General features: G+C 34.8%; 3 protein-coding genes and 1 long non-coding RNA gene across 5 annotated transcripts in view; 2 read left to right on the top strand and 2 right to left on the bottom strand.

Annotated features, from left to right (window-relative positions):
* LOC132642618 (uncharacterized) overlaps positions 1-2,821 on the top strand; it is a 4,103-nt gene extending 1,282 nt beyond the window's left edge. The window contains exons 1-2 of the long non-coding RNA XR_009583274.1: positions 1-923; positions 2,478-2,821. The exon at positions 1-923 is cut by the window's left edge and continues 1,282 nt beyond it. This is a non-coding gene — a long non-coding RNA (uncharacterized LOC132642618). The remainder of the gene's footprint in view (positions 924-2,477) is intronic.
* A 2,867-nt stretch (positions 2,822-5,688) lies between these two features.
* Positions 5,689-13,493, bottom strand: LOC132641157 (chloroplast sensor kinase, chloroplastic). The gene is made up of 9 exons (XM_060358051.1): positions 12,992-13,493; positions 10,052-10,213; positions 9,678-9,974; positions 9,094-9,159; positions 8,913-8,981; positions 8,655-8,747; positions 8,033-8,226; positions 6,781-7,054; positions 5,689-6,599 (listed from the first exon to the last, which is right to left on the bottom strand). Exons 1-9 carry the CDS (start codon positions 13,397-13,399, stop codon positions 6,345-6,347), a joined length of 1,818 nt encoding a protein of 605 aa, XP_060214034.1. The 5' UTR covers positions 13,400-13,493; the 3' UTR covers positions 5,689-6,344.
* A 20,980-nt stretch (positions 13,494-34,473) lies between these two features.
* Positions 34,474-37,148, bottom strand: LOC132641158 (GDSL esterase/lipase At3g26430-like). Its single transcript, XM_060358052.1, has 5 exons — positions 36,675-37,148; positions 35,881-36,090; positions 35,616-35,785; positions 35,233-35,503; positions 34,474-35,042 (listed from the first exon to the last, which is right to left on the bottom strand). Exons 1-5 carry the CDS (start codon positions 36,901-36,903, stop codon positions 34,777-34,779), a joined length of 1,146 nt encoding a protein of 381 aa, XP_060214035.1. The 5' UTR covers positions 36,904-37,148; the 3' UTR covers positions 34,474-34,776.
* A 25,458-nt stretch (positions 37,149-62,606) lies between these two features.
* Positions 62,607-72,089, top strand: part of LOC132641159 (uncharacterized) — a 9,990-nt gene continuing 507 nt past the window's right edge. The window contains exons 1-7 of one of the 2 annotated variants that reach the window (XR_009582734.1): positions 62,607-62,938; positions 63,809-63,931; positions 66,003-66,250; positions 68,586-68,795; positions 68,860-68,952; positions 69,027-69,125; positions 69,633-69,948. Coding sequence is in view for 1 of the 2 variants with exons in the window: in XM_060358053.1 (XP_060214036.1) it covers positions 69,524-69,948 (425 nt within the window). In the remaining variant the exon portion in view is untranslated. Of the gene's footprint in view, positions 62,939-63,808; positions 63,932-66,002; positions 66,251-68,585; positions 68,796-68,859; positions 68,953-69,026; positions 69,126-69,201; positions 69,949-72,089 lie in introns of those variants that run through there. The other variant, XM_060358053.1, reaches the window with a different exon arrangement.

Here is a 72,089-nt window from a genome sequence, read left to right on the forward strand (position 1 = left end):
GTGGGAGCAAATGAAATTATTGTACAGCAACATACTTAAAATACTTAAAAAAAAAAAAGTGAACACCAACCAATATTAAAAAATAAAAAAAAACACCAACCAATATTTTATTTTTTAAAAACGAAGTAAATAAAGTGGAACCTACCATCTGCAAACTCACGGGAAAAAAAAGGTGGACTCCATATTAACAAAATCAAGCAATATAAAAAAAAAAGTGAATCCCATATTAAAAAAACAAACAATGTCAAAAAAAAGAGTGCACACTTTGTATTCGTAGCAAACACTAATATAATAAAGTTAGATACGGAGCACAAACTATAATGTTATATTAATCGTGTTTTGAATATAGTAGGGGTGGGCATAATTACCGAAAATCGAAAAATCGGACCGAACCGAATTAATTCGGTTTTTCGGTGTTCGGTTTTTCGGGTTTTCGGTTCGGGTTCGGTTTCAATTTTCAAAAATTTCGGGATTCGGTTCGGTGTTCGGGGTTTAGTATTCGGGTTTTCGGTTTAAACCGAAATATTATGTATTAGCCCAAAAATATTAAATAGTTAGGCCCATGCCCACTAAATTTAAGTCCAAAATAAATAAAACCCAAGCCCACTTTCATTATCAGAGGTTAGATAAGTACAAAAATAAAAAAAGCCCACTTTCATTTCATTGTTTTGTATCAAACCTAACGTATCCATCTTCCATTCTTCCATCTTCAGTTCTTCACACATCTGATCTAAGTTCTAACCTAACGTATCCCTATTCCTAATTTAATTTTCACTTCTCAGTTGACTGTCTCATTTAATTTTCACTTCTCACTTCACTGTCTCAGAGCTTCAAACTTCAGAGCTTCACTGTTCACAGCTCCGGCGGCGGCTGCTCTTCCAATCTCGGCGGCGACTTCTCTTCCAAGTTCCGGCGGCGACGGAGTAAGTATTTCTCTTTCTCAGTTCTCCTAATTTCAGTCTTGACTAATCATTTCTGGCGGCGAATTCTCTCTCTCACACTTCTCCTAATCGACTTCATTTGTTCTTTCACTAGTTGATGTGAGTTTCTTGCTACTGTTTTGATTGTTGTAACATGATATGTGGTGGTTGTGAATTTGTTGTAATTAAATGAGTAGTTGTTTGAGATCTCTATGTATATGGAAAAAAGAAAAAGACTTTTATCATACCTGGTGGCTGGTGGTTGTGATGTTATTTACTTATTTTTCGTTGAGGTTTTGGTTTTTAACGTGCTGGCCTACAAATACAATGCCTTATATTTTCTCTTTAATTTTCGTAGATGGCGGATGAAACTAAATTAAGTGTTGTCGATTCAACTGGTAGCATACCTAATACAGATGATACTGATAGCAATGATAACTCACTTGACACCCAGGTAACAAAGAAAAGAAAAGAAATGCAATCTAGATCTATTGTTTGGGGGTCATTTTGAGAAGATTGTTGTACAGGGAATTGATAGAGCGAAGTGTAAGTATTGTAAAAAAGATCTTGCTGCTGCAACTGTAAATGGGACAACGGGTTTGAGACAACATTTATTGAGGTGCAACGCATATAAATCCCTTATTAAACCTCCCACTCAGAAAAAGATACATTTTCCATCTAAGGATAAGAATGAGATAGAGGACCATTGGGAATTTGATCAACAATTAATTAGGAGGGCTTTAGTTGAGATGATAATTATTGATGAACTACTATTGAGGTGCAACGCATATAAATCCCTTATTAAACCTCGCTTGAATGTGATGATTGGGTGAATGTAAGGAATGCGATACTGTTTCTTGAAAGATTTTACGAGCTCACCGTAAAGGCTTCAGGTTCACATTATGTTACTTCTAATGTTCATTTTGAGGATATATGTGAGCTTGATGCATATTTGAAAGCGTGTGTAGCAAGTGAAGATCTTAGTTTGAGTAGAATGGCTGAGCGGATGAGAGAAAAGTTTAGGAAGTATTGGGGTGATCCTGAAAAGATGAACAAAATGATTTTTATTTCTTCCGTATTGGATCCTCGCAATAAGTTTGTGTATGTTAGCTTTGCACTTGAAGATTTCTAGTGTGGCATCGGAATGTGCATTTAGTACCGGTGGTCGTGTACTTGATTCGTTTAGAAGTCCGTTGACTCCTAAATGTGTGCAATCTCTTATTTGTGTTCAAGATTGGCTTAGGAAAGAGACTAAATCTATTAGTGTGGAAGAAAGTTTGGATCATCTTGAGGAACTTGAACTTGGTAAGATTTTGTATTTTTTTTATGTGTTTTAGTGAAAAAATAATATACTTTTTTATGTTGTATGACATATTTGATTAAATTATCTTTAGACATGGCAAATAGTGAAAAAGATCCTTGCATTGTTGATGTATGATTGCAATTTGTTTCTTTGTTACTAGTGGTAAGTTCAATACTTTATTTTGTAGTTTTGTTCTTTTATCTTGAAAGTTATTTTTTAACTTTTGGTTTTATCTATTTTTTATTATTTTCAAGTTCAACCATGCCTTCTAGAGCTCGCTCACAAGTTTGAGAACATTTTGTGATGGTTCAAGACAATGAAGAAGGGCGTAAAGCTAGGTGCTTAACATGCGGTGCGATACTTAATTGTAATAGAGCAAATGACACATCTAGCTTAATGAAACATATTAAGAGATGTCTTGAAGATAGGCGGATTCACCTTCAACTTTAAGCTTATGTTTTGAATTTGGTAAATTTCGGACTTAATTATGATTGTTATGTGAGACGACGGATTTAACACTTGGTGTTACAACTTATGTTTTGTATTTGGAGCTAAAATTTAGGACATTTATGTTGTTTGGCCGTTTGGCTGCTGCTCATTTTATCGTTATGTTGTTTGTGTTGCTTGTTTTTATCTTGTACGTTGTTTGTTGCTGGTCACCGTAAAGGCTTCAGGTTCACATTATGTTACTGCTGAACTGCTGAAAAATACTGCTGCTGAAACTGCTGAAAAATGCTGAACTGCTGCTGAAAACTGCTGAAAAATGCTGAACTGCTGAGCTGCTGAAACTGCTGAACTGAAAACTGAAAATTGCTGAACTGAAAATTGAAAACTGCTGCTGAATTGAAAACTGCTGAACTGAAAATTGAAAACTGCTGCTCAATTGAAAACTGTCTGCTGTTGTCTACTGCTGAACTGCTGCTGCTGCTGCTGCTGAAACTGCGCAACTGCTGCTGCCGCTGAAAGCTTGAATTGAAAACACCGAATTGAAAAAACCGAAACCGAACCGAACCGAACCAAACTTCAAAAAACCGAAACCGAAAGACCCGAACCGAATTAGTTTGGTTCGGTGTTTGGTGTTCACTTTCAAAACACCGAAACCGAAATAGCTAAACCAAAGTATGAGAAAACCGAACCGAAGAACCGAACGCCCACCCCTAGAATATAGTATCCCATATTGACAAAATCAAGCAATATAAAAAAAAAAGTGAACCCATATTAAAAAAACAAACAATGTCAAAAAAAAAAAGTGCAGACTTTGTATTCATAGCAAACACTAATATAATAAAGTTTTAGATACGGAGCACGAACTATAATGTTATATTAATCGTATTTGAACATAGTATATATTTATTATATGCATAAAAATAGTGCAAACTAATAATGTCCAAAAGGGTGGACCCCATACTAAACAACACGAAGCAATATTAAAAAAAAAAAAACTATATAAAGCATGGGTTTAGACCCATGCTTTGTCGTCCGTTGTCCCTTAAAAAAAAAAAGGGGGGGGGGGGGGGGGGCATATTAAATAACACCGAGCAATAAAAAAAAAATGGAACTCTCCATCTCCAAACTCATAGGAAAAAAAAAGTGGATCCCATATTATCAAAATCAAGCAATATAAAAAAAAAAAAATGTGAACCCCATATTAAAAAAAATATAATGTTAAAAAAAAAAAGTGCAGACTTTATATTCGTAACAAACACTAATGTAATAAAGTTTTAGATATGGAGCACAAACTACAATGTTATAGTAATCGTGTTTTGAACATAGTATATATATATATATAATATGCATAAAAATAGTACAAACTAATAATGTCCAAAAAAAAAAGTGCACCCTATACTAAACGACATCAAGCAATATATAAAAAAAAAAAAAAAGTGGATCCCACCATCTCCAAACTCACGGTAAAAAAAAAGTGGACCCCATATTAACAAAATCAAGTAATATAAAAAAAAAAAAAAAAAGCGAACCCCATATTAAAAAAAAATAATGTAAAAAAAAATATGCAGACTTTGTATTCGTAGTAAACACTAATATAATAAAACTTTAGATATGCAATACAAACTACAATGTTATATTAATCGTGTTTTGAACATAGTATATATATATATATATATATATATATATATATATATATATATATATATATGTATATGCATAAAAATAGTGCAAATTAATAATGTCCAAAAAAAAAAGTGTACCCCCTATTAAAAAATCAAACAATATTCATGTAATTTTCAATGTATCTCATTAAGTCAATAATGATGAATTCATTACCACGTGCGTGTCAATCCATGAAATTGCTTTTCTTCAAAAGGTTAAGTAGTCAAACCATACAATTTTTTTTTATATTAGCCTGAGATCTAATCTAGATATTAAACTGTTGTATTTGCTATTCCGCCATGTCATTTATTTGTTATGTTTACTAAAATAAATATACTTAAAATATTTATATTTTAAAATAAGATAGAATTTAATTACCTTTTATTTTTATTCTTACTCTAATAAATGTGAAAATAAATTAATATCGTAAAAAAAATATATATCAAATGCAGATCAAATAATGAATAAGGTAAATTAGTCAAATTATAATTCTAATCGACGTTTTCTTAAAAAACCATGCAAAAGACAACATGACAAGTAAAATGAGCTAAACCGAGAATATTTACTAAAAATTAAAAAATAGTATTTCTTCGTTTAAATAAAAAATCAATTTCTACTTTGTTTCGTTTTAAACATGTAAAATTAATTTAATAATTTGAATTAGAATTGTCCAAATCAAAATTTGATAAAAAATAATAAGTATTTTACACCTTTAAATTAATCGAATTAAAATTGAAAGTATCAACTGATGCTTAAATATTGCTATTGTTTTATCTCAAAGAGAAGAAAATAGTTTCCTTTTAAACAAGTCTTTCTCTTTTAAAAAATATTAATAAATTTGCCGATTTTGTGTTCATAGCAAACATTAATATAATAAAATTTTAGATACGGAGCACAAACTACAATGTTATATTAATCGTGTTTTGAACATAATATATATATATATATATTATCACTATTCAAAAACAACTACATACACATAAATGCACTATAATCTAAAGTATTGGGCCCGTACGCAGCACGAGCATAGGCCATCTAGTTTAATTATATGATACAGAACTGTAAAATACGTGACCCGTTATTTTATTCGGATATAAAAGCTAATCAACCTACAAATTTCTGACAGTGAAGAAAATGCAAGCATCTGGAGATGAAAGGGTATAATTTTAAACCAACATTGTTGTATGATAATTATGCTATTCAACCTGCGTAACATACCAAATTAAGTAAACTTTCCTTTTATCTATCAAACTGCTGATGCAAGAGGTAAAGTCAAAGCATAGAAGCGAAAATACGAGTGTATCCCAAAATAAATTTCATCGAGCACTTCTGAAAAATAAATTAGAGAAAACAGAATAAGCTGATAAAGGCTATTGCCATTTAAAATTTACATTAAAGACATTGATATATTTTCACTCTGGTACCGAACATTGCTGGAAAACATGGCAGCAGGAAAGGGATTTTGGGAAATTGTGGCAACTATGATCACAAGTGTTTTTACTCTTCGGCTAGTTTCTGTCCAATAAAAGTCCCAGCAATGCAAATAGTTCAATCTGGAACATCTATAGAGGTACACTGATTTATAAAACTGCAGTTTCCATGCAATCGGTTCATAGTCAATCACAATCTTTCTTAGCAACACAACAGATAATAGATTGATAAATGGAAATAACTACTATGCTAAAGTATATACAGAAGTCTTCAAGCATTGTTTTTTTCTGTAGAAGGCTTGACCAGCGGGAGGAAGTGTTTGACGAAGCCAAACGAATGATTACCCCAAATATTATCAGGACATTCTCCGGTAGCATTCGCTATACCTTCCACATATTGTTCAGGCCCAGTAGGAGAGAAATTGGTCATCTGGCAAATTTGTGTCACTAAATGAATCAGAAAAGTACATATTCTTTTCAATTTTTCCATCTCAGCATCCACAAAAGATCAACCAGGAAATTTGTTGTATGTTCTTGTCCTTTCAACAACTCGATAAACGATAGTGGAATTCCCAATCATTGTTAAACCTCATGAGAAGGGTCATTTACGACAGATGAAGCAGATAAAGAGGGAAACCAGAGTTCTATTCGGGTTCCTCCAGTTCCAATTGCAGCATCTGTTACTCGTGGTGAGATCAACCGCACAACACATCCATAACTCTCCAATATTTCTCGAGAAACAGTTAGCCCAGCCACAAAGTTCCATGTCATGTTGTCCTCTACCTTATCTTCAGAAAACAGATCTGCCCCAAAAGGTGCTAGAGAGTGCATCTGTGTCTAAACAAAATAAAAAAGGAGACAATACTTCAATTCTAACAAATACACGAACCAGTTGATATGACAATGCCTTGCATGAAAATTTTAAGTTCCTTTTCTCATTGAAGTGCCACATTGTATCATCTTAATATCACGCATTGGCTCAATGACCATGATATAGAATAGATTTCGTGACACATACCATATAGTGCATATCAAGGCCATCATCATCAATTATAATAAGAGCGCCCCCTGCAGGTGCTCCAGTGGCAACAATTGCAACCTTCCCACCAGCTTGTATCCGCAATAAAGCACCCTCGATTAAATTACCCAATGCCTGCCGTAGAGCAGGCTCTTCTACAGGTACTTGTAAAGATCCTGGAACCTCAGAAAGTAAAACGGCTCTCCGCTGCTCGTTTGCTAAAGGCGCCACTGCCCCCACCAAATCAACCAGTACATCAGAAACATTGCATGGTCTTTTCGGGGAAGAGGTGAACAGGAAAAAAGACAAAAAAGGAGAAGAAGGAAGTATTAGCAATGTCCAAAACCAAAGAGTTGTTCCACAAGCAATCAAACATTCAAGACTCCATAAATCATCATATTGCATCAAACTAGAAACAAAAAAAGGACAATTTTTAGCTGCCTAAGTGAGTATTTCTGAGATTTGTAAGCAATACAAGAAGCATCAATTTAGGCAACCTTACGGGAGAAACAGAAGGGGAAGTGTTAACACCCTCTTACACCAATGGTTTACACATGGAAAATTTACAAATCAAAAAAATTAATGACAACATACCCAGTTGAGTCCCACAAGTGGGGTCTGGTGAGGGTGGGGTGTACGCAGACCCTTACCCCTAGCTTTGTGGGATATAGAGGTTGTTTCCAACAAACCCTCGGCTCAAGAAAAATGGTTTTTAGAACAGGTTTGAAAAAGCTATGATGAAAATATTGAAGAAAGACAAGTGCTGACAACAAAAATAGTTATTTTCCAATTGCCTTATAGCAGTTTTTTGCAGTGGGGAGGTTATTCCACCATTTTCTCATTCTAATAGTAGTAGGAAGTTATTTCCTTATGTTTCGGAAGTTATTAGAATTCAATAAAATATATGCAGAAAATTATTCCAGTTTTTTAATACTTCAACTCAGAGATTGCAGGCTTTCTCTTAACCAGAACCACAGGTCGCAAAAAGAAAATCTCTTCCCAAACTCCTAATCAATGCCAAATTAACTCAGATTTTATCTTGCAGCGTCCCATAACCGCAGAAGGATAGCCATCAAGCAAAAAATCTTAGGAAGTTGATGGCTAGAGAAAGAGAATGGGAAATATTGAAATTATTTAGTATGTTACTATGCTGTCATATGAGTTAGCATTTCTTCAAGCTGACATAATGCAGTTTGTAGCTTTCCTGACCGTAGGTCTCTAAAACAGAATAGTTCGAGAAACAAAAGTTTACCTGATTCCTTCCTGGCGTAAAGGTGCAAGAGCAAGAGGTGGCATTGGCATTTCTAGATCCTTGGATTTTGAAGAGAGAGATTCTAGCTTCTCAGATAAGTTATTGGATAACTGTGACCTCACTGACTCATGACCAGGATGAGTTGATTTAGGCATCCTTTTCAATGTTTCTTCACTATAGTGCATTATATTAGCCTGAAAAAGGTATAGCCAATAATATTTAACATTTTATCTTTGTAATTCTCAAAATTACCTATAGGCAAGTCAGAAGCTAAGGCAAAGAAAGCTGCCGAAGTGTAAATGGGCCTTCAGCAATCCTTGGACGTATATCCATTGCAATTATTCTAAGTGCTGTTTGATAAGTTCAATCTTTTAGTATTACCAATATCCTCCCGAATTGACAGATTTTAGTTCACGGCGAGAATTTATGTCCTCTTACATGGTCCTGTTGAAACTGCCAACTTACTCTTAGTATTGAATAACTCAAGTTTATACCCTTTCCAAGTTTCCGGGAAAATCATAGCTATTTTAAACTGAAAGGGGGGGCTTGTTTCAATTTTTGTTCCTTCCTTTCTCAGTCAGAGTTACATAGAAGAACAGAAGAGGCGCAGTTGGTGAAGTACCTTTGTTAAAGAAACAGCATCCTGCAGTCCCTTAAGAGTATCACTCAAGCAATCACCTTGCTCCAAAATGTCTTGAACAATGTCATATGAAATCTGCATATGGTCATATGGGCAGATATATTGGCAGATTAGTCATTCATTAAAAGTAACTGATAGAAAAAAGAAATTTCACTAAAAGTAACAACTATTTTGGAGGCAAAAAGAAAATGAACTAGGATAAAGAAAAGATTGGGGATGTAAATTTCTTGAGATACATACCTCACTCTTTCTAATCTGAACAGATAACATCTTACTCAAAGTTCGAATACTGGAAAGAGAACCCCGAATCTGCACATTAAAGATTCATAAAAAAGTGATTATGTTTGAAATTTGTATAGTGTAGATTGTGACCACCTCAAACTGCTGGCATATATAGGTGCAGCTGTAATGCAAATCTTACTTGCTCAACCAAATTGCTCATCCTGATATTATTTTGCCAGGTGGACTGTTGGAGCAGAATTACTTTCTGAAAAGGGTAGAATAAGTTAGTTTTAGAACAAAATTATATCGAAGATAGATTTATGACAAAACTACTGTGCATGACTGGAAAAAAGAGAACAAGAATAAAAATATAACAAAATGCTCAAAGAAGAAACCATTTCATGGCAGTAAATACAAAATAGTTAGAAGGATGTAATATTGTCAACATTTTAGCCATATATGTCATTCTTTTCGGTGTGAGATTTCACTTGATTTTTGTTGTTGTTGTATGTCATTCTTTTGTGATATTTTGGATCTATTTAAGTTTGGTTCCTTCTTTTTTATTTCTTTGAATGAAGTAGGTTCCTTCTTTTTTATTTTCGTGGTTATAACAAACATATACATAGATTCATTAAGTTCTATTAGATGCTACTATAACAAGTTTTTGGATGTTAAAGTGAATACGTATTTCGAAGAAATAATTATACATAGAGGAAGGTAGATCAATCCAGTGACTTTTAGACATCATGTATACTTAGCACCTTTGTCGTGTCAGTATTCTACCTGATCCATGACATAAGCCATTGCAAGTGAACGGTTAATATTTATTGCATTTAATCTTTGCTCGGCTGTAAATTTTAACATCTCAAAGGAGTGGTCGCTTGAAGTTTGGATATTCAATGATTTCAAATGTGTGCTAGGAGGCAAAGAAAAAATCTCCTCTTGAGCAGGCCATTCTTTCACATTAAGCCCTCCCTTATCCCATGTAGTTCTTGGGAGTTCCGCAACTAAAAACCCAACAATAAACGGGTGCTTCACCATAGGGAACACCACAGCTCCAAGCTCGGGAAGTAACTCTGCCTAAGATGAACAAGACTTGTCAAACACAATAAAGACATATTTCAGTGTAAACAAATTTGAATAATTAATTCATGTACCTCTTTCCTCGAAAGAGCTGCTTCGGCAATTCTTAAGCCCGCTGGAATGCTAAAGTTACCAATTAGAATCACAAGATCAGTTGCATTAGCATGTGGATGTAAAGTAATCCGCCGCAACTCTAGGCAGTCCATTACATAGCTGCCAGCTGGTCTTACATAAACCTACAATTCACTAGATTAGCACGAGGGAAGTAACTAAAAACGAAAAAGTCTTTTTAGTTTATATCTCCACAAGAGCCAGGGAAGTGGGGCAATAGTTTTCTCTATACATCTGGTTTTGGTTTTTGGCCTTCTACCATCTAGAAAATCCTAAAGAAAAATATTGGAAAGATTATCTGCTGTTCACAACACATGAAGCCCAACCAAACATGGAAGATTTTGAGGGTTATCAAATGATACATGGTGCAAAGAGTTCAGGCAAAGTCTGATAGTAAGAATAAAATAACTTGGTTTCAGTTGATGCGTCTATATTATATTTTTATAGGATAATAAGATGGTTAGAATTCCTCTATTCTCTCAATCTAATCACTTATTCTGTTCTGAACAAAAACTACTTCTTTTTTTGACATGGTAACAAACTGTATTGAAATCAAAAGCCCAGTGAAGGCCATAGTTACAAGGAGGCTAAATAAACGCTACACAAAAATTCAACTAGCAGCTAAAGAGACTCTACGAACTGTATGAGAGTCTTTGTGTCATCTATATACTTTTCTTTACACCAAAAATGCAAAAGCTTATTTTTAAGCACCCAAAATCCAGTGTCACGGTTTTTCTAACCTTCTGAACTACTCCTTTATGAGGATTCCAGTTTGTCCATACTTTTAGAGTATTTCTAATGGGTCAAGAACACCGGTGCAAATGAAAGAACAAAACCATGGGTGCTGTTATTAGTGAAGGAAAATAGAGAATTCTGGTTGTCGGATGTTGGACCAGTTGATGTCCACAAGAGGGGTTGTAGTCCTAGGAAAAGTATACTTCACCTTAGAAATGTTCCAGGAGATTTCTTCACTACTAGGCTATCAATGGATCCACCACTACTACCTAGTTGATAGCAACTCATCTAATTGGCCCTATGTGATGAGTTCACTCAGTTGGGTATAAGTCTGCTAGTACTAATTTTTAGAAATTTGTTGCAGTGAAAGATATAAGCTGTCATATCTCAGTGGGTAGGCCAAAAATTTATGTTACATTTCTTGTCTAAAAAAAAATTAAAAAAAAAAATTAAAAAAAAAATCATGTAATAGATTACAAAAGTGTATTTAAAGACGTCTTTGGGTTTACGGTATCTCCAGATATAAAGAGGGCATCATGTCATTCTTCTCTACCAGCAGGTACAGCCTAATGGTGGAAGAAACAAGGAAGTTCCTATAGACACTTAAGCTCCACTACCATCACCTACTGCCTAATGGTGGAAGTTCACTTTCTTAAAAAGGAAAAGTACAGGTTGTGTTCTATAATATTGCTCAACTCTAGACTTTCCACATCAACTTCGACCTGAAAGAAAAATGAAAAGGCTAGTTCTTTGTCCAGAGAGTAACAAGGTGAACTATATTCTACTGACCACCAAATGTGATCGCCGAAGAGCAGAGCAAACAAAAGCACAAGCATTAATAGGCAAGCGCAGAAACTAAACTGGAAGCTTTACTTTCTTAGACCTTATTGCACTCAATTCGGGAAGTAGGAGACCCTAGATAGGAGGATTTGGAGGTCGAGGATTGGTGCAGGAAGGTTAGTAGGTAGATGAGCATTGTCTAGTTTACCTGTTGTTTACCTATTTTTCGATTTTATTTTTACCTATTGTTTACTTTGCTTCGGTTACCATATTATTTGTTGTTGCTACTGTTCTCTTCTCCTTTATTTTTAGCATGACTTCTTTGCTACTGTATTTCCTTTCCATACTTGTCTTTGATATGCTTTACTTGAGCCGAGGGTCTATCGGAAACAGCCTCTCTTCCTTCACAAATGTGGGGGTAAGGTTGCGTACACACCACCTTCTGCAGACCCCACTTGTGGGGATTACACTGGGTATGTTGTTGTTGCGGAGACATAACAAAATGCACAATCAACTCGATAAAGGCTATAGCAGTACATATTGCTGAGGACGAACAAAGAAAGCTTCTTAAGCTGGGGAAATTTAATAGAAATACAAAATGTAGAAAATTATCTTTACTTAGAAAAAAGTTTAATCAAGAATAGAAAATCAAGTAGACTTTCGTACGGTAAGAACCGCTTAAATTCATGATCCAAAGCATTACAACCAGCAATAAAAGACCTAAACACAAAGCTTCTTAAGCTAATGAAATTAACATGTAATACAGAAATGTTCATTCGATAAAGGAACAAACAAAATGTATAATATTACGTATCTCTGAACTATTGAATAAAGCATTAATCAAAGAGTTAATGGTCAAAAACACACCTGAACTATCATTTTTTCACGAGTTTCACATCTCAACTATTTGTTGTTCCCTTTTTCTATCTGAACTATCATCATCTATGTATTAAAACACATCTAGTAGTTCATCAGGCTAACAATTAGATGTTCCTTTTTCCTACCTGAACTATCACCATCTACTCAACTAGGTCTGTTTTAATCTGTGTTGGATAGTTCAGATAAGAAAAGGGAACAACTGATAGTTGGGGCGCGAAACTCACGAAAAAGTGATAATTTAGGTGTGTTTTTGACCATTATCTTTTAATGAAAGGACAAATAAACAAAAGGAAAAATTATTCATGTATAAAATTAGTAATTATTTTAATACAAGACAGAAGGTAAAGTAAAATACATGAATAACTAAACTAGTACATAGCTTCCCTCATAATTAATCTACGATTTACTATAATACCTGCACAACTCTAACCGGCTACCAAATGATCCCTTACGTATCTGAGAAGTACTGAATAAAGCATTAAATCAAAGGAAAGGAAAATGTATCTTACGGAAAGGAGAGAGTCAGGATGAACAATACGTCGAAATAGTTGCAATTGTTCAACGCAAAGTCTTTGGAAATCAGCACTGGGTAATACTAAACCTCTATTCTTCCCTTCGTCTTTCTCAATCCTCTGTACGAACTCCACCGGTGACGTGGAGGCCTTACGTATCGCCGCAACAACAGCTGACGCCGACTTAACCATACCTTCACTGTCTCCGTCATCGGAGCACGTGCCGCTCACGTGACGGAGAGTAGTAGAGGAGGTAGCGGCGTTGGTGCGAGCGAGTGGTGGGACTCTCGGTGAAGAAGCGTGAACTGCTGCTGCTGCTTTGTAGAAGAGGAGGTTAGGGGTAGTGGGGTGGTGGTGATGGGATGGGGTGGGATTGGATAATGCAGGAAATGCAGAGAGCAGCATTTTTTGTATATGAATGATGATCCACGCAGGGAGGAAAATAGTCCAATGCCGTCGTTTAATTGGTCCACGAGGGTCTAATTACTGTGGGTCCAACTAGCCAGTAGCCACCACTTCTATTTTTATTTTTCCCTTCTCTTTTTCTCTTTCATTTTTCTAAAGCGAATACACCTCACTTTTACATTGTTTTGAAATACAATTTAAACATTACTTTACTACTCTATATAAATTCGCGACTTTTTGTAGCGCAAAAAAAAAAAAAAAAAATTGAACCAAACTAGAGCAAAAAAATAATAATATATTATTAAGTTTCACGCACTAAATTAGTGCGTGAAAGGACCAAACTGCAAAAATGCAACTTGGGCCTTTCACGCACGAATTTCGTGCGTGAAGGAGGTCTTCTGTTTTTTTTTTTTTTTTGGTGTTACCTTTCAAATCACGTTTTTTTTCATACTTTGGGCAAAGATTAGTCATGTTTCAAAAACCCAAAATATCAATATTTTATATAAAACTTAATATCTTTTTTTGCGTACAATAATGTCGGCTCATTACATCAAGTCCACCTGAACGTTTGGATCATCGTTTTAGGGGTTCTAAAGTGCCCTGAAGTAAGTTTTAAAACTTGTCATATTTATAGGATTTTGATTTAAGTGTTTTATTATATTTGAATGTACAAATATAAATATTTGATTTAATAATAATTCATCCAATACGAGAGGTTTATACTAATTAAAAAATAATTCATTCCATTTAATTACAATACTAATTCAAAGAAATACAATAATAAATTACAATAACAATACAATCTTCAAGTTCTAGAGGCTCTATAACTTCGAGATGTGCTTGTACTACCACGGCCTTGTTGCCCACACGAACGTTTGTCATGGCCATATTGCTTACATGTAGAGCACTTGCGAGAGTAAGTTCTTTTACTAACATCCATTTGATTGGGTCTACGACTCCGTGAGTTAATGCCCAATTTCCTGATGTAATCCTTGTTAGCAACCATCGAAAACAGCTCGTTTGGCCAATAAGCTTCATTACCAAGTGGGTGGAATTGGCCGGAATATGCTCTAAGGTAACTGTGGACCTTGTATTCCCCCGCCACATAACTTTTTACCGTTTTTCTCATTCTCTCGAAGCACTTGACAGCATGAGAACACGACATGTGGTACGTTGCCACTTACCACAAGTGCATGTTCTTGTTGCCTCATAAACGGTATGCACGTTTCCACCTTTACCATTGTAATAACCCGTCCTAAATTCATACACATGTTGAATTGGGTCATAATTGGTCATTTGGTGATGCTCACTTTTTTTTTTTCTATAATGCTCCATATTTTTGAAGGGCTTTGGCATCCATGTCCCGCCGTCGGCTAATATCGCTCTGGCCTGCCTTGTCCTAACAACAAATCGTTCCACAACCTGCTTGAAAGCCATTCTCACCATTACGGTGACAGGTAGTCCTCGAGCAGCTTTCAGCAAGCCATGGAAAGTCTCTTTGCTGTTTGTTGTGAGCATGCCCCATCTTTTGCCTCCATCACAATGAAGCGTCCATTTTTCAACTTCGAGCTTCATCAACCAAACGTATGCGGGTTCACTCACTGCCCTGATCAGATCTATTTTTGCAGCCCATTTTCGTTGTTGATGCTCCATCGCAGCCCCCACATCAATTTGTTTAGTGTGCCATTGTGAAACTTTGATTGCAAATTTGCCTTCAAGTGCCTTAAACAATAGCGATGGTAAACAAAGGGAGGTTGCCACCCACTACTAAAAAAAGGGGAAAAACCGACGACGAAAACCGACGGACTGCGTCGGGTTTTTCAATGTAACCGACGGGAAACCGACCCTTTACGGTCTGTCGGTTTACATAGCCTCGTTTTTTGAAAACCGACGGACCACCTCGGTTTTTTCCGACGGACTGCGTCGGTTACGTGGTCCGTCGGGTTTTATACAATAATTTTAAAAAATTAAAAAAATTAAAAAAACCGACGGACAGAGTCGATTTTTTAAATTTCTGATTTATTGTGTTATATAAAAACAATATATATTTTATGAAAAAACCGACGCACGACGTCAGTTTTTTATTTAAATTTTTTTATTTTAAATACAAAACTGACACAGTGCATCGGTTTTTTCATAAAATTTCAGAATTATTTTCCAGAAAACCGACGGACTGAGTCGATTTTCTGGAAAATTTCCAAAATTAATTTCCAGAAAACCGACGGACTGCGTCGGTTTTCTGGAAAATTTCCTGCATTCAATTCCTGCATTTTCTGCAGCCACACCTGCACAGAAACCAGAGTCCGTCGGTTTTCTGGAAAATTTCCTGCATTCAATTCCTGCATTTTCTGCAGCCACACCTGCACAGAAATCATTACCAAAAGCAACTCAAAACTAGCATTAAAATGCTCCAAATCAATTCTAAAAGAGCTACAACACATAAAATCACCCTAAGTAATAATAAAACAGATCAAACACTATCTAAACACATCAAATACGATCTAAATAGACCTTCAAAGTTCATAAATATTTAAATGTCCAACCAAAAGTACCATTAACTAGTTTTAACACAATCTCTTTGCTTCATAATAACTCTTAGGTATATCGAATTCCGGACTAACTAGTTCCCCTACAAGCTTAATCATTGAGTCCACAGCAGCTTCAGCAACAGTCCAATCTGATTTGATGTTAATCATTCTAACTGCAACAGACAACTTAGAATGCTGACTCCCTACCTAAAGTGGACGACTAGCCTATTTTAATTCTTGATAGAAGCGCATTGCTTCTTCATTAGAAGGTTCCTCAAAATTTTGCCCAGGTTCAAACCCAGACTGTACGCCAAAAGCATCATTAACCATATCATTAACTCTATCATATTGGACATGACTATATTCCTGCGACACACTACTTTCACCGACAACCAATTCTAACTTTGAATTCTCAATAACAATTCTAACTTTAATAACTTATGGATTCTAACTTTAATTCTAAAAATTAAAAAGTAAATCTAGTCAAATAAAGTCTACATTGTAGTTTTGAGGTTATAGAAATATTATAACTTAATAATTCTAACATAACTTCATAATTCTAACTTTGAAAAGCACAATTCCAACCAATTCTAAAAATTGAAAAGTAAATCTAGAGAAATAAAATCTACATTTTAGTATTGGGGTTATAAAAATACTATAACTTAACAATTATAACTTTGAAAAGCACAATCCCAACCAATTCTAATTTTGAATTCTCAATAACAATTTTAACTTTAATAACTTATGCATTCTAACTTTAATTCTAAAAATTGAAAAGTAAATCTAGTCAAATAAAGTCTACATTTTAGTTTTGAGGTTATAGAAATATTATAACTTAATAATTCTAACATAACTTAATAATTCTAACTTTGAAAAGCACAATTCCAACCAATTCTAAAAATTGAAAAGTAAATCTAGAGAAATAAAATCTACATTTTAGTATTGAGGTTATAGAAATACTATAACTTAACAATTATGACTTTGAAAAGCACAATCCCAACCAATTCTAACTTTGAATTCTCAATAACAAATCTAACTTTAATAACTTATGGATTCTAACTTTAATTCTAAAAATTGAAAAGTAAATCTAGTCAAATAAAGTCTACATTTTAGTTTTGAGGTTATAGAAATATTATAACTTAATAATTCTAACATAACTTAATAATTCTAACTTTGAAAAGCACAATTCCAACCAATTCTAAAAATTGAAAAGTAAATCTAGAGAAATAAAATCTACATTTTAGTATTGAGGTTATAGAAAAACTATAACTTAACAATTCTAACTTTGAAAAGCACAATCCCAACCAATTCTAACTTTGAATTCTCAATAAAAATTCTAACTTTGAATTCTCAATAACAATTCTAACTTTAATAACTTATGGATTCTAACTTTAATTCTAAAAATTGAAAAGTAAATCTAGTCAAATAAAGTCTACATTTTAGTTTTGAGGTTATAGAAATATTATAACTTAATAATTCTAACATAACTTAATAATTCTAACTTTGAAAAGCACAATTCCAACCAATTCTAAAAATTGAAAAGTAAATCTAGAGAAATAAAATCTACATTTTAGTATTGAGGTTATAGAAAAACTATAACTTAACAATTCTAACTTTGAAAAGCACAATCTCAACCAATTCTAACTTTGAATTCTCAATAACAATTCTAACTTTAATAACTTATGAATTCTAACTTTAATTCTAAAAATTAAAAAGTAAATCTAGTCAAATAAAGTCTACATTTTAGTTTTGAGGTTATAGAAATATTATAACTTAATAATTCTAACTTTGAAAAGCACAATTCCAACCAATTCTAAAAATTGAAAAGTAAATCTAGAGAAATAAAATCTACATTTTAGTATTGAGGTTATAGAAATACTATAACTTAACAATTATAACTTTGAAAAGCACAATCCCAACCAATTCTAACTTTGAATTCTCAATAACAATTCTAACTTTAATAACTTATGGATTCTAACTTTAATTCTAAAAATTGAAAAGTAAATCTAGTCAAATAAAGTCTACATTTTAGTTTTGAGGTTATAGAAATATTATAACTTAATAATTCTAACTTTGAAAAGCACAACTCCAACCAATTCTAAAAATTGAAAAGTAAATCTAGAGAAATAAAATCTACATTTTAGTATTGAGGTTATAGAAAAACTATAACTTAACAATTCTAACTTTGAAAAGCACAATCTCAACCAATTCTAATTTGGAATGATCAATAACAATTCTAATAACTTATGGAATTCTAACAAAAAGCACAATCCAACAACAAAAAAAAAAACCTAGTCAAATAATTAAAGTATACATTTTTGCACATATTCAACATCAATAATATTACAAAGAATGATAACTAAGCTAACACAAATACATTGACAAAGAACATGAAATATAGCACAATCTCAAGCAAAAAAAAAAATGACAACTAAACTAGTCAAATAAAGTTTACATTTTTTTCACAAATTCAACATTAATAACATTGCAAATGATGTTTAACAAAGCTAAATAGATTAGCATTAGGCCTAAAATCTACGAATAAAACTAAAATTGAAAGAATTTTAAAAGCCCTAATTTAAGAGAAACTAACCTCAATTAATTAACTTCAAAACGGGTTTGGGGTTGGTGGGGATGGGCTGCGCAGGCGGCGGCGCTGGGCGGCGGGGAAATGGGCGGCGGCGTTGGGGGGAGGGGAGGGGGCGGCGGGTAGCTAGGGTTGAGGGGAATGGGAGTTTAATTGGGAAGAGGAGAAGAAATGGGTATGAAAACCCGTCTGGAATGTTTTTAAAGAAAAACCGACGGACAAAACCGACCCTGTCAGTCGGTTTTTCCCGCACGTTTGACCATATTTGACCCAAAAATTAAAAATAATAATAATAGGAAACCGACCCTGTCCGTCGGTTTCCTAAAAAAAAATTGTTTATTATTTTTTTTAAAAACAAATTGAATTGCATATTATTTAAAATATTTTTAAAAATAAAACCGACGTCGTCCGTCGGTTTTATATTAATTTTTTTTTTTTTAATAAAACTGACGTGGGACGTCGGTTTTGTTTTGCGGATATATAATTTCAAAATTTTGCGGAAAAAACCGACGTTGTCCGTCGATTTTTTAATTAAAAAAATAAATAAATAATTAGAAATACACAAAACCGACGCACTGAGTCGGTTTTCCGTCGGTTTTTCAAAGAGACGCAGTCCGTCGGTTTTTTGTCCGTCGAATTTTGCCAGTTTTTTAGTAGTGATCCCGGTAAATTATCCATATTGTGCAATATGCCTTTATGACGATCAGATAGCACGCATATGCCGGTACGATCGTTAATAACATGAGTTTTTAAATGGGTCAAAACGATCTCCCATGTGTCGTTGCTTTCGTTAGCGGCAATTGTGAAAGCAAGAGGAAATATGGACCCATTGACATCCATTCCTATTGCAATTAGGAGCTTGATGTCGTAGGCACCATATACATGCGTACCATCTATGGATATCACTGGTCGGCAGTGAGCAAAACCATCAATGCATGGTTTGAATGTCCAAAATACGAAGTTGAAGATTTTACCCTCTATAAGCCACCACTCTACAACAGTACCATTATTAAAATGTTGTAGAGCTGCCATATACCTTGGCAGCGATTGAAAAGAAGTATGCCAATTTCCATAGACCATCTCAAAAGCGCGTCTACGCCCGAGAAATCCCTTTCTGTTGCTTATAGTTTTACTATATACGGTTTGAACGTTTCGAATACAATCTTTGATGGGAACCTGCACAAGTTTAAACAAACAACATTTAGTAATGATCTTTCAATTGATATAAGACATAATGTACTAGGTAGGATAAGTTACCTTGGTGTTTCGGCAATGTTTTTAAGTAATACTTGAGCAATCATGTTTGTATCTAAATTATAATGATCTGCTAGATTTTCTTCCATATCACAAGTGTGTCTTTCGCGGAATTTTGTGATAGCCCACATACCATCAGGCTTAACAATTCCCCGAAGCAACCACTGACAGCCTTGATACCGCCGTCTGCAAACTAGCCTCCATATCTTTGTATTTGACTGATTAACCTTAAACTCCCTCATGTCCTTAAAAAAATAAATTTTGACAGCCCGTTGCAACACTTTTTTGGATGCGAACAACATTCTCTTTGCAAGGTAGCATCGATCTTTGTTGAGATCCCTTGGTTCAATCCAGGTTTTTAGGCGACTATCATCATCTTCTCTTGTGAAGACAAATGCATCATCACAACCCTGCAGGCTGTCAAGATAAGGGATATTGTTAGAATGCCACTGAATTGGGCTTTCAGAAGTTGGGTTTTCAGCCATCGGTGGTGGTACGTGGTGGTGCATTGGTTCTTGTTGGTTTTGGCTTTGAGGAATATTGTTGGTCATACCAACTTGAACATCATCATCATCTTCATCATCGGTTACCTCTGCATTATTAGCTATTTCATCGTCATCACTTGATGATGACTCATAATAATTAGGAAAATCTTCATTATCAAGTGCATTCATCCTCCTACACGAAAAGTAACATATTTTAAATACGAATATATATATATGCAGATAATTTAATATCAAGGTGATGAACTTACTGTTGTTCATAAGCACTGTCATGGTGTGGAGAACGATCAACTCCACCGAATTGAGAGGATTGACCAACATCAATATTTGGTACCACTGGCGAGTTTTGAGAATGGTTCCTATAAAGATTTGAAAACTGGTTATTTACCAATTCATACAACAAACACGTGCAACTACACATAATAATAATATGAAAAATCCATATTTACCAATTTTCATTGTAAGCTTGATTAAATTGCTGGCTTAGATTTTCCAGCGGCACTTGACCACTCAAAATGTCTCCAGAAGAACTAAAGTCCCCATAAGTGTTACCATGAATAAGCTGGACTTGAGGGACTTCTTCTCGAGGTATCTTTTCAACATACATCTCAAGAACATTAATGAATACTAAATCACGATATTCTTCCGGCGATCCCAAAACATCACTCAAAGATTCATCATCGTTGATATTGTGCATGCCTAACGCACTACACTGTTTGATATTGTTTGTGGATATCTGCCAGTTAGTGAGATCCAAACTCAGTGGGTGTAGTTTTCATTCTTTTGTGCATGTAACTGACTAGTGTTTCATAATTTAAAGTTGTTGGAAATTTAACATGGGCTTTTGGTTTGATGCTATAACGAATGGAGTAATTGTCCTCGACGATATCTCCATCCCAAAATAGTGAAACCTTAACAGTTGAAGCATTTTGAGACATTTTTTCTATGAAGTTTGATTTTTTTTTTGAATGACTTGTAAGACTTAGACTTATGAAGTTGATGAGTTTTTTACTCGTCAAGCCTTCAACTTAAATAGATTCCTAAAATTGTCATGCGTGGTGTGTTGTCAAATCAACACTTACATTGCGCATTAAAATGGTGCGCAATACAAGTCGTGTTAAAATGGTCAAATAATGCAGCAATGTATTGTCAAATCAAGGCTTTACGTGTCATAGATTCCTGAAATTGTTATGTGTGGTGTTACATTGCGCATTAAAATGGTGCGCAATACAAGTCGTGTTAAAATGGTCAAATAATGCAGCAATGTATTGTCAAATAAAGGCTTTATGTGTCATAGATTCATGAAATTGTCATGCGTGGTGTTACATTGCGCATTAAAATGGTGCGCAATACAAGTCGTGTTAAAATGGTCAAATAATACAGCAATGTATTGTCAAATTAAGGCTTTATGTGTCATAGATTCCTGAAATTGTCATGCGTGGTGTGTTGTCAAATCAATACTTACAGTGCGCATTAAAATGGTGCGCAATACAAGTCGTATTAAAACAATCAAATAATGCAGCAATGTATTGTCAAATCGAGGCGGCAGGTGAGGGAGGCCTTTTCACGCATGAAATTAGTGCGTGAAAGGATAAAAGGCCATCTAGACGACGCCTAGAGGGGTTGCCAATAATGATGCGAGTGATCCGCATGTACCACTCTATGTACACATGGATTGGAGTGTCATGTCCGACCACCGCTAGGCTCGTCATCCTCACATCCCAACTCTGGACATGCTGCTGCATATAGAGTCGCCATGCATCATTGACGCCCGCACGCTCGTCCCTCGCATAGTGGTCATGCTCCCAAACCGTAGCCGCGGGTATATTCTGTACATACCCAAACTGTCGTAACACGCGGTCGGGCGCGTGATACTCAACGAAATCCATATGTATCAATGGACACCGTGACATCCACATGTGCTGACCAGCCCTACAAAACGCCGGCAGCTCATCCAAAATATGATCATACGGCGTCCATATAAAAGCCTGTAAAAAGAATTGAACTAGTTAAAAATAAAAGACTAAAATAGTAGCTATGTGGTCTAGTGTGTGGATCCAAAATATGAACATACCGTCTGCGCCGTCATGCGGTCTAGCTGATCCCTAAACGGGAGAAGGCTGTGATGCGTCTCCGCGCGTATGGCATCGGCACAGTAAGATAGTCAGCGGGAGGGTGAGCTGCTATGGGCTGAAAAGGTCTCAACCTAGTCCATACCCATATCTAATATAGTCATTTAAAAAACATTTTATCAGTCGTTGTTTAAAAAAAAATATATTTTGTGTTTAATTACACACACTTAAATATATTACCTGAAGGAGCGAGCAAAATGCAGGGACCTCTACCCTCGTGCCCATAGAACATCGGCATAATCCTCGATACATGTAACCCAGCACAGCAGCGCCCCAACTATAACATCCTATCTCGGCGAGATCGTTGATATACCGAAGATACCTCAAGCTCAAATGCGAACCCGAAGTGTTCGGGAACAGGATGGCCCCGAATATGATGAGTAGGTATAGACGCGCTCGTCGGTCAACATCAGCCTGAGGCGTGTCCTCTCCAATAAAAATGTTGCATGTCTGTGAGGCGCAAGTGAGCGTAAAAGGCCGACAACAAAAGCCGACTTTGGCCGGAAATGTGACCATCCAGAGCCGCGAAACCGGTGAGCCTAGTCAACTCATCCCGGTAAGGCGGCAGCACAGGAGGCTCCTCAATATACAATGGGCGTCAACCTGTAGCCCATAAATGATCTCCACATCCTGAAGGGTAATGGTAGCCTCACCGGTGCGGAGATGAAATGTGTGCGTCTCCGGTCACCACCTCTCAATCAATGCCGTCACTAGCGACCTATCGTGTTGTACCCGATCAACTTCGACGCACTGGTAGATACCCCCCCCCCCCCCCCCCCCCCGACGTAGTATATCCAGGACACGAGGATGTGGGGGGCGAGCAGCTAAGATCCCCCATGCTGAGTCCCCTAACCGGGTACGGACCTGAGACTCAGGTTGCAGGTCGGATGTCCATATATGTTGCGACCTATGCTCGGGCTGAAGATACAGTAACTCTCGGTCGAAGGGCCCCGGATCAAGAGGGTGGTGATCCATCTGTTTTACGCATTTTAAATCAATTATTAACAAGTAGTATTAGTTATGTAATCTTTTATCAAAACATTTATTAAGGATTGTGGTGACCCATCTGTTTTACGTATTTTAAATCAATCATTAACAAGTGATATTAGTTATGTAATCTTTTATCGAAATTTTATTAAGGATTGTGGTGACCCATCTGTTTTACGTATTTTAAATAAATCATTAACAAGTAATATTAGTTATGTAATCTTTTATCGAAAATTCTATTAAGTGTTTTCAATCCTAAGCTACGGGTTATGAATCCTAAACTAAGGGTTTTCAATCCTAAAATATAAAGATTAAAAATTAATAAGTCAAATAATTAACAATTAGTTAGCATACAATTAGTATAAATAATTAATAAATAAACAATTAACTAACTAATCAAATAATTAACAAGGTATTATCATATATTTAATAAATAAACAACTGAGTAACTAATCAAAAAATTAATAAATTATTATCATATATTTAACAAATAAACAATTAATTAACTAATGAAACAATTAAAAATTATTAACAAATAAACAATTGGCTTAGCAAAAACTAAATAAATAATTAGCCAGTCTAACAATTGAAATAGCTAGTCTAACAATTAATAAATACTTAAGTCGCTAATCGAACAATTAACAAATACTAAATAAACAAGCAATAAATAATTAACTAATTGATAATAGATAAACAAATTAAAAAAAATAAAATTAAAGGGGGCAGTCGCAGTGGGTGCAGACTGCCCAACAACGCGCAAAAAAAATGCGCAATCCACCACAGATCCCTCCCACCATACCTAAGGTAATAATATATTTAGCAATGTAATAAAAAATTCGTAGTAAAATACCTTGAATGAAGGTGTTTTTGAGTTTTCAAAATGAGCTCCGCGCCGCTCTATTCCAAAATCTAACCTTAGAAACTTGTTCCTACACTTCAATATACCAAGAATATTGAGTTTTGGATTTAAAAACAACAACAAAATAGCGTTTTGGATTGAAAAACAACAACAAAATAGCGTTTTGGGGGTTGGGGACCACCTAAAATCGCTGTTAATGGCGGGTGGGGGTGTCACTGTCGGGTCTGTGGTGGGGAAGGAGGAGGCGACTTTTTGTTGCCTTCCTTCACGCACTAAATTCGTGCGTGAAAGGCCCAAGTTGCATTTTTGCAGTTTGGTCCTTTCACGCACTAATTTAGTGCGTGAAACCTAGTAATGTATTTTTTTTTTTGCGCTAGTTTGATTCAACTTTTTTTTTGTGCTACAAAAGTCGCGGATTCTAAACTCTGATGTTGAGTTTTTGATCGTCCTCACCGGGCCCTTTTTGGCATTTCATTGAGTTGGTTTTCTTTGCAAGTGCTGCATTGAGTTAATTGAACATTTGGAATTGGTTCGAAATAGCCATAGCCTTTGAGTTAAGTTCTGTTTGCATTCCACATTTAAAGAGTGACACGTGTTTACAACTTCAGAATTTTGTGGCTCTCTTTCATTTTGCCTGTTGTGTAATTCAATATTTCTTCAAATTGCCTCTACACAACTTATCTATATTATATTAAAAGTGCGAAGAGCCTTAGAAATGTTGTCTGAACTTTTTGCCCTTAATTAAAAGACTCTACAATAGACAAAACGGTCATTTAATAATTTTTCTAATATTTAAAATTTAAAAATTCATTAAAATTTGATTATTAACCTTTTCTTATTTGAATTATATATGACTAAAATTTAGGACTATTTTAAATCATTAAAGTAGCACATCAATATAGTAACACCCAATTTGGTGCTGATTTACCACTAGCATAAATAAACACGTAAATTAGTTTACTATTTTCCTAATATTTAGGATTTTAAAATCTAACTAAAATTTTATTTATTAAATCTTTTCTTATACGAATTAGGTAGCAAGAAATAATATTTAGAGCTTTAATGTTAATTATGATTTACCTTATAAAAAGTTAAGCTTTACCTTATATAAATTATAATATTAATAGCTTTACAATTGCTTCCACGTTGAATTTATGTAAATATGATAGTAATGTACTAAATTCAATTTGTTCAAATTTATTATGGTAAGAACGTAAGGTATAAATCTAAAAGACAACTCTTCCATCAAATAATTTACAATAGAAAAATAGAATTATTTAGAACTTTACCTTGCATAGGATTTTGACCGTACAATAATTTCTTCAAATTAGGGTTTTGTTTTTAACTAGAGTTCTAATTCCCCTACGTTTGTGATGCCAGATATTAAATCCTATATATACGCATTCTCATAGTAATAATCTTCCATGCTGCTCTTTTATTTTTCAATCTTTCTTCTTTATAGTACATGCAGTTATGTTCTTAATTTCTCATGATGCTTTTAAGCTTTTTTTTTTTCTTCAATTTTGCTTCTTCTTTACTTGCTTATTATCTTACATGTGATTTTATTGTGTTTTTGCAATTTAATCTCACACGTTTAAATTTTAGGTTTAGGATCTAAATATCTCTCTCTTTACTTGAAGTCGGTTGAAACTCTGTCATTATTAATTGATTCTTCAATATTTTTCTGCAGGCGAAAGAAGATCCGAGTATGTGCTTGAGACTTCATATCGATTAAGCTCGAATTTAAAGGCATGCTTTATTTCTCATTCATGTTACTTGTATTTAATATTTATGATGTTAAGTTTTTTATCACCTATTTGACTATGTAATATGTTCAAGTTAATACTTTTTTTTTTCCAGAACCATACTTATAAAGAAAATAGTTAATTGTTTGCAAAAAGAAAATTATACGTACTATATATATATATATATATATATATATATATATATCATATTTTTCATGAAAATTCAAACTTGTGAAAACAAATATTTATTGTGAGGGAGACATTTAATTATTATCCTAATATTTAAGATTTTAAAATCAACTAAATTTTGTATTTAATTTTTGTCTTATTTGAACTATATAATATAATGTATTTGCAAAAGAAAACAATAACACAAGACAATCACATTATTTTGTAAAGCTATCGGTTGCATCTTCATTTATAGGTGATTACATGAGTCTTTGTTTAAGGTATAAAACTCCCTTTTTTCTCTCATAACTTGCAGGTTGCAGGTTTTTACAAATTTCTGTGTGCCTGATCTTTGTGTATTTGAAAAAATTATATAGACAAATACTTCTATAAAAGAAATTATTTCACGGTTTAGCATTTATTATTATTAAAAGATTCTATTTGCTATGAGCAATTCATGAACGATGATTTTTTTTTGTAGTGAATATTTTGTAATATATAGAACATTTAAATATTCAACTAATTTTTTTTATGTATTCATAAATCCTTCCAACTTATTCGAAAAAGTAACACCAAAAATAAAAAAACCAACAGTAGGAACCTGTCTGCGCCTAAAGTTCCATTTAGCTTTAGGAGTTTGTATTATTTATTATATAATTATATAAACAAAATGTGACACCAAAATTGAAAGAAATAAAGTTAGAAACTTTCGTGCACTAGAACTCCATATGTTTCAGAGTCTTCATTCTGTGTTAATAAAGTATACTCGATATAATTTTGTATAATTTGAGTTTTAAGTTAAAAATAATTAATTAAAAGAGAGTACGGAAGAAATTAGGAATAAAGTTGGATTCACGTTTTTGTAATATTTCATTTTTATTAAGAAGTTAAATAAATATTTTTAAGTTATGCAAACAAGTATTACTTTTTTATATGAATTTGGTAACAATAGCTAGGCTACAATAGACAAAACTGTCGTTTACTATTTTACTCAAATTATTATTTAACAAAAACTCCAAAAAAAAAAAAAAGACTTATTTTTGGCAAAGAAAATTCCTAAAATTTAGGAACTTCATTTATATAAATCCTTTCCTTACTTGAATTCATCAAACTAATGCTAATTTGGTGTTTGTATATAAGAAATTCGTTATAAAATCTCAAGTGATATTTCAAAATCTTACAAATTATCTTACAGTTTAAGTTCTGTGCACCGTCAATTCTTTTTACACCATCAGGTAATTTTAAAGGTAAACATGGTAATTTTGTTAAGTAATTAATGTTACCTTTTTTATATAGTTATAATTACAGAAAAAGATAATAAAGGCAAGTTGGGTCCTCTTCGTACTCTAATCAGAATTAATCTTAAGCAAATTTATTTTCCTTTCTAAGTCTGAAATTTCTCATCGATTTTTCTTAACATCATATCAAAATAAAAAGTAATTCTACAATGCCTCAAATAATTGCTTAGTTGTTATTTCTTCTTCGCCTTCTGAAACTATGACAAGTTATTATCCGGACAAACAATAAGAAGAATTCAAAAAGCAAATTATTAATCTGATTTGCAATATATATGAATGCCGGCCCAAATATCCTGAGATCAAATAACTGAATATAATCACAAATACGAGTGTAATTATCCCTAAACATATTCACAAATACCTGGAGACATGATTTGACTGAAAACGATTGAAAGATTAATACTGTAAGATGACGCAGAAAAAAATTGCAGAGATTGAAAGAAAAATAATACTATTGATATAGGAGATGTAAAGCCAATTGGGGTTCACTTAATTAATTGATAAAATTGGGTCATCATTTAACTATTCACCATTTGATATTTCTAGAAATTAATTAACAGAGATAATGGAACACTAAATGGTTTTGGGAAGAGTCATTGTTGCTGCTAAATGAGAGTTTGAGGATGATTGGACTTTGAAGTTTGAAGAGGAGGGAGAAAATGCAAAATTTTGAAATAGAAAATTAATTAGAAAAAAAGTTGGTAATATAACCTGATAGTATAAAAAATTTATACATTGACGGTGCACAGAACTTAGACTCATTATCTTATCGTATGGGTTGTATCAACATGAACCCTCTGCAAGTAGTATTATTATTAATATAAGCATCTTTACCCTTCAAAAAAAGAACTACCAAAGTCACAAACCAATTCCACTTGGCCACTTCTTTTTTACTTTCCTCATTATTTAGCTTCTTTACCAAACAATATGGTCGAACCTTCAGTGAAACTGAGATATGTAGCATTAGTTGGTCTTATCCCGGGAAGAAGTTAAAACGGTTTTATAAAGCTTAGTTTCAGGATGATAAAGTAATATGAAAGAAATATAATTATCTTATGTAATTTAAATAGGAAAATGCTTTATATAAGGTTAAATCTTAATAAAAACTAATTAAAAAAATGGAGCAATGAAAAAAAGAGAGATTAAGGTGCCGTTTGGCCATAAAAATTATTCACTTTTTTCCGGAATTTTTTTTCACCTTTTTTTACTTTTGGGCGTTTGGCCATAAATATTCGGAATACAACTTGAAGTTGTATTCCGGAATGCCAAAAACAAGAAAAACTTGTTTTTCAATTTTTTTTTTCACTTTTTTCACTTTTTACAACTATATTTCACCAAAAACTACAATTTCAAAAACTATGGCCAAACACAACTCCAACTTCAAAAATTCCAAAAAAGTGAATTTGTTTTTGGTATCTATGGCCAAACGCCTACTAATTCTCAAGAAGAGAAACGAAAATGTTTCTAAAGGACTTGTAACGTTACAGTTTATAATAAAGTTTTAGAAAGGAGTATATACATAAAATATAAAGAGGAAAATATTGTGACTTAAGGCCTGATCTTATGGTATGGTGATTAACATCATTTACGAGCAAACTTCTGACCCAATACAGTTAGACCTCTCTATAATGGCATCCGCATATAGCAGCATCTCTTTATAACAGCTAAAATTTTTTGAAACCGATTTTTTATGTTATATTTTACTCAACCAACTTTATAACAGTATGCTCTTTGTAAAATTACTCCCCCATATAACATCTTTGCGCTTTTTTGTAATGTAATTATTAACCATCTCTATAGAAAATATTGACCAAATATTTAATTTGATACATTAATATACTATATTTATGACAAAATATTACATATGAATACATATGTGGAGTTTCATGCAACATTTTCCTACCATTGGAACTTTCACTAATGAAAAGACTATTACTCGTGTTATTGGAGTGGAAGAACAAGAGAATATGGAAGCCGAAGACGACAATGAAAGTGCTGACGAAGAATCTCAACCTATTGTTACTTGGACTGGTTAGAAGATTCAACAGTTCAACTCTTAGATTCACTTCAAGGGAAAACAATTGTATACTTGTTTGCTGAAAGATTAGATGCAAATATTCGTAAATTCAAGCGTTATATTCAAATTGTATTAACTTTCCTTAATGTTTAGTTAGTGAAGAATTCATATCTTTGAGATTTAAAATTCAAATAATTTGTTATTTTTTTATAACATTTTAAAAATAGATTTTATGCATCTTATTTGCCTATAACAACCAACTATTATTTAAATGACAAGTGACGTTATAGGTGTATAATAACGATTCTCTATAACAATCAAAAAATTTTGGATCCAACGATGTTGTTATAGAGAGGTTTGACGGTATAAGATACATTAATCTCATTAAATTAAAATATGTAAATTTGTTAGATAAGAAAAATATTAATGGTTAAAGAAATTAGAAATAAAGAAAAATTGATTATAGTAGAATGTTAAATGCCAAATTGCTAAAATGCAAAATTTGAAACAAGGATGAAACTATAGAAAATAATATCTATTATAAATGAATTGTCACTTTTTTTGGTACACTTATTCTAATAAATGAAAACTTCAATATTCATTTATATATCAATTTAATTCGCTACTAAACAAACATGAATTGGCGATGCAAAGTTAAACAGTAAAAATCATCGTTAATTCTATTTACCGATGATTAGTAGCATTGTTAGCTACGAGTAATTTAGAATGGATTAACGATAAAGTTCATAACCAAGTCTAGACTTTTTTCTGCAGTGTTTGTTGACAAATGAGGTACGCGACGCGCTTTGGTCACACGCAAAGTGCGTAGACTAAATCTAGTAAATAAGAATTTTTTTTGTGATGATCTGTTACGCCCAAATTCAGTCTGCTTGCATTCCTTTTCTTTTATAAGCTTTTGCCTCTGTTTTAATTTGTTTGTTTCGCTTTTTTTTTTTAGTCCATTTAAAAAAATGTATTTTTCCTTTTTTTTATAATTCTTTAATCTCAACTTTCCACATGACATATTTAAGATCACAAGATTAAAGAATATTTTAGTACATTATACATATTTTTGGTTTAAGACCACTCAATTGAAAAGTATTTTTTACTTTCTTAAGCTCCGTACTAAGTCAAAACCAGACAAATAAATTGAAACGGAGGGAGTAAAACATATACTCCTATATTCATGTAGGAGTTTCTTATAAAGACAAATAAATTGAAACGGAAGGAGTAAAACATATACTCCTGTAATTCATGTAGGAGTTTCTTATATTTGAATGGAAAATATTTTCTCGATCAAATATGTGCAAATAATATAGAATTCATGCTTTATTAACTTAACCATCTCATTTAAATTCCAAATGAGAGGATTAAGCATTTCCTAACAAGTCCTAGTTATTTTGTTTCACTGCAAAAGTTGAAAGAGTAACACCTACTATGATATTTTTCTATGGTATGGGTAGTTTAAATAAATGGATATTATAAATTAATTTAAAGCCTTACTTGATATTTTAAAAACTACTAAAAGTGTCATATTTTATGATAACTTTTACTTCATTTGTGATGATATTATAAGAGCCAAATATTTTTTAAATACAAAGATAATATTAATATTAAGAACTAATACATATTATACCAAAAATTTCTTTTTGGTTAGACATTGTACAAAATTTGACTTCCCTTGGCTACATAATTTTGCAGGATATGACGTATTATAAAAGCCTGTTATATATTTTTACGGCAAAATGCACAATATTGTAGCATTTCGAAAAGTTCCGACAAAATGCACAACATTATGTCTATTCTAATCGTGAATTTGTTTCGTAATTTTTAAGTTTAAGAATTTGTCTTATTTAATCCTATTGCAGTAAAAAAAAATATATTAACTTCGAGTTCAGTTCAAGATTCATAGATAATATGTATTGTTGTGCGGGCAGTCAAATATTTATGCGTAAATAATTCAATCTGATATAAAGTCAATCAAAATCAATTTACATTTCAGTAGTCAACTCTCATGGATAAAAAATATGAGTGTCATTAATCCTACATATAGTAAAGCTTATATTCTCAAAAACTTTCAACGAAATAAAAAAGAGAAGAACATTTATATCATGCATTTGCTTGAAAACGAAAAGAAAGTCTAAAACAAAAACAAAAAAACAAAAATCTTCTTTAACTTTCAAACACTTTTATACTACGATTTAATTTTTAGAAATTTGTAGAAATGTCGAACTTCTCTTTCAATAAGTTAATGCCACAAAGAATAGAAAAAAATTAAAATAGTTTATAATTTAATTTTTAATGTTGATTCCGGGCAAACTGAAACTGGTTTATCGATACACAAAACATCACCTCCTCATTTTTTAAAAGATCACCAAAATGAGACTCCCAGAGTCAAACATGCATTAAGAGCACAAAATATAGTACTATAAATCATTTGTTTTTTTTGTTAAACTAGCTATTTCATTAAAAATCTTGTTAGGAAAAATCAATCGGAATAAACCTTGGGTAAGGCAAAAAAAAATATAGTTCATATTATATTCTCACTGATTAAAACTGTTATTTTATGTCGTCCCCTAATGTCCTAAAGAACCAAGCTCTTCAGCCTAAAGAAGAAGTAATGTGTGGAATCCATATCACAAGGAATTTTACCGTGGAAAATATATTGTTTAAGGGTTCTTACGTGGAAAATTCCTTGCTCAAGATAGGCAAAAACCACAACCATCTAATAGGATCCCCAAATCTCCACTTAGCTCGAGCAATTTAAGGTTACAATTCATGTACACCCAAGGAACTGACCACTACATCACCTATCCCCACATCTACAATTCTTCACTAATTGTAGACATCTTCTTCAAAGACTCTATCCAGTGTAAGAAGCCCTTTACAACACAAAATAACACCTAATAAAAATTCTTTATGAATGTAAAATGTTACAACTTTGGACCAATGGAATCTAATCTAACTATTACAACTCAAAGAACATTATAAATATATCTTGATAGGACCAGGCTCTTCTTCGTTGCAGTTGATTCTCCCTCAATAAAAAAATACTCTGAATAAATCTTGCTTTATTCACCGTCGAGTTTCTCTCTCTGGTGGTGGTCTCAGAAGCATCAATACAATGCTTTATATAGGAGTAGGATGTCAGCTTCTTATTCTCCAAATCCTAGTAGAATGGGTTCAAGAAATCCAAGAACCTAAATCAAGTTTGACTTGTTTTTCAGCCGCATCGGCCTTCTCCGAATTCCAAGCTAATTCCATGTGCTTAATTATGATAATGTTTTCATGTCTTGAACTTGTGTTCCTCGGAGAATTGAGATTAAGTCTTAATCTCAATTCTAAAAGAATCCTTTTGTACACTTGGAACAACTTCTTGTGCGTAGATCAAATAGTCTACAGTTCTTCTGCAAAGGACCTGGTTCTTCTAGCTTTTCTGCTTCCTTATTACTAGCTTCCTAGATCCTTTTGGAGATCCGTTAAGACCTAGAACCTGTACATAATTTGTTCATCCTTCTTGAACATTGATTGTCAATTGTACATTGTTTGTCAATCATCAAAATTACATAAGATCTTGTTAAGATTCAAATCAAAGAAGCTCAACAAGTTTGTTTCCAGTTTTATTAGTAATCCAGACAATGCCCCGAAGACAATTTTGTATTCAACATGCTTAGAGACTCATGACGTTGAGATTATGGATTGCAATTTCAGTTTTTAGTATTCAGTTTCAGGATTGATAGATTAAGTAATATTAATTTTGTTGACCTTTCTCGTTAACCCCAACAATTGAGTTAAATATAGGGGTTCGCTCAACGGTCAGTAGGGTCGGGTCCCCAATCACGTCAGCTCCAGTTTTGAGACGTGACATCATCTCCTGATAAAGGTGGTTTTAATTCCACTTCAAACCAATATAGGAGGTAATAGAAACCCCCAAGTTACAAATTTCTAACTGAAAGTTCAAGATACGTTCAAGGGTACTTATTGTTCTAAAATGATATGAGTGTAATATAAGTTGAAACAGGAGAAGTGCTACTTTTAGATGTTGATGACTTTCCAAACAGTGATAATGTCATATAAAATAGGATAGAGAAAGTAAACAAATTATTTAGTGACTTGAAAATGGTATGAGTTTGTATTCCAACGTTCTTGAGATTCAAGGGACTTTTGGTGTTATATATGGTTGACATGGAATAACCAAAGCTACAGAATTTGTGGAAAGTTGCACTGTTAAGCTCTAAAAGTTCTGGAGAATGGTTCCAGCACATCTAGAAAAAAAATTCCTTTGAAGCTGATCAGGATTCTAAAACAGGTGGTTCAAAATTCAGGTTACCTTATTTGCTCTTAATCGTGCATAGGTATTTATAAGAACTTGTTCAACGATTTGGGTCGTGAATTCATGCACAACGTCTTTATGAATTGACTGAGAAGTTAACAGGACATTCGTAGTGGTGGCTGTTGTATAATATTACAGCTTTGATTGAGGGATAGGATAAATTTCAAAATTAGGGGACTCTGCAATTTTTTATGTAGAAGTGGAATAGATGCAGCCTTAAGAAGAGATCATAGAGTTGCAAGTGCAGGTGAAAGGAAGAGAATAGATGATAATGTACATGTTATATGCTTAGGCCATTTCAATTAAAGGGAGAAATACTTTGATGATCATAGTTGCTTGCAAGGGGTAGTTACTGTGTTGATAGTTGTTTTGAACAATTATAGGTAGGTTTGATTGCACATATGTCGGATTAGCCTTGTAAATGCTTCTTGCAAAATGTCCAGGATAGATACAGAGCTAAAATTAGTTCATTCTTTGATTCTTTGTAGAGTAACTAGACAGAAATAACAATAACAGTTAGTTCCTGATGTGATTTGATGAGACTGATAATGTATAAAATCCTTCAGAATACCAGCCAGTTTGAACTATTTAAAGAGCTTTAGTTATTCACATGCAGTTACAATTTGAAACAGGAGTTTGTTCATCTGCTATTTGTGACGATGATGCGGATAAATACTGGTAATTCATTTATTCAAGTTAGACTCTCACAAGCTCCAGTAGCAATTTCATGCCTTACATAACCATCTTTATACCTCCTTATTACCTCCTCTAAAACCAGAGACTTAGAACTCAAGGTGCTATTCCAAATAAAAAAGGAAAAAAGAAACATTGAGCCGGAGTAGTCTCAAGGATGCTTTTCTCAGCTATTAGTGAATGGAAAAGCTTTTATTTCAGTCAAATGACACTCATGAAACTCTATGTACCTTGCAGGTAGAGTTGTTGGAGACATGAGATTAACCTAAAAATTCAGTGGTTAACTCTCTTGCAAGCCAAACTCAAAGGAATTGGAGGGTCTGAGAACGAGCCGTTAACAATTTGATCAAATATCCACTTGTTAGCTGCTTCTGTGAAATGAGTTCCATCCCAACTAACTCGAACTGATGGATCTTTGCAAGACTGTGCGATCACGATCTCCTTTCCATTCACCACTTTCTTACTCCCACATTTAATGAATCTGTTGTAGTTGTATTTCTCACCATGACCACAACAAGCGAGGAATGGGTTCTCAAATCCTGTCATTACATATAGAACACTTAATATGCATTTCTAGTTATATAATCGTTAAACTTATCAGGTTTGGTCTAAGAATAGCTACTGCTAGTCATTTCTCTACATAATACTTCAAAATCTAGAAGTTAATGCCATGAAAAAGATTAAAAGGAATTCAAGTTGAAGGTCCTTGGTAATAGATCATAGGATTACCTAGCTTCTTTGCATGACCGATGAGCGAGTATTTAACCGAGTAGACATCAACGTAAGTGATTGCAGCTAAAGGAAGTTCTTTCCTGAGCTGAACAACCGCTTTCTTCAACTGAAGGTTGAAGTATTTTGACACTTCATTGAAGGGATTAGCACAGCCATACTTATCGATTTGTGCTGCTGTGATAAGAAACCGGTCCATAACGTATGGTAGGCAACCTACTGGTCCAGTGTTGTGAATCCAAAATGATCTTCCGCCTTTCACATATATTTTCTGCATTTATAGCAAATGAATAAAACTGGTATAGAAAACAAGTAACTAAACGTAAATTGGTAAAGTTGAGCTGGGGAGTCCGATTGTCATATGTTGGTTCTATTTCACTGACCTTTATAACATTGGATAACTGAGAGAGTAAATCAGCAACATAAGCCTTTACTTGCTCAATCGACATATTGAGCTTGTAGCCAGCAGTGAGATCATTTTGGCCAATATCGAATGTGTACAATGCTTGAGAAAAGTCTTCCTCCTTCGGCAACAATTGGCCAAACATATTACCTGTGCAGTAAAACAAAACCTTTAGACTGTTACAAAATTGAATTCTAGTACTTTCATGTACACTCTATTATTGCTTTGCTCAATAAAATCAGTACCTTTCTGGCGAATTATCTGGGACCTTGAATGAAAATCTGAGAACTGAACACCCTGTACATCAAGTGAAATAGGACTATATCCACTCTGAGTCATGGTTGTGTTTTGAGGTCTAATTGTTGATCCAGCTGTGGCAAAATTAGCTCCATGGCTGAAGTTGGAACCAATTGAATCAAGAAACGCGCTAAGATAAGGCAAATCTAAGCCTTCAGCTGGCAATTCAAAAATTAGGAACACACACACAAAAAAAAAAAAAAGGATCAGAAGCTGAACAAGCATGTCATAACAAGAAAAGAAAAACGTGTCCTTTGTCTGAAGGTTATGTTTGGTTATCAGAAAATATTTTTCCGGGAGAACATGTTCCACCAAAAGGATAAAAATGACTTCCTCTCTTATTTTTGGGCGAAAGTCATTTTCCTTCTCAGTTATCTCAACTTTTAACTTCATAACACTGCTTTAACCAATATTTAGACATCATTAGCAACGGTTAATATTCAAAAATTTCATCAAGACACTCTCCGGTTTGCTAATGTTATTATCAATGTTTACAAGCATTTTCCATTTCTAACCACAAATTGAAAAATATTTTTCAGAAAATAAGTCATTTTCCAGAAAACAAAAAATGTACCACACACTCCCAAAGTCTCTAGGACTAAGTAATTTCTCGCAGCTGGTTAAAAGTAGCGGCAGAGTCATAGACCCAAGGTACGGGTTTGACCGAACCCATTAAGGCAGTAACATTAGTCTAACCTCTATATTTGTCTTAAGAAATCATTTAATATGTAAACATTATTACCGATGAAATCAATGACGAGACGGCCATCGGAGAAGCGACCAGCAAGGGCATGAAAGAAGGTTTCACCATGTGGATAAGGAGCTTGTCCAAATGCTGCTGAAAGACCACCTGTATCTGAATTTGAGCCACCAAAGTTGAAAATGGCTGGAAAATTGCAACTGCTAAGACATAGTACTTGGGTTGGCACTAAACACAATAATAGTATCAAGATCTCTGGGAATTTTACCATCTCAATTTTTATTTGAACAAATTTTCTGTTACAAACTGATAGATGCCAAACACATGAAAGGGTATTGGCTAAAAAGTTGGTCCTTCCATTTTTCAAGACTCTGACTACAATTTGCAGTCATTATTAGTCAATGGATTGCCTATACAATACTTTGTTCGTCAGTCATTTTTTTATTGCTGATAGACTATATTGATTTGATCCATTCTATTGCGTAATTTAAGGAGATAGTTAATTGCTTTTGTAATTCAAGAACGTGGGATTCGACCTGTACTGACCTAGTTAGGTATTTTAATTGACCAAATGGTCCTCAAATTATGCAATCAATTTTGACCCGTAAACTACTAACATGTCTTGCCGGTTGGATGGATAATGCATCCATTTAATAGTTTAACTTAGATCAATTCTTCCACATGTTAAGGTTTGCGTAAAAAAAAGATTTATCTATATCAATCCATAAGAGAATTTCATCAAAAAATGAAAGGAAAAAAAGGACAAACAACATGGTATTGAATGTAGGTGTAGCTTCACTTCATTATACAGAATCATGTTTTAGCGACTCAATTTTATTATAGTTAAAAACAACAAAACATTTCAAAGACTAAAAGCAGGCAAACAAACTATTTTCGCCTGTTGTCCTTTTTTGTATAAATGATCTTATTTTAACTTAGGCACCTTTTATACCACGGTCTAAAGATCCCTTTTAAGCAAACTTGTGCGAAAACGTTTAAATCATGGTCTAAAGTTTTGTTAGTTATTACGAATGGTAAGCGATAATCTAATATTTTGTCTATAAAACGGAGTGACCTATAAGGAAACAATAAACTAAGTCTAACGTTGTTCGAAAGAGAAATTTAGTAAGAACTATATTTGCACAACTTTAAAAAATAGGAACAAAAGCTAACTAACGACCTAAGAAAAAACCTAAAAATGGACCTTTGCATAACTCCTCCGAATCAGTTTTAATCAAGGTGAAATTCTGACTTGAAAATGAAATAGAGGCTGAGAACTAAAATTAAATATATCTCGTACTTTGGCAATCATTTGACAACTTCCCCAGGTAAAAATTAAATTTATTTTTAGGGTTTAGGGTTTACTTTTCTACCTGTTGTTTACTTTTCTTTGTTTTCCATATTATTTGTTGTTGCTACTATTTTCTTCTCCTTTATTCTTAGCATGACTTCTTTGCTACTGTATTTCCTTTCCATAGTTGTCTTTGATATGATTTACTTGAGCCGAGAGTTTATCGGAAAAAACCTCTCTTCCTTCACAAAGATAGGGGTAATGTTGCGTACACACCACCTTCCGTTGACCCCACTTGTTGGGATTACACTGGGCATGTTGTTGTTGCGGAGACATAACAAAATGCACAATTAACTCGATAAAGGCTATAGCAGTACATATTGCTGAAGACGAACAAAGAAAGCTTCTTAAGCTGGGGAAATTTAATAGAAATACAAAATGTAGAAAATTATCTTCACTTAGAAATAAGTTTAATCAAAAATAGAAAAGCAAGCAGAATTTCGTACGGTAAGAACTGCTTAAATTCATGATCCAAAGCATTACAACCAGCACTACAAGAAATATGATATTTAGCTACGAAAATACTAGCTACGACGCAAAACTCGTCACTAAATGTTCACTTTTCGTGACAAAAGTTCCATTTCGTCCTTAAATACATGAGGCACATATTTTTAGTGACGAAACACAAAGATTCGTAGCAAAGTTTTGTCCCCTAAAGTTTCCCTCCAAAAAAAGCGTTGGCGCCATTTATTGAGTACTATTAGCCACTAATTTAAAGTTATTAGTGACACATTATTTTGTCATTAATGATGTACCCAATTTGTGACAAACTAATTTTCGTCCTAAAATAAGTTAAATTTTTTAGACAAAAAACTTTTGTCGCAAAAACTATGTTGATACATTAGTGACAAATTAAAATATGTAGTTAACCATTGTAAACTTTAGCCACATAATTTTATAATTAATTGTTACTTTAATTTTTGTCACTAATAGTACAAACAATTAGTGACAATTGTATTATTTGTCTCTGTTCAACTTACAATTTAGTCACAATGCAATTTCGTCACAAAAAATATAAATTTGAAATGGCTACGACTTAAATTTCATAGTTGACTAGTGCAATTATTGGCTACAAAAAAATTTGTAGTTATAAAGAAAAAGATTCAGACACATCTCGATCTAAACAAAATAAAAATTAGAGTTTTATCCATCAATAGATATACCCCGCAAGCATAATTTTCTTTGAAATACTAGACCATACTACTGACAAGAGACATAGACCATATTACATAATAAAAGAGATAAAATGCCTATACACATATTTTTAACTAATATACCACTAAAATTTGGAGACGAAAACTTTTGTCGCAAAAACTATGTTGATACATTAGCGACAAATCACAATTTGTAGTTCATCATTCCAAACTTTAGCCGCAGAATTTTATATTTAATTGTGACTTTAATTTTTGTCACTAATAGTTCGAACAATTAGTGACAATTGTATTATTTGTCTCTACTCAACCTACAATTTAGTCACAATGAAATTGTCACAAAAAAAAAATATAATTTTCAAATGGTGACAACTTAAATTTCGTAGTTGAATAGTGCAATTATTGGCTACAAAAAATATGTATTTATAAATTAAAAGATTAAGATACATCTCGATTTAAACAAAATTAAAATTAGAGTTTTCTCCATCAGCAATATACACCACACAAGCATATTTTTTTTTTGAAATACTAGACTATACTACTGATAAGCGACATAGACCATATTATATAATAAAAGAGATAAATGCCTATACGTAGTTATTTTTTGAACTAATATACCACTGCGTAGTGAGCTTAGCAGCGAATTTTATTGATAACAAGGTTCATTACAAAAAGAAAGTAGCTGCGCTTTGCAGAAAAATAAAATTCTATAATTAACTGCAAAGATAACTTATTTTGAGAGGTAAGTTTACAGATAATCCCAATCAATGACATGAAATAATCTCCGTTGTCCAATTCAATCTTGTAATACGAAACCAAGAAAATCTACCTGGCCTGCCAAATACTTCCATTTCAAGTTCTAGTCTACTTTTAGCGCTACAATAAGGTGAACAACACTTTCTTTGGTGCTTATCCTCTGTCAAACTTCCCAGTAAAGAGTATAAATCTAGCGATCTCTATAGGATACATACTACTGCTTCCTTCGTAAATCTAGAATAACTTGTGCAGGTCACTTGGATATCTTGGCAGTGGAATATATTTTCTCGATAATGATTCTCAAAAGCAAAGTGGAATGCAATTGTCAAGATCGAATGATGATTGTAATTGCTTCCTTCAACTTCACCAGTGGGTCGTGTCCCACCAGTTCTAGCCTCAAGAATTGAATCCAAATCCAAAGTTCGAGCTGCACTGGGAGAATCCTGCATCATAAAGAGTAACAGTAGTAAACTATGAGATTAAGGTAAGAAACTAATTTCGAAGTTAATAGAAAATCCAGTAAAGTCATATGTAAATGATATACAACTATTTCCAGGAAACTATATCAATGTCCACCAACATAGCTTCACACTCCATCTGATACAAACTATTGAAACCAAGATGATTACATTTACATATCATATGTAATAGCAAAAAGAGTTGAAACACCAGCAGGTGAAAAAACAAACTTTATGTTATCGGTTACTTTCACAGTTTCACAAGATAGGGCGCTTTAACTAAACGATGAAAATTGGCGAAGCGACTCAGATTATAGTGTCATGTGACATTCTTAATTATTCAAGGATGCTCCATGATCTTTTGAAAAGAAAGCATTTTTGAAGAGTCCTTCACAAGAAGCTGCAAAGAGAAAGGAAACAATTAGAAAAAAGGCGTGCAACCAGAAATTTTGCAAGTGTTTTAAAACGTAACTCTTTGACCTATATACACCAGTATTATTTTCTATATGCACTGTATGTGCTTTAACTAACCACCCTTCAGTTTATGTAGTTTCTTCTTACAGAACTAAAGCATAGACAAGTACTAATCAATTTACCTGGCTAATGAGATTCTTAGCTTCAGCAGATACATCAGGTGTTGAAGGGAAGCTGAGGTTTACCTTCATAATTCTATAATACTCAAGTTAGTTTATCTTGATTTTCCAGTAACAGTTAAAAGATGATAGAAGCAGAGGAATAGTTACCTTTTGAATGTGTCGGTCTGTCTCTCGGCCTCAAATGGAGGCACACTACATAAAAACTCGTAGCAGAGGATCCCTAGAGTCCAATTGTCAACCGCATAATCATGAGCTTTGTTCTACACCATTTCCGGTGCTAGATGGTCCAGAGTTCCGCACATTGTATGTCTCTTGCTTCTTGATTGTACAGACCACCCAAAGTCTGCGATCTTCAAGTGGCCCTACATTTCATGTGATAATCTAGTCTAGATATTTGTGGCAGTTTTCAGATGCTAGGTGCTTATTAACTTTTCAAAGCACCAAAATAATCTTAAATTCTTTAAAAGATGAAAGGTAGAAAAGGTTGTGATTAAAAGCTAGAAGTTTCTGCATTCGTAGGTTTTCAGACATAAGAAGATATACATAATTCAATCAGACAAAATCTGCAAATAACTTATGAAAGTCATCCCCCTGAAATCCGCTAAACAAGATACAAAATTCAGAAGAACTATTAACAGGTAACTGACCTTACTATTATGAGGTTACATCACAAGCCAATGTCGTCGCCATCACCTGTGCTATCAGCTGCATCGTCGTTAGTACTATTATTACCTTCATTCTCCTCATTATCACTTATGTACTCTACCATAGTGTCATCCTCTTGGTCAGAATCTTCTTCGATATAATCAACTTCAACTTCTGGTTTTGTTTGAGCCTCCAATTCAATTACATTTGTATCCAGGGTAATCAGTTCAACATCATCTCTATGTAGTTTACTCAACATATCCACCGTATCATTGACAATTGAATTACTTTCAAGTGACATGTCTTGATACACATCATTATTTGTAATATGCGACTCATCACTTTCTGTCTCTGAATTTTCCTTCTTCGGGACATCATATAAGTGTCTATCTTGAAATTTGAGCACAATTCGCCAATTTTCCCCCAATTTTGGGTCATCAATGTAAAATACTTGTTTTGCTTGAGTAGCTAGTACGAAAGAATCATGTTCATACCAAAATCTTTTAACACGTATGCTCGTAAAATGTTTATCTTTTTGTATCCCTGTTTTCTTGCGAAGATCAAACCACTTGCATTTAAATAGAAAAACTCGATTCTTATCAACATACTCTAACTCAATGATGTCAGTTATAATACCATAAAAATCAATCAACTCATTTTCATGATAGCCTGCAAAAACTATACCACAATTCTGACTTTTATGTAATTCATCGCATCGTTGAATAAGATACCTAACACCATTTATAACACAGCCAGTATGTTTTCTTCCACGCACATCAGATTCCATTGCCAAAGGATATAATTTCTTGATAGACATTGACTTGTCCTTATTATATAATTTCAAAATCTATGATTAAAAAAATATAGCGTTCAATTAGTAAAGAAGAAAAAGATTAAAATTTAAACACAACAACATGAATATTATCTTAAAATCACTTACTTTCCTTTTAAACCATAAAGGAAATTGTTCTCTATGTTTCTCTTCTATATTCCCAACATCTTGTTTCACCAACTCTTCTTTATGCTCTCTGCATGTAATTTTTTTTTATTTAGAAATAGTATTAAAAAATAAAAATATCAATATATAAATAGAAAAATTACTCACTGAAGAAAAGATTCTGCTTCTTCGCAATTATTCAACACATACCACCGAGCCATATCTAGATCTTTCCTTGGTATGGCATCATAATCTCCATCTCCAAATGGTCTAGCACTCTTTGAAAATATGTCCAGAACAAGTTTATCTTTCTTGCTAGATCCATCATCATTTCGATCTTCACGATTAAATCTAGTTTCGATGCTGGTAAGATACATAGAGAAAAATGTTGAACATTCATCAATAATATAGCCTTCTGCAATAGAACCTTCTGGTCGTGCCTTGTTTCGCACATAACGCTTAAGCTTGCACTAGAACCTCTCAATTTTGTTCATCCAACGATATTGTACTGGTCCCCCATACATAGCCTCTCGTGGTAAATGCACAGCCAAATGTACCATAACATCGAAAAAAGCAGGTGGAAAGATCATCTCAAGCTTACATAATATAATAATTATATCCCTTTCAAGTTGTTCTAAGTCATCTCGTCTCAATGTCTTACAACATAATCGTTAGAAGAAATCGCCTAACTCAATCAATGATGAAGAGACATTTTTATTTTCAAATCCACGAATAGCAATAGGTAGCACTCGTTGTAACAGGACATGATAGTCATGACTTTTGAGTCTACTTATTTTACCATCATCCTCACTTACCCACCCTGAGATATTTGAAGCACAACCATCAGGAAATTTAACATCTTTTACAAATGCCCAAAACTTTTTTTTCTTTTTTTTTTGACATATTATAACAAGCAGCTGGCATTGTACAACTAGAACCATCATGTTGCAACCATAGTTCTTTTCTTATGTTCAATATCCTTAAGATCTTGTCTTGCTTTATATGTGTCCTTAGTTTTCCCATCAATATTTAATAAAGTCCCCAGAATACTCTCACAAATGTTCTTTTCTATGTGCATGACATCTAAATTATGCCGCAACTTCAAGCTCTTCCAATATGGTAACTCAAATAAAATACTTCTTCTCACTGAATTCAACTCTTCAGGAAGACGTTTATTTTTCTTATTATTTGAGTGTTTTCCTGGTTTATAAGTACTGAGTAAATCCAATTGTTGCAAGACATCATCTCCTGAGAGCTCTTTTGGTTTTATTCTTTTTTCTGTCTTCCCATCAAATTTCTTGCTTCTTCTCCATGGGTGGCTAGCTTCAAGATACCGACGGTGACCCATGTAACAAATTTTACTTCTTACCCTCTATGAAGGTGCATCCTTATTGCAAGTAGGACATGCCATGTATCCCTTAGTGCTCCATCCAGATAAATTACCTAATTCATAAAAAAAGATAATATATGTTCAGTAGCAGAAGAAGAGTTCTTCTCCTTGAGAAAATACAATTAATGATTGCGCAAATTTGCTCTCTCACTCTCTCTCTCTCTCTCTGTTCTTCATGTTCTTACTAATAAAGTTGGTCTCCAAAAGATGGTATAAAATAATCCCAGTATAAGTGGGATAAGAAGGTATAAGCTGAGATATCACAACACTAATTTTTGTACCATGTTTGGTACAAGGTATAAATTTATCCTGGGATAAATTTATACCTTGTACCAAACATGGTACAAAAATTAGTGCTGGGATATCCTAGCTTATACCTTCTACCAAACGACCCCAAGCCCCGCCAACTCCACCCCAATCCCACCTCCCCATACCACACAAACCCCCCCACCCCAACCACCCCCCTCCCCCTCCCCCCCCCCCCCCCCAAATTTTTTTCTTTTTGAAGTTTTTAATTTTGTTTTCCTGGTTTTCTACACCACCACATCTCCTCCCCCCCCCCACCCACACAGTGGACCCATACCACACCAACCCCCACACTCACCCCTCCACCCATTTTGTTTTTAATTTTTTAATTTTCTTTTCTTGGTTTTCTATACCACAACCCCCCACCCCCACCCCCCGCGGGACACCCCCCCAAAAAAAATTCTTAAAAAAAGTTTTAAAAGTTATTTTTTTTTTTGGATTTTTACACCACCCCCCCCCCCCCTCCAAAAATCTTAATTTTTAACCACACAAACTTTCAATTTTATAATATTTTAATAAAGATAAAATTAAATAGGAAGTAGAAAATTTGGAAGGGGGTAGGGGGTGCATGCGGTGGGTGTAGAGAATAAAAAAAGAAAACTTTTCAAAACTTTAGAAAAAAAAAATTGGAGGGGATGGTGGGGTGTCAGGAGGGAGGGGGGGGGGGGCGGTCGTGGGGATGGGTGGGGTGAAAAAATAAAATGGGAAACTTTAAAAACATTTTTTTAAGAAAAAAAGAAAAAAAATGGTTGGGGGGGGGGGGGAGGGGGGATGTGTTGGTGTAGAAAACCTAGAAGAATTGTTTTTAAAAAAAAGTGGGGAGGGGGGTAGGGTGCGGGGGTGGTGCATGAGTTGCGAGAGTGGTTGGGGTTTGGTGGTTGGGGGGGGGGGGGGGAGAGGGTGCATGGGTCGCATGAGTGGTTGGAGTTTGGTAGTTGGGGGTGGGGGTAGGCGTGGGTGATGCAAAAAACCAAAAAAAAAAAAAAAAAACTTTTTTTTCAAAACAAAATTATAATTTTTTTTTAGGACGGGGGGTTATGGTGTTGGTGTATCGGGTGGGGGTGGTGGCATGCACTTGTGGACTTGTTTTCCCTACTTTTATTAGGAAAGTTATTTTCCTCATTTTTGAGGAACTTGTTTTCCTAAAGAAAATATTTTTCAGATTTTTTGACTAAAAGAATATGAGAAAATTGGAAAACATTTTTTGGAAAATATTTTCCTCCATACCGAACACATCCTTCAAAAAAGAATTGGAGGGGCGCGTGTTGACACCCAATTTTGTCCCACCTCTCCTCCGAAATACCTATTTACGCTTTTAATATTTTTAGAAAAATTAAAATATATATATTTATTTTTTACTATAATTATTAGTCTCTTATCAATATCGGCATTTCATTATTCTATACAGTTACTAGCCATTATTATTATTATTATTATTATTATTATTATTATTATTATTATTATTATTATTACTATTATTATTATTATTCACATCTTTATCATTTCAGCACATTTTACCAGCTTACGCACACGCATCGCATTTATCTTTGCATAATTAAATAATAGTATTTTATTTTACTGTGGATTTTCAAAAAATATTATTGCACGGCTATTATAACACCATATGATTTTATTACCCGAGTCCTAATAATCACACATTTTTTTGTATTAAACAATGTTTTGTCACCCTCGGTATATCGTTAATTAAAATGGGTCTTTTATTCAAATTCAAAAGCCAAACTATTTCTTGCACTCAGTCCGTATTTTTGATTTATCGGATTCCAAATCAAAGTCCAATCGACTCATAAATATTTTTGACCAGCCTATATTTTTTACCCTAATTTCTAGACCAGTCCATGTTTTAATTTATTAGCCCATTCTTTTAATACCCGGTCAAAAATTGACCCAGTCCAAAAAAGGACCGGGTCTGGCCCATTTCCCATTTTTTAACAAGGGAAACCCTTTCCCTCATTTACCCTCACCCTCCGCCGCTCCTCCTTCTCTCCCGCCCCTCCCCTTCGTCTCTCTCTCTCTCTCTCCTTCCCTTTCTCCCCTCTTCTCCGTTTCACCCACTATTCCCTGTTCCCCGCCACCGCCGCCGCCTACCCCACTCCCATTTCCCTCTGTTCCCCACTCGTCTTGTCTCCCCCGCTCCTCTCTCTCTGCGTCGAAGAAAACCCTAATTCCCCCCTTTAAATACGAGATTTCCAGGAGAGGAGAAAATGAGGAAAAACACGACGAACACAACAGAAAAAAAACGAACACGACGAACACAACCCAAAAAAAGGGAAGAGGGGCTTTCGTTTGCTCTGTTGTCATTTCGAAAGAGGATTTTGTTGGAGGAGAATACGAAGGACGAATTGTTTTAGCCGTAGAAAACCCTGAAAGATTAAAATCGAAAACCCCAAAGAATCTGAAATTTTCATTTTTTCTTTCTGGTCACGAAAAACCCCAAAATTACCTCAACAAAAAAAATAGTTTATGAAGCTCCTAAATCATTCTTTTAGCAATATTATTTGATATCGAGTCGAAATCCACACCCTTTTTGTTCTTTTTTGCCCTTGGCATCCGTTTGGATTCGATGGTATACAAATTCGGGGTTCGTAGTGTCTCGAAGTAGATTTGAAGTGTTCGAGGTTAGATCGAAACCTTCGCCTCACTTCGCTGCACCCGAAGAAGCCCAACGAAATCTTTTCCGCGTCCAGCCAGTCCGCAGCAAAACAAAAGAAACGGAAATTCTGGGCTAAGCCCAATCACATGAACAGTTCTCGGCAGTCAAAAAAAAATGGGCTGGCCCATTCGATATTTATTTACCTCTTTTATTTTATTTTGTGCATTTAATTTGTATTGTATGACTAACTCTTTATTTTGTTTTATTTTCTTAATTTAGATGAACCTAATGATTAGTAGGTTTAGTTTTAATAATGGGTAGTTAGTTTAAATAAAATCAATAATTAATCCCATAAGTTTTCAGTTTCTTCTTTCCACATAGAAATTATTTATAGAATCTATAATATTTGCTTCTAGAATAATTGATGGCATAAATTCATATTTTTGAGTTAAAGGAATCATATTTTATTATCTTAATTTCCAAAACACCACTAATATGCAAATATAAGTTCAAGCATATTTTATAAATAAACCCTTCAAGTTCGGAGCTAATCATGTATATTTTCAGCTATACCTAGTTAACAAGAGGAAGAAAACTTATCTATTTTCTTATTATTCAAAAATAAGTCTAGATTTTCTACATCACTATATTTATACAATATAATTCTGTTCTGAAGATTAAATTGGTTAAGTCTTATTTAAAAAGTTTCTATCTATATACAAATCACTATATTTTGCAAGCCTCATTTGTATAATAAAATTATAAGTTTAAACTCAACAACATTTATAAATTTTATTTTAAGTGGATTACCATGCACTAATAAATTTCATTATAATTTCTTTTAAAACCTCAATAATATTTACAACTCTATTTTTTCTTAAGAGTTAAGCATTATATTTGATCCAATTAATTAACCTAAGTTTGGTCGGATAACCGTAAGTTAACGGATTCTAAAGGATGCCTAACCCCTTCCCTTTAGGATAATATAGAGCCCTTACCTAGAATCATACTGGTTAAGCAGACTATTAATCGAGGTTTAGTTTTAACTTTACCTTAGTTAATATTTAGGTGTCCTAATTCACCTTTAAAATCAATTAGGTGGCGACTCCTTAAAAAAAAAAAATAGGAATCTCCAATATGTTGCACTCCTTAAATCGACCCGGTTAAAATGGGGTGTGACAGCTTGGCGACTCCGCTGGGGACTTTAGGTTCTTAACCATAACAACTTAGGTTAATAGTTAATTTGTTGGATATTTTGTTTGTTTTTTTGCCTTTATTATTGCTTTCTCCTTATATGCTTTTGGTTGTTTTTATTTTATTCCTTATGTAAATTTTCTATGTAATATGTATGTTATTGCTTTCCTTAAATTGGTATTCCGCTCATATTTCTTCCACTCCTGGAAAACTCACACATATTCACACACTTAAAGCGGCTTCGCAGTTTGCGCCCGTGCACTACTAAATTACCCCTTTAGTTGGATTGGTCTTGTGGATTTAGTCGATCGGCGGTGCAGTCGACGGCCACAGACTTTGCACTTCCAAGTTGTCCGCTTGGGGAGCCTTGTGTCATAGGAAAACCATTCTTAGTCTACCTAGGTAGAGCGAAAACCAAAACCTTGTAAGGACATGCATCATTTTAAACCTAGGAGGCTTAATACCCTTGGAGTATTAAGTTCATTAGTCAACCTTACCAAATGTCCAAATGAGTCTATGACTCTAAGTGACACTACTCACTATCTATGTGCATTATTTGAAGGACAAATATGTGGAATATGTGGACCTAATACTCTATAGATAAATATTTCAAGGAAACTGACCTTTTGTCGCAGGTTGCGTGGAGCATTCAATTAATGCCGGAGGTTGAAGACAACCGAAGGAAATTAGTGGATTGGCATGTAATAATTTTTATTATTCTTGTAAATTACTTTTAGGAGGAGTTGTGGAATGATACATAAAATACATGTTTGTCCTTCAAATATTCATTAGGCCTACCTCTGGCATAAAGAGGCCCCTTGCATTATAGAGCGCGATGTATTATGTGCAATAATGTGTTTATATGCAATAATATGTCCTTACTGTATACTGACTCTTTTTTTTTTTTTTTATTGTTTTATCTTTTTTCTTTTAAACTTATTTTCAAAATAAAAAAGGTTGACTTGTGCTAAAGGGGAACTGGCGGAGCATCCATATTTCACACGGTCTAGAGCCAAGAAATCAGACTCTGACTCATCACTAATCACCTGGTTAACTAAAAAGAATCGTTCTAAAATGGAGCAAAGTTTGATCAATGCAACCACTTCATCTGAGCCATCTCTTAGTTTACCGACCACGAGTGATCCCACATCTTCTAATCAACCAGAAACGCATTTGGAGATCATTGCTCGTTTGGAGCGACGAATTGCTGAATTAAGTCACATGGTACTTCACAACCGGTCATTTTCTCAAACGCCACCACATATGACTCCATCTCATTGGGTTCGTCAGACTTTGCCTATGCCACCTCCATTCCCAAATTTGGACGAATTTAACCAAGCAAATTATTTTACCACCTCTCAGCCGGTTCGTTCCGAACCCCTCACTCAAAATGCTCCCCTTTTATTTACAGCCACCTCTTCAAAAGCTCAGTTCATACCGCCGACACATGATGTTACCAATACGCATCAAGTTCCGCCAGTATATACTTATACCACAGCTCCACCCATGACACAAATCCAGGGACAATGTCGCACAGATGTCGATCATTATGTCGAAGTTGAAAATGAGGCACGGTCAGTTAATGATGAAATGATAAATAGAAAGCTCAAAAGTTTGGAGGATGCCATGATAAGTTTGCGTGGACTTGGTAGTAACCAAAGCGTGAGATATGAAGAATTATGTGCATTTCCTGAGGTAGAATTGCCACCAGGTTACAAGATTCCAAAATTTGAGAAGTTTGATGGGTCGGGGAACCCTTTCTTCCATTTGAAGGTCTATTGTGAAAAGTTGATTGGTGTGGGGAAGAATGAAGGGATAAGAGTCAAACTATTCAATCAAAGTTTGAGTGGAAAAGCCTTGGAGTGGTATTCCAAGCAAGATACAACTAAATGGCGTACTTGGGATGACTTGGCAAATGCTTTCGTGGATCATTACAAGTTTCATGTTGAGATTGCTCCTGACAGAATTTCGATTACAAAGTTGAAGAAAAAGTTAACCGAATCATTTCGAGAATATGCTATACGGTGGAGGGAAGAAGCATCTAGAGTACACCCACCCATGGAGGAGACATAAATGGTTACTTTCTTCATTCAAGCACTAGAGCCGGAATACTATGAACGTTTGTTGACAATGGGTGGAAAGACTTTTGCAGAGGTGATCAAAGCCGGGGACATGATCGAAGATGGCATTAAGACAGGGAGAATAACAAGTCTTGCAGCTTTACAGTCTACTAGTAGGGCCATACAAACTGGTACTCTCGGAAACGGAAAGAAAAAAGAGAAAGAAGCAGCATCGGTAATGGCTTTGGGAAACACATCATACCACCATCAACAACCCCCGCGATACCAGCCTAACGCTCACCACTCATAATATTTCCAATATTCTCCACATCCCTACGACCAAGCTTTGTCATCTTACCAACCTCAATCACCACAAATATCCTACCCTGTTTACAACACACAACTAGCATATCGAGCTCCACGACCACCAACATATCCAGCTCCACCATCACAAACTCATCATCCAAACAATGCATCCGCACCTCGCCCAAATAAACCGTTTCGCAATTTCACACCATTAGGAGAGCCACTGAGCGTTGTTTTTGAAAGGCTGCAAGCTTCAGGCTTAGTATATCCTGTGGAAGGTAGAATTCCAGATCCATTACCCAGAAGCTTTGATCCCACTAAAACATGTGCATATCATTCGGGGGTAAAAGGCCATTCCACTGATCGTTGTTACGCATTGAAGCATAAGGTTGAGGATCTTATTGAAGCAAAACAGATCACGGTCAAACCACCAACACCAAATGTGGTTAATAATCCACTCCCGACCCATGATGGGGCCACGATAAATATGATTGGAAAAGATGAAAATGTTGACGACCCAGCCGAATTTATAGTGCCTGTGGATCGTGTGGAGGATCATGATCTTGTAGCCGTTGCTTTTCCGGCTGTAGTGATAAGGGGTTGTGTGCCTGTCGAGATATTAGGAGCTTCATCAACGCCTATGGAAGTAGTTCAAGCACCAAATCAGTTACCAGTGCTCAATACAAAAGCCGTACCATGGAATTATCAACAAACTGTGATGGAATGTCGAGGAAAGGACGCGATCACTGACAAGGTTAAGACATCAGGAATGACAAGGTCTGGAAGATGCTATTCTCCAGAAGAGCTAGTTAGATTGGGGCAAGTTAAGGAAACCAACGTACCTCCCAAAAGGGTCGTGACTGAATTCGAGGCAGAAGAACTTCTGAGGAAAATTAAAGCTAGTGAGTACTCGGTCGTGGATCAGTTGAAAAAGACCAATGCTCAAATTCCTATTCTCTCTTTGCTTTTGAGTTCGGATATGCACAGAAATGCACTGTTGAAGATCTTGAATGAAGCATATGTCCCAAGCGAAACAACTAGTGAGGCGTTAGCTGGGATGATTGAGCGCATACTTGACAGCCATCGAATCAGCTTCGATAATGAAGAACTGCCGCCAGAAGGATGTATGCATAACAAAGCGCTCTATATAACTGTCAAGTGTCGTAACATGTTTGTGGCTAAAGTATTGATTGATGGGGGTTCTGGACTTAACATCTGTCCATTATCAAGTCTGAAGAAGATCGGATATAATGTCAGTGAGCTCAAGACAAGTGATGTGAATATTCGAGCATTTGATGGGGCTCAAAGGCGCCCTATTGGAGAAATAGAGTTAAAAGTGTTGATTGGCCCTGTTGAATTCATTATGGATTTTCAAGTACTTGATATTTCCACGACATACAACATGCTGTTAGGTAGACCGTGGATCCACCTGGCTGGGGCTGTACCATCTACTTTACACCAAACTGTCAAATTCGAGTGGGATCAGCAACAAATATGTATACATGGAGAAGGGGACACGTCTTTCTATCTAGAGCAATCCATCCCATTCATCGAGGCAGAAGGAGGGTTCGATGGAGCAGCTTACCATGCTTGGGAGGTTGTGAATGTCACTAAAGAGAGTGAAGTGTGTCAAACTCAAGAGGTCAAAAGGTCATGCGCCGCAATTATGGTTGCAAAGGAAATGCTAAGAAGTGGGTACCAACCTGGATTCGGGCTGGGTAAGACATTAAATGGGCGGGTCGAGCCAGTCGTTCTCCCTACACAACAGTTTACGTTCGGTTTGGGATATGATCCAACTGAGGAAGAAGTAAAGAAAGCACGAAAGAATAAAAGGAAGGAGATTCCATTACCAAAACCTATTCCTACCATTGATCAAACTTTCTCAAAACCTTCGGATCTGATTGTTGAGGTTGCCTATGATGACATCGTGGAGGGAATCAAGAACCTGTTTGTGGAAGATGAAGATGATCATGCTGTGATAATCAAAGACTTTGCTGAAATATTGACTTTATAGGCTGTTGAGCCAGGACCTGAGTTGCAGAATTGGACTTTTATCTTAGCCCCGGTCCGCCGTGAGTTTCAGTATTTTAAGTTTAAATTTCCTTTTTGTAGTAGGCCGGAGGCATCAACTAGAACATTTAGTTCCTTTTGTTGTGTTGCCTCTATGTTTTGTTACGGCTTTTTTTAAGACTTTGTCATTTGTTTGTAATGAACTACGTTTGGCCTGACTTCCTGTTGGATACGTAGGCAGCCCACATCGGGTTCGGCCACTCTTTTTAAATCATTTCAGTATCTTTGTTTATGTTTGGAACTACGTTTGGCCTGACTTCCTGTTCGATACGTAGGCAACCCACATCGGGTTCGGCCACTTTTTCAAAATATTTCAGTGTTTTTGTTTTATGGGTGGAACTACGTGTGGCCTGATTTCCTTTTGGATACGTAGGCAACCCACATAGGGCTCGGCCCCCCTTTTTATCAAAAAAAAAAAACAAACTCAAAAGTCTTTATTTTTATCATGAACTACGTCTGGCTTGATTCCTTTGGGATACGTAGGCAACCCGAGGCGGCTTCGGCCCTTCTATTTTAAAATTTTAATATCTTCGGTTTGTCCAAACATTTTGGTTCCTATAAAATACATAAGGATTTTTTTTTTCTTCTTACCATTTAAATTCATGTGTCTTAGTATCTTGAAACTGGGACAAATTTTTGAAATCGGTCAAATCGCTTTCAAAAATTTTCATTACAACTTTCTCACTTTCGATTGTTTAGAATCAAGTACCTCCAGGACTTGAAACTGGGACAAAATTTTGAAGTCGGTCAAATCACTTTTAAAAAAAAAAAAAAACTTTCATTATAAGTTCTTACCGTCCAGGATTGAAACTGGGACAAATTTTTAGAAGTAGCATAAAAATGGTGTTAAACGTTTAACGATGTTAAATAAAAAGTCCACCAATATATTTCTGGAAATGTGGATAAAGTCAAAATCGAGTCTCGACAATCATTTTATCTATTAGAGTCACTAAGTATTTCCTTTCGAAGTCACCCAAAACTCATTACTTTTATTTTTTCAAACTACACTTTGTATAACTGAAACTCCCCGGCAAAGCAAAACATGTGATGAAAATTGAAGAACGAGGGACGCGACCGAGTCAAAAATCAATTCAAGGGCCAAGTTCCCCGACATGCACAAGTCAATCAATTTTCTTTTAAACTCACAATTTTTCTTTGATGAGACAGGTTTAATCAATATGAATGTGGTTCGTATTTGGCTCCTCTTAGAATTTTAATTATGGACACGATCAAAGAGTTGGCCTTCTTCAAAAGACAAATATTCTTCAACATGGATGCAAAGGTAGCTCGCGCTAAACGGTGGTCGTCATGCCACTCGTCACGAAATTTCGATTGCAACAGTGGACACAAGTTCATCTTCTCAACCAAGGGCTGTGAGCATAACTCTTTCAAACCCAGCTATTTACATATTCTTATCACTAACAGTTGTTTTAGCTCGTGGCATTTCTCGATGGATCAAGTACATATAATCGTGGATTTAACCTTCTCCAAAGTGGATACTGACATTGGTCATCTGTTATTGGTTTGAATTCCTCAATTTTGCTATCACTTTATACATATTTATTTATTTCAAGTCGCTAACAAAGTTCTTTTAGAATGTGGTATTTTAATAAGGTAACAAGATCGAAATTTTGCGTCGTATATTAAATTGTGGGGATAATTATAGATTTAACTTCCGTCACAACGAGACGTGGACTAGGATGTGGACATAAATGTGGATTCATATGAACATTGTGGACGTGGAAGTGGATTTATTTTCAAAGTGGAGGTGGATTTATTTTTTTCTTGCATCGTGGAAAGTGGATGTGGATTTATTTTTCGAAAGTGGAAGTGGATTTATTTTTGGTACCGTATAATACGGACGTGGAAGTAGATTTATATTTGTACATTATAAAAAAAAAAATTGTGGAAGGGGATGGGGATTCATATGAACATTGTGGACGTAGAAGTGGATTTATTTTTAAAGTTTGTGAAAGTGGAGGTGGATTTATTTTCTTGCACCGCGGAAAGTGGACGTGGATTTATTTTTTGCACTGTGGAAGTGGACGTGGATTTATTTTTCTGCACTGCGGAAGTGGATGTGGATTTACATTTTTTGTACCGTGGAAGTGGATGTGGATTTACATTTTTTTGTACTGCGAAATGCGGACGTGGATTTATATTTTTGCACTGTGGAAGTGGACGTGGATTTATTTTTCTGCACTGTGGAAGTGGATGTGGATTTACATTTTTTGTACCGTGAAATGCGGACATGGATTTATTTTTCTGCACTGTGGAAGTGGATGTGGATTTACATTTTTGTACCGTGAAATGCGGACGTGGATTTATATTCTTTGCACTGTGGAAGTGGACGTGGATTTATTTTTCTGCACTGTGGAAGTGGATGTGGATTTATATTTTTGTACCGTGAAATGCGAACGTGGATTTATATTTTTGAACTGTGGAAGTGGACGTGGATTTATTTTCTGCACTGTGGAAGTGGATGTGGATTTACATTTTTGTACCGTGGAAGTGGACGTGGATTTATATTTCAGTTCAGGCGCCCACCTCCGAATGCGGGTATTTTATATTTTAGTTCAGGCACCCACCTCCGAATGCGGGTATCTTATATTTCAGTTCAGGCGCCCACCTCCGAATGCGGGTATCTTATATTTCAGTTCAGGCGCCCACCTCCGAATGCGGGTATTTTATATTTCAGTTCAGGCGCCCACCTCCGAATGCGGGTATTTTATATTTCAGTTCAGGCGCCCACCTCCGAATGCGGGTATTTTATATTTCAGTTCAGGCGCCCACCTCCGAATGCGGGTATTTTATATTTCAGTTCAGGCGCCCACCTTCGAATGCGGGTATTTTATATTTCAGTTCAGGCGCCCACCTCCGAATGCGGATATTTTATATTTCAGTTCAGGCGCCCACCTCCGAATGCGGGTATCTTATATTTCAGTTCAGGCGCCCACCTCCGAATGCGGGTATCTTATATTTCAGTTCAGGCGCCCACCTCCGAATGCGGGTATTTTATATTTCAGTTCAGGCGCCCACCTCCGAATGTGGGTATTTTATATTTCAGTTCAGGCGCCCACCTCCGAAATTTCAGTTCAGGCGCCCACCTCCGAATGCGGGTATTTTATATTTCAGTTCAGGCGCCCACCTCCGAATGCGGGTATCTTATATTTCAGTTCAGGCGCTCACCTCCGAATGCAGGCACCCACCTCCGAATGCGGGTATTTTATATTTCAGTTCAGGCACCCACCTCCGAATGTGGATTCAACTTTCAAAACAGGGGTTGCAAGTGTAACTTCTCCAACCTCGTCTTATTTACACATATATTTCTTTATTGCTAACAATTGTTTTTAGCTGTTGGCTTTTTGACAATATCGAAGTTGGCATCACACATCAACTCGTGGAACTATTTCTTCGGCAGCGAACTGGGGCAATTTGTCGGGAAGGATAATAAGACTTTCCGACACGGGTCAAGGATCTACCTCGAACACTCGTCTCTAATCACAAGTATTCTTTTGCATTCCAGCAATTGAATTCTCAAGTCTCTATCATAATACCCAGTGTTATCATAATTCAACACTGGGACAATATTTTGCAAGATTCGCGCTAATCGGGTTCAGGTGTCGTAATTGTTCCAGAACTACACTCGACCTGATTATCGTGCAGCCCGAGATATGTAGGCAACTCAGAGACCGGAGTTCGGTCATAATCCTCTCGAGTTTCCTTTAGCCGGGACAAAATAGGCTATTGAGTCAACGTCTTTGCCCGAGAACTCTTTTCATCATTACCGGGCAAAGAGGGACAAGTTGTTGACACCCAATTTTGTCCCGCCTCTCCTCCGAAATACCTATTTACGCTTTTAATATTTTTAGAAAAATTAAAATATATATATTTATTTTTTACTATAATTATTAGTCTCTTATCAATATCGGCATTTCATTATTCTATACAGTTAGTAGCCATTATTATTATTATTATTATTATTATTATTATTATTATTATTATTATTATTATTATTATTATTATTATTCTTATTATTATTATTACTATTATTATTATTATTATTATTATTATTCACATCTTTATCATTTCAGCACATTTTACCAGCTTACGCACACGCATCGCATTTATCTTTGCATAATTAAATAATAGTATTTTATTTTACTGTGGATTTTCAAAAAATATTATTGCACGGCTATTATAACACCATATGATTTTATTACCCGAGTCCTAATAATCACACATTTTTTTGTATTAAACAATGTTTTGTCACCCTCGGTATATCGTTAATTAAAATGGGTCTTTTATTCAAATTCAAAAGCCAAACTATTTCTTGCACTCAGTCCGTATTTTTGATTTATCGGATTCCAAATCAAAGTCCAATCGACTCATAAATATTTTTGACCAGCCTATATTTTTTACCCTAATTTCTAGACCAGTCCATGTTTTAATTTATTAGCCCATTCTTTTAATACCCGGTCAAAAATTGACCCAGTCCAAAAAAGGACCGGGTCTGGCCCATTTCCCATTTTTTAACAAGGGAAACCCTTTCCCTCATTTACCCTCACCCCTCCGCCGCTCCTCCTTCTCTCCCGCCCCTCCCCTTCGTCTCTCTCTCTCTCTCTCTCTCTCCTTCCCTTTCTCCCCTCTTCTCCGTTTCACCCACTATTCCCTGTTCCCCGCCACCACCGCCGCCTACCCCACTCCCATTTCCCTCTGTTCCCCACTCGTCTTGTCTCCCCCGCTCCTCTCTCTCTCTCTGCGTCGAAGAAAACCCTAATTCCCCCCTTTAAATACGAGATTTCCAGGAGAAGAGAAAAGGAGGAAAAACACGACGAACACGAAAAACGAACACAACAGAAAAAAAACGAACACGACGAACACAACCCAAAAAAAGGGAAGAGGGGCTTTCGTTTGCTCTGTTGTCATTTCGAAAGAGGATTTTGTTGGAGGAGAATACGAAGGACGAATTGTTTTAGCCGTAGAAAACCCTGAAAGATTAAAATCGAAAACCCCAAAGAATCTGAAATTTTCATTTTTTCTTTCTGGTCACGAAAAACCCCAAAATTACCTCAACAAAAAAATAGTTTATGAAGCTCGTAAATCATTCTTTTAGCAATATTATTTGATATCGAGTCGAAATCCACACCCTTTTTGTTCTTTTTTGCCCTTGGCATCCGTTTGGATTCGATTATTATAGTAAAATAATAGTATTTTACTAGCCATTATTATTATTATTATTATTATTATTATTATTATTATTATTATTATTATTATTATTACTATTATTATTATTATTCACATCTTTATCATTTCAGCACATTTTACCAGCTTACGCACACGCATCGCATTTATCTTTGCATAATTAAATAATAGTATTTTATTTTACTGTGGATTTTCAAAAAATATTATTGCACGGCTATTATAACACCATATGATTTTATTACCCGAGTCCTAATAATCACACATTTTTTTGTATTAAACAATGTTTTGTCACCCTCGGTATATCGTTAATTAAAATGGGTCTTTTATTCAAATTCAAAAGCCAAACTATTTCTTGCACTCAGTCCGTATTTTTGATTTATCGGATTCCAAATCAAAGTCCAATCGACTCATAAATATTTTTGACCAGCCTATATTTTTTACCCTAATTTCTAGACCAGTCCATGTTTTAATTTATTAGCCCATTCTTTTAATACCCGGTCAAAAATTGACCCAGTCCAAAAAAGGACCGGGTCTGGCCCATTTCCCATTTTTTAACAAGGGAAACCCTTTCCCTCATTTACCCTCACCCCTCCGCCGCTCCTCCTTCTCTCCCGCCCCGCCCCTCCCCTTCGTCTCTCTCTCTCTCTCTCTCTCCTTCCCTTTCTCCCCTCTTCTCCGTTTCACCCACTATTCCCTGTTCCCCGCCACCGCCGCCGCCTACCCCACTCCCATTTCCCTCTGTTCCCCACTCGTCTTGTCTCCCCCGCTCCTCTCTCTCTGCGTCGAAGAAAACCCTAATTCCCCCCTTTAAATACGAGATTTCCAGGAGAGGAGAAAATGAGGAAAAACACGACGAACACGAAAAACGAACACAACAGAAAAAAAACGAACACGACGAACACAACCCAAAAAAAGGGAAGAGGGGCTTTCGTTTGCTCTGTTGTCATTTCGAAAGAGGATTTTGTTGGAGGAGAATACGAAGGAGGAATTGTTTTAGCCGTAGAAAACCCTGAAAGATTAAAATCGAAAACCCCAAAGAATCTGAAATTTTCATTTTTTCTTTCTGGTCACGAAAAACCCCAAAATTACCTCAACAAAAAAAATAGTTTATGAAGCTCCTAAATCATTCTTTTAGCAATATTATTTGATATCGAGTCGAAATCCACACCCTTTTTGTTCTTTTTTGCCCTTGGCATCCGTTTGGATTCGATGGTATACAAATTCGGGGTTCGTAGTGTCTCGAAGTAGATTTGAAGTGTTCGAGGTTAGATCGAAACCTTCGCCTCACTTCGCTGCACCCGAAGAAGCCCAACGAAATCTTTTCCGCGTCCAGCCAGTCCGCAGCAAAACAAAAGAAACGGAAATTCTGGGCTAAGCCCAATCACATGAACAGTTCTCGGCAGTCAAAAAAAAATGGGCTGGCCCATTCGATATTTATTTACCTCTTTTATTTTATTTTGTGCATTTAATTTGTATTGTATGACTAACTCTTTATTTTGTTTTATTTTCTTAATTTAGATGAACCTAATGATTAGTAGGTTTAGTTTTAATAATGGGTAGTTAGTTTAAATAAAATCAATAATTAATCCCATAAGTTTTCAGTTTCTTCTTTCCACATAGAAATTATTTATAGAATCTATAATATTTGCTTCTAGAATAATTGATGGCATAAATTCATATTTTTGAGTTAAAGGAATCATATTTTATTATCTTAATTTCCAAAACACCACTAATATGCAAATATAAGTTCAAGCATATTTTATAAATAAACCCTTCTAGTTCGGAGCTAATCATGTATAGTTTCAGCTATACCTAGTTAACAAGAGGAAGAAAACTTATCTATTTTTTTATTATTCAAAAATAAGTCTAGATTTTCTACATCACTATATTTATACAATATAATTCTGTTCTGAAGATTAAATTGGTTAAGTCTTATTTAAAAAGTTTCTATCTATATACAAATCACTATATTTTGCAAGCCTCATTTGTATAATAAAATTATAAGTTTAAACTCAACAACATTTATAAATTTTATTTTAAGTGGATTACCATGCACTAATAAATTTCATTATAATTTCTTTTAAAACCTCAATAATATTTACAACTCTATTTTTTCTTAAGAGTTAAGCATTATATTTGATCCAATTAATTAACCTAAGTTTGGTCGGATAACCGTAAGTTAACGGATTCTAAAGGATGCCTAACCCCTTCCCTTTAGGATAATATAGAGCCCTTACCTAGAATCATACTGGTTAAGCAGACTATTAATCGAGGTTTAGTTTTAACTTTACCTTAGTTAATATTTAGGTGTCCTAATTCACCTTTAAAATCAATTAGGTGGCGACTCCTTAAAAATAAAAAAATAGGAATCTCCAATATGTTGCACTCCTTAAATCGACCCGGTTAAAATGGGGTGTGACAGCGCGTAGGGGAAATTGTGGGGTGGGGGTGGTGGGGAGTGCTAGGTGGGGTTGTAGGAGTGATTGGGGGTAGTAGGGTGGTTGGTGAAATGTCACTTGTGGACTTATTTTTCGTACTTCGATTAGGAAAGTCATTTTCCCCTTTTATAAGAAACTTGTTTTCCTTAAAAAAATGATTTCCAAAATTTTTGATCAAACGAACATGGAAAAATTGAAAAATGTTTTCCTCCATACCGAGCACACATGAAAATATTTTCCACGAAAAATGTTTGCCTGGAAAATCTGTTCTTGAAAAATAAGTGAATTTCTTCTTATTTTCTCATGTTCGGTTGGGTAGTGGAAAATAAGTGAATTTCTCACTTATTTTCTCATGTTCAGTTAGTTCGTAGAAAATATTTTTCGGAAAATACCTACCCAAGCCCCAGCCCCACCCCCTATCACCCACACCCACCCCAAGCACCCACCCTTCACCACCCAACCATCACCCTTGAACGTACTCCATCGTCACCCACCCCTACCCCATACCACCACCCATCCCAACCCACCTCACCCACACCACTGCTACCCCCAACCACCCCACTCACCCCCTCCCAATTCTATTTCATATATTTTATTTTACTTTTTTTAAAAAAAATCATTAAAAATATAAAAAAAATTTCCTTACCCACAACCACCCACCCCACACCAATTTTACACACAAATTTTTCATGTTTTATAAAAGTAAAACAACCGGGGTTTTGAGAGAGGGGGGGGGGGATGGTGTAAAACAAATAAAAATAAAAAGTCTTTTTGAAAAAACAAATGTGAAGAGGTGTTGGGGTGGTAGAGGGGTAGTGGGTGGGGGTGGTGTGCATGGAGTGGTTGGGGTTCGGTCGAGTGTGGTGGTTGGTGGAATGTCACTTGTGGACTTGCTTTCCCTAGTTTCATTAGGAAAGTCATTTTCCTCATTTTTAAAAAACTTGTTTTCTAAAGAAAATATCTCCAACAAACATGAGAAAATTGAAAAACCATACCGAACACTAAGGGTGGGCACAGTTTGGGCCAACCCGTAAACCAAACCGAAATCCGAGCTTTTAAAATATTTGGTTTGGATATTTGGATTATGGGTTGGACTTCGGATTTTATGTTTAAAATTTATGGATTTCGGATTGAATATGGATTTAGTACTATGGATTTTTGGATATCCGAAAATTCAAAATTTTTATACCTTTTATCTAGCTCTAACTATATCATATGTGCCCAGTACTAATAAGTCTAGGTCCAATAGATTAATACCTAAGGCCATGCCTATTAAAATATTAATCCAATATACCATTCTCTACTATCAAATATAATACAGGGTTTTCTTACTTCTCAAGTCTCAAAAGTCTGATGTTAGTGTTACTCACAGCAGAGTTCTTTGTTATTTTTTCAGATGAGTACTTAGATTTTATTTTGTTCATTTTCACTTTTCCAGAATGCTTTTATTTGGTATGAATTTACTATGTTGGATATGACTTGAATTTGTTAATACTAATTTGAACTGGAAGGCTTTTTTTTACTGAGCAATTAAGATTTAGATTTACCTTTGTGGAACTAACTCATGAATTTCGTTTCTAATAAGTTTGCCTTAAGTCAAGAGTCAAATCCGAAAATCCGAAATATCCAAACTGAATAATCCGAAACCGAACATAAAATATTCAATACAATCCGAACTTATTTGGATTGGATTTTAATATTTTCAATCCGAAAACTGAATATCCAAACCGAAAATTTCATATCCAATCCGATGGCCCGAACGCCCACCCCTACCGAACACACCCTAAATGGTGTACATCCTTTAAGTTTTTACATATGAAAAGATATATTAGAACTAAAATAATCCAATATTAGGAGTTATTAGTTAACGGAAGAGCATTTATATCTTTGTGATTGGTGGTGCGAAATGTAATTAACATTTTAAATTTAAGAATTCAATAATTAATGAAATTCAATCAACCACTTTATTATAATTTTAATTTTTCCAATGGTGTAGCAGTACGTAGAACAAAACATCAAAGAGCAAACTCGGGCTTGGCTCGGCTCAACTTGAGCTCGGTGATACTTTGACAAAGCTTAGTTGAGCTTGGCTCGGTATTGAAAGACAGAAATATTGATGAACATCTCTCCCCTTTTAAAATATAATGAAATAATTAATGTTAATAATATACAAAAACTTAAATACATTTATAATAGCTAAAATGCTCAGTCTTATTATTAATGCCAAGAGCCTTTTTCTTTTTTGGTCTCTTTATTTATTTGTATTTATACTTATTTAGTGGCTTCAAACTTCTAAACCTTTCCAAATTCTTCATCAATATTCATTGATCTTCTAGATAATATTTTTATATATAATATATGAAAGTATTTGTCTCCCTGTATATCTCCTTTTTCATATATTGTTTTTAGTTAAATACCATTAAGCAAGCTTAGTGGATAATTTATTAATCAAATAATAAAAAGAAGTCCCACTATCTTCAAGCAACACATAACATTAAAAAGGGGAAAGGGGATCGGGTCATAACAACAAAACCCTAAAATGTAGCTTAACAATCGTATATCTAGTGCTGGGTTTGAGCACTTCTCCTCTTCCTAAGTTTTTGGGTTAATCAGAGGCACCACTTCCTTCAAACTCGTTGTCCTTCTAATTCCCACCAAAGAGAATTACAAAAAGCTGAAAATGGAAAAAGAAACCGTTTTTTGGCGCTTACATTTTTTCACAATTTTGGCTCCAAAAGAATTTCAGGATAACCACCATATATGTGAGAAAATAAACGAAGAAGTTACATTGGAAAGTGAAGCAGAATTTCTGCACCTGAGCAAGAAGACCAGGTATGTATCATTCCTCCTTTATCTTTAAACAAGATTAAATTGATAGTTATTTGTGACAATGATATCTTGAATGATTTGTCCATTGATTATTTGTTGAACATCCATTCATCTTGATTTATATTTGTCTCATATAATCAATCTAGAAGCTCGAGAAAATAAATTACTATAAGTTTTTGAAACAGAAAGACTCTACTTTACTGTGTAGACTACAGTTTCGTGCGGTGTGTATATTTACCGTTGGTGTGTGGCACATAACGACTGAAGTATGACATTATTCAAGGCATCTATTGAAATAATTTCTCCTCTGTTTTGTTCATATTGGCGTTTTCCCCTCGGGTTTCGAGGGAAGGATTGATTGTGAAAACATGGTATTAAAGCATGTGTTTGTGTCAAATGATTAGAATTCGGATGGGTAATGACAAATTGAATCCGGATGAATCGAACCGATATCTTTTGAGATGAATATTTTGTAGGTTAATTAAATATTTTGTTGAAACCAATGGGTATTTCTTCACGAGGCTCGATATTTATCAGACCACAGCCTCTTGTTAACACTGTAGCCTATATAAGTTTATGAAAAAGTTTCTGTGCTTTCACATTTGGAAATTTCTTGCATAAATATATCTTTGGTATGTTATACTGATTATTTAGTACGCTAGTGATGCTTGAAAAATTCAATTAGTAATACAACAAGAAGACATTGAACTCTTCTTAATAAATGACGTGCGTGAGACTTTCCAGCTTCATGATTTATGTTCTTTCTGGATTTTCCTTTAGTTATCAGTGATTTGGTGCTTTTATATAACTACTGATTTGTTAATCCAGTTTACATCTTATGAACATACTAAAATTAGATATTGTGTTTTGTAGAATTTTGCAAATCAATGGCACCAGGAGGACGTATCTTCAAACAAATTACACTTACAGGGGAAACTATTCAAGCTACTCAATCCCCAGATGAATCAAATAACCTTACTCCCGCTGTTAATACAGGTAATACGTTTTATTATATTAGTTAGAATTAAATTATTTAGTTATTGGCCAAATTGGAATATTAACCTTTGAAACTTTCATTTATGTTAAACTAGTAAAGAAAGAGATAGACATTAGCTCAGTATTTGAGGATGGTGAGAGTGATATTGGGCAAACGAAGTACTAGGATTAATGAAGTTGATTCAGTTCACTCTAGCGAAAATCATTCAACCACGAATGATTGGAATGATAGGCAAGTTTTTTTTTTTTTGGGTCAAATGTGTAAATTTTATTCAACCAAATTGAGCATAATTACACTACTGGTCCTTTGGGACTCCAGGAACCAGTTCAAGGCAAGATTAAAATGAAAACTAAGCTGTATTACAAGGATTCCTATCTATAGCTATACAATGCTTTTAAGGATATGCTTGCACAATATTCAATACTCCTGTCCATTTGTACTGTTTTTGTCCAGCGATAGGCAGTTCTTGTGCAATGTCCTTCAAGATGGTCATGCTGTCCCTCCTTTTTTGTTGGAACCTCCGATTTTTTTTTTGGTAACTAACTTTCCATTAATCACCAAGTAGTCATTACAAAACTGGTAGCAAGGCGATACCGCAGCCTGCTATCTCAAATAAATCTAACAGAACAAGAGCCTAAAAGTGAAACATAAGCTTTAAAATACAAGGTTGTCTACTAAATTCCTAAGTCTCGGAGGAGCTCGAACACAGCATGTATATATAATTTCCTTTGCAATTTGTTCTCCTGTTTTGCTTTTGGCCTCAAATACTTGTTGGTTGCGTTCCATCCAAACCTTGTAGACAAACTCTGTATATAATAGTTTGAACAGTTGCGCTTCTTGTGATTGCCCTTTGACACTTCCAATGATCCACTGTTTATGTTGTTCCCAGGTGAGATTTTGTGGAGTAGTTTGTTTCATCCATCTTAGTACTCTATCCCATATGCATCTTGTCACTATATAGTAGCCAAACAAGTGCTCATTTGTCTCTTCTTGTTGTAAACATAGGCTACATTTTGTGTCTATATCCATGCCCCTTTTTACCAAACGATCAGCAGTTAATAGCTTCCCCTGTACATGAATCCACATGGTGAATAGATAAACAGTTGCAGCATATAACAACCCCAGTATATTATTCTTTGGCGACCTGTTATCAATTAGGAGTGGTAATTGAGAAACGAGGTTCGTTTACCTTCGATTATTTTAACAGGACAGTGAAATTCTTTTTGATACACAATGGAGCTTCTTTATAAGTGGAATATAGAAAATTTTAGAGCTAACATACTTAGAATTGGGGTTGTAATAGTGAAATTACTAAATCTGTAATAATTATTTAGTGTACTCTTTCTTCTGTGTTCTTTAATTTTTTCACCTCTCTTTCTTGCATTTTCGAATTTCTCAAATAATTCTTATGTTGATCTTGACTGTTATTTCAGTAATTCAATCATCAACCGATATGTTTTGCGGATTTAACTCATAAAGTTATCTGATGTTATTTCAACATTTTGAAAAGAAGTGCTTAATGATATCACCCTTTATCTTACATATTTTCTTAAAATGCAAGTCATTGGATATTTTGTATGAGCAGTTGCGATTGATTTTGCTTTGTCAATATGCTATATAAGCTACATACGTGAGTCTAAGAAGTTGAAAATGTTGGCATAGATTACATGTAATAGTTTCTTCATGATAACTAGTGCTAGTTACACTTGGTTTATTCTTGACCGGCTCTCCTTTGCTCATCATGGTATAAAAACCAGCTATGTAAAGGTACCTACTTCGTCAATATGCACAATTTAAACCTTTTCCTTAATGGATAGTTGTTATGATCTACGCCTTTGGAATCCAACGACATTTTATGTAATCTGTGAAATTTATAATCACTGGGTATGATCTCAATGATCAAAGGAGATGCTATTAGCGGATTAGCTGTCCTATATTCTTATTGTTTTGTCGATGAATTTCTTGACTTGGTTGTCTGTTAAAATAAATGAAGCAAAATTTTAAGTTGTTGCTTTCTTCATCCTGTGCGATACTCATATGTGGTATTTTGAACTGACTTTTTTCCTTCAGATGATTCCCCTAGGATCAGGAATGGTCGTGGCAAGACTAGAGGGAAAGGTCTTGAAAGGATGAGGAAGACTATGGGAAGCAAGATGAAAATTGAGATCCCAGTTGGTAAAGGGAGGCCAACTAAGCCAACTCAATCGGCAAAATTATCCAATGAACTAGGGATAATTGCTAGAAATTTTCTTTCACTTCCAAACAAGTGGAAGGAACTCACAAGAGAGGACAAAGATGCAACACTAATTAGATGCCACGTAAGGATTCTATACTCTTGTAATTTTATTACATGGTAGTGATTATAGTGAGTTCTCTTCTTTTGGGTATTGCTGTTACTCATCCATCTATTTATTTGGCAAACTCATCGGCTATATCTATCTCCATCGAAAGCTAGTAGTAAGTTAACTCATGTATCCTTCACTTACTACGTATGGCTCTAGAGTACTCACACGTGAACTACAATTATTGTATGGCTCTAGAGTACTCACACATGAACTACAATTATTTTCTGTGATGTAGTACAAATTTTTTGAACTGCAATTTATTCTTCCCTAAGTTTTTAAAAATAATCTATTTGCATTATCTTTTTTTTTTTTTGCCTGTTTGTATGAAAAAAGGAAGAGTTTAGTTTAAACTCAATCTCCTTTTCACCAAGAACCTTATGACTACTACTTAAATATGACATAGGCAATTTTATCCATACAAGATATTAATTAAAATTACTTTTAAGGTGAAATCCCCGTTTTCCAGGACATATCAAAGTTTTTCACAACGAGTAATTCTAGCTAGTTCTTTAATATCTAGCATCACACTCTTCCTGTGACCTGCTATCGTCCATTTTGTCCATATTTTTTTTAAATTCAAACTAGGACTCCTTTGATCATTTATGGGCAAAAATGTACATATTGAGTTTGGCATACCAAACTTGATACATGATCATTAAGATGAAGCTAGTGTAATTTGTCCTAACCCAAAGTTTGAAAAAGTGATCTGCTTCATGGGGGTTCATATCTAATGTGGGATGGTTTAGTGAGTTTGATTCTAAATGATGGAAGGTTCCACCTATCCATATTTTCAAGTCCTTTAACAAAACTAGGGAGAGTAGGAAAAGAGTTGAAGGTATGGTCTTCATTAAAATCATGACTCAAAGCTGCAGGTTTGTTTGCTGGTTTATTGGCTTCTCTGAAGCAATGACTAATTAGGAAATCATGCTCTTAAAAAATTCTTTGGATCTCCATAATTTGATTGAGAATTCTCCAGTGAGGTTTCCATTCTATTTTGATGCACTTAGTAAGCAACATGGAATCTGTTTCTCCCCAGATCCTTATGAAACCATTCTTGGAGCACCATTGCAATCCATAGAGTAAAGCCACTGCCTCAGCAAGGTTACTGGTGCCAGGCACTATCTTGATATAGTAAGCAAAAATGACCTTTCCTTGGTTGTTTCTGATAATTCCTCCTCCTCCACAATTTCCATTCAAGCAGCTTCCATCTAAATAGAGTTTAATATAAGGAGCCTCGGATTTGTACCAGTTGACTCTAGTGATAGTATGATGTTGTATGGATGCTTCACTGGCTTGGCATAGACAGCTTCTGTTTCCTAGCTTTGCATTTCCAAATTCCTTCTTTGTAACCTGCAAAACAGTATTCATGATATTAGTACTAGTTCTATAGAATGAAGGTTTTTCGAAATCAAACTTGTTGCTACATCTTGTACTCCACAATTCCCAACAAATTATTTGTGGTAATGTTTTCAAGATATAATCAACAATAGGATTTTTGTTTTTGATATTCCACCAGTTGAGCAATAGCATTTTTAGATTCATGTTCCTGAATTCAATGCCCAATGGTGTTGCAAAGTAGTCCCACATTTTTCTAGCATGTTCCCCTGCACAAAATAAATGGTCAGTATATTTTCAAGCTCATTAGTCATATTAGAAGGTTCACAACAATAAAGTCAGTGTTAAGGGTGATTCCGAGTCTAGCCACTTTTGCATCAGTGGCTAGTCTAATGTGGGTGGCTCCCCATGTTAAAAAACTCATTTTGAAAGGTATATCTTTGTGCCAGAATTTACTCTCCAAAGAGTTGAGGTCTCTCGTTTGTCTGAAAAAAAATACCCAAGCAGAACCAACAGAGAATTTCTTAGAACAAGTAGAAGTCTAAACAACTTGGTCAGGTTTAGAATCTTCTAAGATTAAGTTATGACTGGTCAATATGAATTTTGGTCTCATTAGAAGGTTGGTGTTGAAGTAAGTTCCAGTCCCAATTCCCTTTTGTGTATATATCCTTTAGACTAATCTTGTTCAGCACGACATCTTCAGGCATGAACTGGTGAATTGGACCATTATCAGACCAAGTGTCAAACCAAAAATCAATGTACCCTTTGCCAATAATCCATTTGATATTGAATTCAACTTCACTTCTAATACAACAAAAAGCTTTCCAAGAATAAGAACCCCCTTTTGACCATTGCACATTAACAGGATGTTTCCCATTAAGATATATTAGCCGATGTGATGATTAATTATTGTTTTAATATAAAAGGAATTTTGATTGTTCGTGTGTTTCTTCATAACATATCTGTTTTTTAGGAGAAGTTTGAAATTGATTTGGACGAGCATTACGTGAAAGATAGTTGTGAGGATATTTTGAAAAATAGAAGCCGACAATGGCAGTACAAGTTAAAACAACTTATTTGAAAGTGCACGTTCGGAGGAAGAAACTCGTAAATTGAAGTGCCAGAGTTGACTCGAGAAAATTGGAATAAGCTTTGTGACATGTGGGCTGATCCAGAGCATAAGGTAATTTATATTCATGTTATTATCCTTGTTGATTAAGTTACATATATTTACATGTTCTTTGTAGAAACGATGCGACATAAACAGGGCCAATCGAAGTAAGCTTAAAATTAATCACTTCATGGGGTCAAAAGCGTTTGTACCGGCTCGTGCTGAACTTGTAAGTTATACCATTTTTGTTATTTTTACTAACAATATTTTAGTTCTACTTCATATTAATATTTTATTTTATAGGCTGAAAATGGAGTAGAGCCTGATAGAATCGAGTTCTACAAGAGTACTCATTACTCGACTGAAAAAGGATGGTCATCTCTAGAGGCTGAGACAAACTATGTAAGAAAATTATTATTTTAATACCATATCCATTGCATTTTCCGGGTAAATATTCTTTAGAAGTTGTGTCTTCCTTCTTTTTGTCTTAGAAATCGAGATTAGCCTTGAATAATTCATAATAAATTTTTTCTTGTGATTGAACTTTAAAATAATGAAAATTCTACTTTACAACAGAAACAACTAATCAAGTCAATTCCCGAGCGAGTTTGGTGAATTCCATTTTACCAAGGAATATTGATTTTGTTATAGTCTTCCCAGAAAACTGATTTCCAATCTAGATGTTGTGTTCGCTGAAAGAATTTGTGTCTTGTGCTGCTATTTGGTAGCGTGATTTTCACTGCAATATAGTTGTATTTGCTGCTAGATTTATAATTAATTTAAATAATATTACTATTCTTATGCAAAACACTATGAAAGATTTGAAAGATATATATACTTCGGGAGAGCCAGGAGAGCCTTGCATGACTATTGATCAAATTATGGATACTGTACTTGGTACAAAATCAGGGTGCATAAAAGGTCTCGGTTATGGTCCGAAACCTGATACTACCAGAGCCATACAAAGAAGAACAACAGAGTTAGAAGACTCCCTTAGAAAGACGAAAGAGGAAGCTGCTAGTGCCCAACATGATTTACAGAAACGATTAAATGCAGCTGAAGTTGTGGTAGAAACCCAGCAGTCCAAGATAGAAAACCAGCAGTCCCAGATAGAAACTCAGCAGGCCCAGATACAAGCATTAAATTCTCAATTGGTTACTTTAGCAGCACGCCAAGAGGAAATGTTTAAAAAAATGCAACATTTTGCTAGCTCATCACCATCAAGGTTAGAAGTAACACAACTTTACATGATAAGTTCTATTTTTGTTCTTTTATTATATATGCCTCTTATACAACTGTACGCATCAAAACTGGAATAAACATGAAGGAAAGAGTAGTACTCCTCATAAATCTAGCTAGACACTTGAAACATAAAAAGAGTTACTGCTATTAGGAGAAGATATTAGAATTGTTGTTGTTGCAGCAGTCTTTAAACTTTGAGATATTTATTTATCCAGGATAATACTCATTAATTGGTGGTCCTCTTTCATATACTAAACTAGAATTGAAGTTAGGAATAGTTGATTGTTTTCATGATTGCAGATTTGCAGTAATTAGTTTATATGTTCCAGTTAAGCTTCTGCAAACTCTTAGTTCTGTTTTTTTTTTCCGGGTAACTAACATTATATTATTTACCAACTAAGTCTGTACAACTCAAACAAAAGAAAAAAACAATCACTGCTGGAACTGGACATTCCCCAGCTTCCAGTGCACACTCTCCTCATCTACGAAGCCTCTATACCACTCATACCAGGTTTGGATAGCAGTCTAATCTACTCAACTGGCTAGTTAACTTGGGAAATAAGCTAGCTCTATAGTAAACTTCCTGGATTATCAATCACACTATTGCCTCCCGAGATCTTTGCTTCTGCTTAAAGACTCTCCCATTACGTTCTTTTTTTGCCATTATTAATTGGTCTCTTAATCATATTCATTTATTTTCATTCTTTAGACAACTTTTCTTTTGTCCAATTTTCCACAGTTAATAAAAAAACACGTGGAAGACATAGAAAGTGTATGAAAAGAAAATCATAGCTTGAGTGGAATTATGGTTGTGAAAGGCAATGAGTTGTGGCCAAAGTGTTCTTAGGTAAATACTAGACAGCCTCATGTAGAATAAACATTTTGGTAGTAGTGCTAGAAAAATTCAGACTAATTCGTTTTTTCTTGGTGAAGAATAACATTGTTGTGTAATCTGATTGAGGGAAAAGAAATCGATGGACTTTAAATAGCATCATGATAGGCTACTGAGTTATATCTAAAGTGTTCCCAAATAAATTCTGCTCAATCTCATGGCCAGGAAAGGATCTGTAATTGTTTTCAGTCTTAATCTGGGCTTTAGTGTACTGTGACCAAAACTGTATATAGCTCAAAAGTTTACCTTTCTGCTTGAACATAGTTAAGCTCAGGATTCAATGATGGTGTGAGGCAAAGGAGAAGAATAAATGACTCCAAGCTGAAATAGCTAGTTGAGAATACTTTTTTCCCATTCCGTGATTGAGACGTGATATTCTTATTGTGTTCCTTCTACTCTTTTTTCTTAATTAATTAACCACCCAAGCAAGGGGTTGCTTTCATTAACCAACGAAGGATACCAAAAGCAGGGTAACATCCATACCCCCTGGACCAAGATATTACAACAAAGAGTAGTTATTTTGGCCCTGAACAATAGAAAAACAACTATGTTCAACTTACAAAAAAATTAGATTTGTCATAGCTACGTCTAAAACTTGGCAACGCCAGTGATCAAGCTGAAAAGGGCCTTTGCAGCTATTAGGCAATTGATGGTAGGAGTTGTAGTACTTGGATTGATCCAGTGTAGTAGCATTTTTGGCTAAACCATCCGCGACTTGGTTTGCTTCCCTGTAGCAATGATTTATTTGCACCTCTGCTTGGCCCAAGATCTATAGTGTGTCTTCAATAAATTGTGTGAGCTTCCTGTTATCAGTCTTGTGTTATTCAATAAATTGGCAATCAACATAGAATCAACTTCTAAAGTGAATTTCCATATACCCAAACTTATGCACCAGTGAACACCAAACTTGGCTGCAATAGCTTCAGCTTGGTTATTACTGCTACAGTCAATAGGCATAGAAAAGGCACTGATCATGTTACCAGAGCAATCTCTAATGATGCCCCCAATACCTGCAAGGCCTTTAGCTTTCATGTAACTACCATCAATATTAATCCTGAATTGTCCCACCAAAGTTTTACTCCACATAACCTGTTTAGTGTTAAGAACAGGTCTCAAAGACCACGAATCTACAAAGCTTGAACCGAGACAGTGTAGTATCACATTTGGGAAAAGCAATACCAATAGCAGCTTTCATGTTCCAAAAATTGTTTTGTACCTTCTACTCCAATACT

This window comes from Lycium barbarum, chromosome 5 (genome assembly GCF_019175385.1).
Source record: "Lycium barbarum isolate Lr01 chromosome 5, ASM1917538v2, whole genome shotgun sequence".
Classification (NCBI taxonomy): Eukaryota; Viridiplantae; Streptophyta; class Magnoliopsida; order Solanales; family Solanaceae; genus Lycium; species Lycium barbarum.

Bases quoted from the DNA above. Each gene is read 5' to 3' on its own strand.
- LOC132641157 (XM_060358051.1), bottom strand. From the start codon at position 13,399: ATGCTGCTCTCTGCATTTCCTGCATTATCCAATCCCACCCCATCCCAT. The intron at 8,982-9,093 runs GTAAGATTTGCA...TTTAATGTGCAG, and splicing joins TGAGCAATTTGGTTGAGCAA to ATTCGGGGTTCTCTTTCCAG. The intron at 8,748-8,912 runs GTATGTATCTCA...GACCATATGCAG, and splicing joins TTCAGATTAGAAAGAGTGAG to ATTTCATATGACATTGTTCA.
- LOC132641158 (XM_060358052.1), bottom strand. From the start codon at position 36,903: ATGGTAAAATTCCCAGAGATCTTGATACTATTATTGTGTTTAGTGCCA. The intron at 36,091-36,674 runs GTAATAATGTTT...TTGAATTGCCAG, and splicing joins TCTCGTCATTGATTTCATCG to CTGAAGGCTTAGATTTGCCT. The intron at 35,786-35,880 runs GTACTGATTTTA...TTTACTGCACAG, and splicing joins CCAGATAATTCGCCAGAAAG to GTAATATGTTTGGCCAATTG.